Raw genomic sequence first — 71235 nt, 5'->3', positions numbered from 1 at the left:
TCTATTTCCCTCAAATAACATAATAGATTTAATATATTCCATTTCTAGCTTAAGTTTCTATTACTACTAAACATGTTTTAAAACTTTATCAATTTACAATTACCATAATCAAATATTGTTTTACATCAACAAATTATCACTTCATATATCTCTTCCAAATATATTCAAACTCTTAATCTCTCTCATCCCTCTTTTATCACCAATCTCATTTATTTCTTCTTCCAATAATAAGAATGTTAGTAGGACTCTTCATGCTTTGAAAACGATTTAAAAGTATTTCAGACTTCACTTGACTGTAAGTACAAAAACTCTCTAGTACTCATTAAGACAATACCTTTTTCCCCTGGGCAGTCTTGTGAGCCTGGAAAAAAATGCTTCTGGTTTTAAGAATCTGATTGATTTTAATCAGTAGTAGATTCTTTAATGCAGTTTTTTTTCAGGTTTGAAAACTGAAAAAGTTAGGCTGCTTTAATGAAAGCAAAGAAGTGCTGCTCTCATGCAAGATTATACTTACTAATGATTTACTAGTTAAAGTTTTTTGTATTTCTTGACCCCAATATAGTATTTCACTAGATTTCTGCAGTCTTAGTGTATTATGCCTAGATAAGCAGAATTTTAAAGAGTCTTCTTCATTTCTTACCTTTTCTGCACACTCTTTTTGGAAAACAAAGCAAGTGGGAGTTGGTTCATCATTCTACTGTTTTGCTATTTGAGCTGAGTATGTCATTTTGATAGACTAGAAGCACAGCACTGCTGAATTGAAGTCATTGGGGATACAACATCAAAATGGAGATGGAGTGATGCTAACTAGGGACAGAAAGAAAAAAGTATACCCTCATCAATCTGAAATAGCTAATAAGTGTTACTCTAATTTTGCATACAACAGATAATCTGATTTTATTGCTGAATTGCTGTAACAGATTTTACATGTCTTATGGCTTTTGTTTGATAGTGTTGCCGCAAAAAGAAAAATACTATCCTAACTCTAAAACAACTAGGTAAGGTTGTCTTATGTGTCGAAATGAAATGGAACTGTGTCATGGAGACATGGCCGGAAAAAAAAGAAATTGCTGGAACATGTTTTCATCAAAGTTAAGTATAACTGGGGAAAGGCCCATTACACATTTGCAGTGTATTCTTACAAACTGAAAGCCAAATTAAAAATCTGATCTCAGTTAATTATGTAACCTCATTAAATCTATCCATAGAGCTTATTGAGAGCTACTTTAAGAGAATTGAATTGCTCGTTTCAGAGTGTTATAGTTGTTGCAGTGATATTATACCTTTCTACAATTTGACCTTGATACAAAATACTCTTCCCTTAGAAAACTGAGCACAAAGCTAGGTATCAAGCTCAGTTGTTACTAGATACTCCGCATTTCACTGGATCATTCATTAGCTAAACAGCTTGCTATTATGTCCTGTTTCAGCAAAGGCACAGACCTTCTCCAGTGACTTACCTTTTTTTCCTTGTTCAGTACTGTCTTATAAAGTTTTGCAACCAAGCACCCAAATGAACTACATAACCCAATACAAAAAAAAAAAGGAATAGTCATCAACCAATACAGCAAAGAGCTCAAAGGAGAAGAGAAAGATAGAAATGTTATATTGCTGGTCTTATTTCAGCCTTGATAATAAAACAAGTAATGTGTATCACCTTCAGTAGTTGATGAGGTCTTTTCTCTGGCAAACTCCTCTCAGTTCTTAGGGACAGAGGCTGGACCTATGATGCATATTGTAGCCATCTTCTTCCTGAAGTAGCTCCTGCGGGGCCTGTAATGTAGCTGAAACAGAACCCAGGAAAATTAGCTTGTTAGGCAACAACCCTGAGAAGGCAAAGCACACAATTCTAAATTCCAGCTATCTACAGGGGTGAACCGCCTTCTGAACTACCCTTGCTTGACCTTCACCTATCCCATGTTTCCTATATTCTACATTTATTTCTCTCCCAAGAATCAACTTTTGATATGCTTTTCTTGGATAAAAATTCTATTAGATTGAAGAGAAACACAAAACCAACTCATCCCTTTCTCTGAACTCAAACTTAGTGTGAAACAGATAACATTGGAGTCAACAAATTTTAAAAGACAAAGAGGGCAGGAAAAGGAAGACTTGATAGCAAAAAATCATAGAAAGTCTGGTAGAATCTTTAATAAAGACCAGTTTTGTTAGAAGGCATTTACTTCCTTGACCTGCCTCAGATGTAGTCAGTAGCTAGACTGGTGTAAGATATAAATTGTGGTGAGGCAAAATGAGGGAGAGGACAAGTTTGATATGCAAATGCAAGTTACATATGAGACAGATTATCAGTATCTTTTGCTGTTAAAACCCATTGTGTTTGTTGAGAGCTTCTGAGATTACCTAAACCTTTTGTTGTTTATATGTTCATCAGTTCTTTCTCAATAGTGGAGTTAAGGACCTTTGAGTTCAGTATAGAATATCCTGGAAAGTTGATTTGTTCTGATACTGTTTTTCACTCAGACAAGAAAAAACTGGGCTGGATGTAATCAGTGTTGATCAACCAGACTTACTGCTTTGTATTGTTATAGTTTAGTAGAGAAATGCCCTTTGACTCCTAAGCATCTAAGGATAAGATGCAGAACATAGCAAGGCAAGCGAACTAGGAGTTTTCTGTTTGGGAAACTACATCAAAACAGTAAAAGAAAAGTTTTGGAGTATCTTAAAAGCTGATAACTGTACTTCCCTCAGCTTGCTTGGACTGAAGGTGAGTTCATCTAAGGGACATGGAGCATTAACCTAAGTTGGCAGATATATTGATATATTGTATTGGAGGCAAGAAATACTAAAGAGTAAAGTCAGAAAGAAATATAAGAAGCACAAATTCTACAGTCACAGTTTGCATTCTTCATCTTTTCTTCAGATCTCATTGCTTTCAGCCTCATATAGATAGGGCCTTTAAAGGTTGTTTATGCCATAAGAAAAGTTTGAAGATGAGACAAATATTTTGTTGCATAATTTTAGATTCTATTGCCTTGCTTGGAGATTCCTAAAGTCTAGAGATTTTAACCCAGGAATAAGATATTACTAGACTGAATAAGGTCTGGCATGTCTGGAAGGAGATTGGGGAAAGGGTTATTTTTAAAACAAAGTCTGAGTGGTAATTGCAACTGTGTGATTAAGCCTCATCCTATCTACATGTATGTGAAATCAATGCATTATAAAAGAAAGGGGCTTCAATTACCCTATTATATCTACTGTCCCTCTCACTGAATAAAGTTTTAAGAATAAACAAGGCAGAATTACATTTTCTTACGCCTAGTCAGGTTTGTTAAAATCATTAAAACTGAGAATCATTTCAAATTTGTATTTAATTTTTATTCTGAAAGAGAATTCAGACCTGCTTTTTCACCTTGATTTCTGTATTAAGAGAAATATTTTTATGCTGCATCTAGATAATGCAAGACATGACATCCATATTTTGTTACATAGCTGAGGTTACTATATTGTCTTGATCATAAACAGAATTTCTTCCATATATACAGAAAAGGCTAGTGCACATCATCAAGGCTACATAAGCTGTAGAATGAAGTGGCCCTGCTTTTTGAAGCTGTCCTTTGTGTTTTGTTAAGCCATCAAACACCTGCTGGGATAAATACAGTCTTGAATTGCTTGCTAAAGTTATCAAAGAGAAGCTGGATGGAATTTCAGCACTTTGAGCTCTCCAGTCTGTTCTGGTTTCCACAAGATGCTCAGCCGTAGTATGATTTGCTCTAGAATTCCTCTATGAACTCATCCACTGCAATTTATAAACATATCATGCTTTTGGTTTGATATGTTGAGTGATATTTTTACATTAAAGTGACAGTGAAGTCTTTCCAGCCATGATTTGTCCTCCAGTTATGCATAACACTTGAGTTTGCTCCTCATATTAAGCTATGATTTACTTTAAAAGTACTTACTAAAGAAACACTGCAAATATAAAGAGTTATGGTTTAACAGTTACCAATTCCTGTATCAGCAGGAGGGGTTAAAAGAGATGACAACCACAACCATGGAATTGAAACCCTGAGCCTTTTATGTAGGTTGTGATACACTAAAAATAACTCCAGTTTCAACTGCATGGTTATGATTGCCATCTTGAATTTTCTAATTCTTCACTGCAGACACTGCTATCTGTTAGACAACATTGTTCATGCTTTACTGTAGACAAGAAAAATCAAATTCACATTTATAGAATATCTATGGCAGTGGTTCTCAACCTTTTTAATGCCACGACCCCAACTGGTCGTAAGTTGAGGACTACCCAACCGGTCGTAAGTCGAGGACTACCCAACCAGTCATAAGTCGAGGACTTTCCCTGCCTGGGAGCGCTACGCATGCATAGTGCCGCTCCCTGCGCCAGCCGAGGCGTAGCGGGCAAGCGGCAGAGACGGCGCAGGCCGACCACCGGCTGGGCCACCAGCTGGCCCAGCCCAAGGGAGGTAAGGCACCCGCCGGGCCCCACGCACGCCAGCAACCCTCCCTGCGCCCGCCGGCCTCCCACCCCTGGCCCTCTTTTATTTACATTTTTAGTAGTTGCTCAGCAGGGAGGGGTGGAAACTTCCAGACAGCTCGCCTTCGCTGTAGACAACTTGCAGCACCATTTGCAGAATGGGACTTTTGGCGGGCAGAGACAGCCTGGACAATTCCTATTGGCTTTTGAAAGCCAATAGAATTAGACTTTATTCAAAAGAGTCTATTCTATTGACTTTCAAAAGCCAATAGAATAAAAGGGAGTAGCACAGCTAAGGAAAAGGGGAAAAAAATGGCAGACTGCATTGTTTGGCGACCCCCGTGAAATGGTCGTTCGACCCCAAATGGGGTCCCGACCCACAGGTTGAGAACCGCTGATCTACGGAGATTCTCATCATTCAGGTCATAGTCATCCGAAAGATGCTTTTTCATGAGACTTTCAAGAAATAATATAATAGGTGGTACCTGGTTCAGCAGTAGTAACTGCAGGAGGGATCTTGGAGTTCTAGTGCAGTGCTTTTCAAGTTTTTCACAGATTGCACCACTTTTAGGATACGGCAATATTCAAGTGCCACCAGTCTCCTAGCAAGGTGTCAAAAACTTGACCAAAAAAAAGAGGAAAAAAGTGATGTACAGGTAGTCCTCAACTTACAACTGTTCGCTTAGTGACTGAAGTTACAACAACATTGAAAAAACTGACTTAATGACTATTTTTCACACTTATGACCATTGCAGCATCCCCAGGATCATGTAATTTACATTCGTATGCTTAGCAACTGATTTGTATTTATGATGGTCACAGTGTCCCAGGGTCATGTGTGATCCCCTTTTTGCAACCTTCTGACAAGCAAAGTCAATGGGGAAACCAAATTCACTTAAGAATTGTTATTAATTTAACAGCTGCAATGATTCACTTAATGTGTCAAGAAAAGTCATAAAATGGGACAAAACTCATTTAATAAATTTCTCACTTAACAACATAAATTTTGAGCTCAGTTGTGGTTGTAGGTTGAGGACTATCTGTATACTCACTTACCACTCTTTTAATGGGAAACTTGTGCTTGTTTCTCTGACATTCATCTTTGCACCGTGTAACTGCAGCTGACGCCTTTCCCCAGGACTACCCGTTTCTCCGCCTCTCTTACCCCATCCCATTCTCTTTCTCTGTCGTGTATTTCTCTCCCTTTCCCTCCAAAACCTCCTTTTATATCCTCTCCTCTCGCCCCCTCCTTTTCTCTTCGGTGTAGGTGCAGCTGACTCCTTTCCCTGACCCTGCGTGCAGCTTTTGGAAGCGCCAATCAGCTGGAGCCCTGCACCAATCCTGGGTGCTCAGCAGAGCCACGGCAACACAGTAGCTCCAGCTGACTCTTCCACAGGCCTGTGCAGTGTTGCCGCTTCTTTAGCTCATCCCCTGCTACACTTTTACATGGTTTTTTTACATTTCTTTTTTTACAGTGCTTTTCAACCCGTCATATCCGTACCACCTGCCATGTGCCAAAGTACCACCAGTGGTACACATTCCATGGGTTGAAAAGCACTGTTCTAGTGGACAGTCACTTAAATATGAGCCAGCAGTGTGGTGCAGCTGCCAAAAAAAACAATAGAGTCCTAGGCTGCATTAATATAGGGATAGAATCGAGATCCTGTGAAATGTTAATACCACTTTATAATGCCTTGTAAGGCCACACTTGGAATATTACCTCCAGTTTTGGTTGCTACAATATAAAAAAAAATGTTGAGACTCTAGAAATAGTGCAGAGAAGATGATTTGGGGACTGCAGGACAAAACATGGAGAACAGTTGCAGGAATTGGGTATGTCTAATTTAATAAAAAGAAAGACTGTGAGTGATATGATAGCAGTGTTCCAATATCTAAGGGGCTGCCACAAAGAAGCAAGGGTCAACCTATTCTCCAAAGCATCTGAAGGCAAGGACAAGAAGCAATGGATGGAAACTAATCAAGAAGAACCAATCTAGAGCTAAGAAGAAATTTCCTGACAAAACAATCAGTGGAATGACTGGAGGTTTTAAAGAAGAGAATGGACAACCATTTGTCTGAAATGGTATAGGGTTTCTTACTTGAGCATGGCTTTGGACGAGAAGACCTCCAAGGTCCCTTCCAGCTCTGTTATTCTGTTCTGTGTTTCTTGAGGTTCAAGTTATAATGCAGCGATATGTTGAAAAATATAGAACATCTTATGTACTTAGCAGCATTTTCTATTTCTACAAACCTATTTCTATTCAGAATACATAGGAGGATGAGCTTTAATTTTTATTTATTGGGGAAAAGCATATTAAGTTTCTTTTCTGATGGTCCCTTTTGGAATTGCCATTTTAGCAATGATATTTTCAATTTTTCTTCTATAGACTTAACGTTTTCCATATCCATTTAAGCTATATGTGCATTGCTTTAGGAATAAATGGAGCAACTGACTGATGTTTTTCAAGAACAGGGGATCTTTTCCTTCCCATCGGCCTGAGAGCATCTCAGCACCCGAGAAAACCTAAATTAAATCTCAAAAACCTATTTTGGATCCCACTTTAAGACTTGCTAAATGCAGACTGTTAGCTTTGACATTAACGTGTCTGTCATCTTCTCTTGCCCTCTCCCCTTGTCTATCCTTTTTTAATCCTTTCCAACTCAAAGAAATGTACGAATAACCTTATATAAAGGTCTTGAAACACTGTCTATCATCTGAAAAAGAAAGAAAGAGAACCAGATTCGGGGCGATGCAAATAGGAGGAGAAGCTGTCAAAAGAAGAATTAAGTTGAAAATGGACCACTTCCAACCAGAGGATAGAATGAATGTTTCCCCTAAAGGAGATTTCTAGATTTCAGTGAGTCAGTAGTCCAGTATGTTGCTGATTCCTTCATGTTAAGCACCCTCCCCTCTCCTACCTGGTCATGTGACCCAAAATGTTGCTATCAGTCAAGTTTGGAAAGCTATACTATCTTGTTCCTTTTTTCTGTCCCATTTTGTTCTGATTATTAATTCTGAGAAATCAAAAGTATCCATACTGTTTTGTGACTTTCAGTTGTTGCTCTCATGTAAGTACCAGAATATGTCCTACCTTGTATATGAATATATAATACAAACAATGTAATTAACTTTGATGTCTTTCTCTCTGAAAGTTGAGCCATAATTTCAACTAGGCATCTGAACTAGACCAAGCTGAATTAAAACAAACTAGGGATTTCCTGGAAGCTTGGCATTCAGACAAATCACAAAAATAAACCATACTTACACACCCAAAGGTGCTTTTCAAAAGACAACTGGACTTTTTTGGAAAGTCCAGTTGCCTTTTGAAAAGCACCTTTGAGACAACCATGACCTGGATGATTGAGAATCTGCATAGACATAAAGAGATAATTGAAAAGCTAAGAAGGAAAAAAAAGAACAGATCCTCCCCAGCAGCCAACACCCAGATAAGCAGAATTAACACTAGACAAACGATCAAGTAGAAAACAATAATCAAGGAACCACTAAGGAGAAAACCAAACCTCCACTAATACTTGCAGGCAGCTTATTATACAGTATATAAATAGGGAGCAAACCATTTGCACTGGTATTACCTAATGAAAAGCCTGCAAGCAAACAAACTTAGAGAGCAGTTAGGACTCCACAAATTAAAATTCTGGCAGAGCCAATATGCATAATGCATTTCTGTCCACTTTGCATCAACAATTGCCAATTTTGTCTTTACGTCTCCAAACAGGATTAATTATTATTTACTGCCACTGAAAGGTTGGCCATCTTATATGAGATTTGATCACAAATTCTTCAAATGACCAGTATAAAATGAGACATGTTTATAGTGATCATACTATTTATAATGATTCCTTACAGGTGCAGATACTTTCAATAGCCTTGAACCTATTTGCTGAAAATAAACATTCTTCATATCTTACAGGATGCAAGAGTCTAGAATTGTCTCGTATCCACTGGTTGCCTTAATGGGCTACAGAGCATATTCCCTGAACTAACAATTCCAAAAGCCTAAAAATAGGCAGCTTTACAGATGCAAGTAAGTTTAGTTTAGTTCTGTTGACTTTGATATTTAATGGCACTGTGGAATCTGATTACATGTAACATGGGCCCCTTGTATGTTGATCTCAAAGGCACGTGCAGACTATGGAATGTGTTGGAGATCAAGAGTTCCCACGACTTCCCTTCCAAAAAAGGAAACAAAATTTTGTTGCAGCTGTTGATCCGATACCAAATCTGGATGAGGTTCATTCTCTCATTCACTCCTTTGCCTTTCCTATTCCTTCTCTTTTAACAGCTGCAGCAGCTTCTTATGACCATTAATCAATGGAATATTTTTGTGGCTAAAGCAAATGAAAATTCCCTTAGCTCAAGCATACATTTCGTGTGTACAGAAAATACTACAGTATGTGAACTGCATGCTGTGCAGTAAGTTTCAGATAAGCTACAGATCAGCTTGTAAAGAAGACGGCTGTATGCAGTATTCATAAACCTTCCACTCCATCAATGCTCATCTAATAGGTTTTTCAGTCCCAGCACATTTAAAATATTTAGACGTATACAGGTTTAAACCTTTAAAACATTTATCACCGTTTGAGTCTCACCGATTTAAGGTTGATTCAGCCTTCCGTCCTTTCGAGGTTGGTAAAATGAGGACCCAGATTGTTGGGGGCAATATGCTGACTTTGCAAACCGCTTAAAGAGGGCTGTAAAGCCCTGTGAAGCAGTATATAAGTCTAAGTACTATTGCTATTGTAATGAGTACTCACAATTGTGGAAACAATGCTTTGTTCACCTATTTAAAAACCAGTTGTACTTTAGTTTCTCTTCAGCTCAGATCAGTCTTTTGACCTTTACTAGGTATTTCCTTAGAGAGGAACATTTCTAGTGAAAACTCCATCATTATATTGCTTACCTACAGGAAACATTTGTTTAAATATCCATGTAGTTATGAAACTCCAGAGATAAATCATTCCTAATGCCAAGTTCTCAGAGGAAAAAAACATGTTATAATGGATATAGGTCTCCTCAGATTTCCATTGCACCTTCTAGTTCAGGTGCCTAGATTATTCTCTCTACTCTCACTCCATCCTTTTTGCTTTAATGAATTTATTTGAACACTAAGATAATTACATTTTCTCACAATTCTCTTTATTCAATGTTACAAGGTCAAATATTTGTAGGAAATCCTATAAGGCAGAGAGTATGTCAAGAATTAGAAATTGAAAATGATTAAATCAAGAAAAAGAAGGGTAAAATGTAGTAATTAATTCAAGGATCAAGGATTAATTCAAGGTTTCTGCAATAAATATGTGGATATGTTTTCGAAATGAAAGATTTTTTTAATGTCAAGACAATTGATATATGATTTTCCATTGACTTGGGATTGTTGCTTATAAATACATAATGACAAACAGAACATTATACATGTAATATTTATAGGGGTCTACACAACCCATATTTCAGAGTTGAATACTCTAATGTTAAAGTCTTGTGATAAGTGAACAAGGCTTTTCCATGGAGTTCAGGAAACAAACTTCATGAGAAATGTTTTAACTATCAGAAACATGAAAGCCTTTTATTATTTACAGAACTTCAGTTGTATGCACTGACCTGGCCCTAGACAAAATCCATTTTCAAATATTTTAGTATCTATATACTTTATTTCAAGCTATTATAAAATTTTCTAGTTGGAATTTTAATAGCCTAATATAAATGCCTGTTTATAGGAGCTGCATTGGGATAACAGAATAACAGAGTTGGAAGGGACCTTGGTGATCTTCTAGTTCAACCCCGTGCTCAAGCAGGAAACCCTATACCATTTCTTACAATGGTTGTCCAATCTTTTCTTAGCAACCTCCAGTATTGGAGCGCCTAGAACTTCTGGAGGCAAGCCGTTTCACTAATTGTTCTAACTGCCAGGAAATTTCTCCTTAGTTTCAGGTTGGTTGTCTCTGGAACAATGCTATCATGTCACCCCTAGTCCTTCATTAAACTAGACATACCCAATTCTTGCAGCTGTTCTTTGTATGTTTTAGCCTCCAGTCCCCAGTGAACCGCAAAAAATAAGAAAACCAGAAACTTCATTTTAAAATGTAATTACTCTTAGTTTAACCTAGTTAAATATAATTCTGTTGAAAAAGCAGTGAAGTGTGATAAAGTTAAAAGCACACTTCAGATAAAAGAAAATAGCTAAAGGGCCCAAGAATCCCCAGTATGCCCTTTATCTGCCCTGAGAACAAAAAATATATATCATTTTTCCTCTTCTTCATGCTTGGAAGAAATTACATGGCTATACGAAACCATATCACTGAAGTACATGGCACTCTTTGAAACCAACCATCCATAGGATTTCTGATATTGAGGAGCTCCTGATAGGAGCCAAATTAGCAGTTGTTCAGCTGCCACAGAACACTCAGATGAAGGATTCTCCTTTCCCCTTCTGTATTGCATAAAATGTACATTTTCAGACACACGTAACCTAACAAAAGTAGGACATTGAAAACATCATTGAAAACAAGCAAACAAACCTGTATCTACTATAAATGATTGTGTTAAATTGGCATGTTCTGATTATAATAATTTGCCAGATTAGATCAAAACTATAATGATATCACTGTGATTTTTCAATTTTAAGGATCTTAAAAGTTTATCTTCAGAACTGGTGCAAAATAAATTGGTCTGCTAATATTCACAATCACTTAATGGTCTTGTGAATTTGTTTTACAGTACAGTAAATCATTAAATAGGCCATAGATCAGTAAACCATAAACTATGATTTATTAATCACCCAATTTAGTTTTCCTTTGTACCACCGTAAAAATGGGATTTCCTAGAAGCAGCTTTTTGAGAAATAGTCTGAATTCCCCTTAAGGTTTCCCACACAGTTTCCCACACAGTATCACTCAGTTTGTGACCATTGGGTACACTGTTTTATCAGTTTGATCTAGTGGTAAGGGGCCGGGCTAGAACCAGAAGACTTATGAATTCTAGCCCCATCTTAGTCATGTAAGATGGCTGGGTAATCTTCAGTCAGTCACTTTCAGTTAACCCACTTTCAGGGTTGTTATTCAGAAAATATGAGGAAGAAATATTAGGAATGTTCGCTGCCTTGAGTTATTTATAAAAAACTAAATAAAAACTGAACTTTACCAGACAGTCCAAGCAAATTGTGAATTGTATCAGTTGTTTACAGCAGGCTAATCAAGGTGCAAAAAAAGGTAAAAGAGAATGGCTTTTCATGCAGTTGCTTTTACTTGTTAAGATGAGCTATGTGCTATCTTCCTTCAAAGACAGAAAAATAATAAAGTGGCCTGCTGTCTTCACTCTTGTACAGTTATGAAGTACAAGTTTACAAAAGCAAAACATTCAGAAAGCGGAATGCACAAAGTGAGAAATTTCTAAATGTATCGTGGGTTGGACCATCTGTGCAATTTTCTGTAGCAAGTCACAATATTTGGTATATTAGAAAGATCCTGAGAATAACAGTATTTTTTTTCCAGATAACACAATATACCTTAACTATATTAAACCTCAATTAAAACTGTAGTACTCCTACTGTTACTTAAAATTCAACTTGTAAAAGCAAATGGATGAAGAAAGAGGCCAAATATGAACTGTCAATAGAGTTCAATAAGTTAATTTACTGTATAAGGGAGAATGTTTGATAAATTTACCTTTTTAGTCAAGGGATTGGTATGAATAGTGTCTTAAGAAGTGAAAATGAACTGACGGGATCTGTAAAGGACTGCAACTGTTACTAATGTGTGTGGCCTGGTTGCTTCCCTGCCTGAATATAACCTAGAGCAATGGTGGCGAACCTATGGCACAGGTGCCAGAGGCGGCACTCGGAGCCCTCTTTGTGGACACACATGCCATTGCCCCAGCCTTGCCTCCTCCCGTGACCCCCTCCTCTCGAGCAGCCCCCCCTGGAGACTCGCCCTCAAGGGTGGCCCACACAGAGCAGCGCAGCCAAGGATATGGCAGCCAGGCAGCGTAGACAAGACTCTGCCCTCACACCCCATCATGCAGTTGATGCTGCAGGACACGGGCAGAGGGTGTGGCCACCATAGCGCTGCTGGGCTGCCTGAGCAATCTGTGGCGGGCCCTGGAGGTGGTGAATGGTCCTGTGGGCAGGCGGGGCGGTGGATGGGGGGGCAGAGTGGGGGTGGGGCCAGTTTTGGGGCACTCGGTCTCTAAAAGGTTCGCCATCACTGACCTAGAGGTTTGTAGCAGAAACTTGAAAAAGAGGATTAGAGCAGTAAGTGGACCCATTCTAGTTCATAAGAGATAACAGTTTATGAAATCAAAGAAACAGCAAGAATAGCTGTCAGAGGAAGCACTATTCCAACAGGAAGAGAGTCGAGCAAAGAAGCAAGCTCAGCAGACAAGAGTGACAAATAAAAGCAAAATTCACAAATATATTTTGTACTGCTGAAATTAAACAAAGAGCTTCATGGAAGAAACTAGCAATGAATACCTTGAGGATTACAGTATTAGAGACCTGGGATGAAAATAACAAGTAATTCAACAAAGACAAAATGATACATTTGGGAAACAAAAATCAAACACACCGGCACTGTCTAAATAGGGGGATATCTCTTTAATTTACAGTAGTGGCCAAAATTGTGGAAACCTTTTGGGAAAAGTGTACAGTAGAAATGCCACCTTTGGTTTGTTTCCATCAATTTTTCTTCTAATTTCTTTATAATTGTAACTTTGTTCACTTAATAATACCATTTTACATCGGTTTCTGGGCAATCAATCAACTCTTTGCACCGTTTAATTTTATTACGTTTTACAAGCTCACTAAATGAAAGGAAAAAAAACCAACCAACTTGATAGCGGTCACATAGCACACTGACAAATGTCCTCCTCTCAGCTTCAGTACATGACATCAATAACTGAATCCTACTATAATCTGATTGGCTCATTGCCAAAACAAGATGACACCTGATTGGCTCTCTAAACACTCATGCTCATTGGCTACAATCAGATGAAGGAAAGCTATCTGATATCAACCTAAGCAAGTTGTGCTCCCTTTTTCTGGTTATCTGGCTATAACATTTCATAGAATACAGTACAGATAATTGAACAAACTATGTTGCATTACATTATTGATTAAATTATTTTTCCATTGATATATAATGTTATGGTACTACTCCAAAAAAAGTGGTGTTATTAGCCATGAAACCCCAAAAATACACTTTTCCCAAAAGGTTTCCACAGTTTTGGCCACTACTGTAGTACTTAACAAATGACTGGAATTGATGGCCCAAATGAACTCTTCAAACTGTATAATTCTAAATTAAGGTGCACCCCAAATAAATACAGTACATGATGAATAAAATAATTTTATTTCTTTTACAAAGATTATACAATTATTGTCTACCTTAAAGAACACCTTTTAGCAATTGAGACTTAATTTATAAGATTCCGTATGTCCTTATTACATAAGTATCACTAATTTCAAGATATTTAGTATGAAAATATGTAAGGTCATTTTGAAGTTTCTTTATACCATAGTTTACCATTGCACTGTTTAAAAGAATAAAGTAGAATTAACTCATCTCGCTTTGAAGATCTTTTTCTGAAACCAATCTTCTATCTTTGCATTTGTAAAGTCAAGCAATTTTTTTTATAAAAAAAGGCCAATCCAGAAGCTGTCAATTGATGCCAGTATATGAATTTGATTCTATGATACCAGTACTTTAAAAGAGCACATCGGTTATACATGGCTTTGAACCTTGGGCTACAATTATGCTACCAAGCTCAAATGGAGTCTCAGTCATGTGGCACTGTGCACTTCCTCTGAAGACTGTTTAGAGTCCTGGGTTGTCCAGATCTGATGAAGGTGTTGAAGGCGTTCTGAAGTCCTTGTGCTTACATTCAGGGCAGGATGAACCTTTCGAATGCCAGACTCACCCATTAAGGACAGGCCACAAATCCCAAAGTAGGCATGAAGAGCATCTAGAAAGGGAAACCAGAAATGAGGGTGTATGTTTGAGAGATACGTATACAGGTAGTCCTCGATTTACAACAGTTCCTTTAATGACCGTTTAAAGTTACAATGACACTGAAAAAAGTGGCTTATGGCCATTTTTCACATTTACAACTGTTGCAGCATCCCCATGATGACGTGATCAAAATTCAGATCCTTGGCAGTGTCCCGGGGACATGCGATCACCTTTTCTGACCTTCTGACAAGTAAAGTCAATGGGGAAGCCAGATTCACCAAACCATGTTACTAACTTAACAAATGCAATGATTCACTTAACAACTGTGGCAAGAAAAGTCCTAAAATAGGGCAAACTCACTTAACAAATGTTTCACTTAGCAACATACACTTTGGGCTCAATTGTGGCCATAACTTGAGGACTATCTGTACTATACACACATAGGTACACACAGGACAATACAATAATAACCTATTATTTTCTAAACTCTTTCCACTGAAAGTAAATAATGAAGAAAGCCTCATTCTGACACACAACTACATATTTTTAAAAAATATCCTTTAATAGGCTAAGCTTAGAGAATACATCATGAAGGTTTGTTTATATTCTACCTTTTGTTCAGCTCAAGACAGCATATGTGGGACTCTTTCTTTCTTTCTTTCTTTCTTTCTTTCTTTCTTTCTTTCTTTCTTTCTTTCTTTCTTTCTTTCTTTCTTTCTTTCTTTCTTTCTTTCTTTCTTTCTTATAAAAAACATAAGCATTTGAGGTAGATTGGGCTGAATGACAGTGAATGGCCCAAAATCACTCAGTGATTTTAGAGCTCTAATACATCACAGGCTGAGAAATTCAATGCTAAGTATTGTAGCTGGATTTTTCTCTCTCAATGCCAACATGTAGATCCATTATTAAGTTTGCAGAATATAACAGAAAAATATTTTCTGTTTGGCCAGTTTTAGCTTCACTACTGCAACATATGCTCTACATGGGAGTGCTGTTGAAGACCACCTGGAAGCTTCACTTGGACAGAAAGCACCTGCAGTCATAGGCATGTCTCAGTATGCTCGTGTAACATCTGCTTCATGAGCTGCACTGTTGCTCGCTTGCTTCCTGCTGCAATTCAAGGTGCTGGTCATTTCTATAAAGCCCTACAAAGTACAGGGCCTAGTACTTTAGGGATCACCTGTCCCTCATAACATCTGCATTTAATCTGGCAGTATTGGCACGCTCTGGATTCCTTTGATTAAACAATGCCATCTATCAGGACCCCAGAAGTGCACCTTTTAAGTAGTAGCACCTGCCTTATGGAATTAAGTTCCCTCTGAGATCCAGATAGTAGCCATGTTGGTGGTGTTTAAAAGAGCCTTGAAGACTTGCCACTTCACCAAGGCCTTCAGCAAGTATGAAATACTATGGTGAAGACTCTAAGCAAAGTTTATATTGTTAATAAAAGCTGAGTTCAGCATAATTAGTGCCAGCATATGAATTCAATTAGAAATCTTCATGAAAAGAACATATGAACTTCCTAGTAAGATCCCTGCAGATCTTACATGTTTATTCATGTGTCTACCAACGGTATGGTTAACTCACACAATCTTGCAAAACTTGTAAACAAACTTTCTAAGAAATAAAAACAGGTTGTCCAATATAGTCAACATTTAAAATTCTGATATGGACAAATACCAAACAATTTGATTTAAAGCCTCAAAATAATATTTAATCATCAAAAGGTTTAGAAAACATTTGAGGGTGTTTTTGGTTTTTTTTTTCAGATTCTGCTCATAGTTTCTGGGGTTTTTCTTCAAAGCCAGGATCCAAAATGACTACATGATTCCAAGGAAATTCTACATGTATATATCATGTCTTTCAAGCCAAGTTTGACTTCTGGTGACTATGAATATATCCCTTTAGTTTTCTTGGCAACAAAACAGAAGTGGTTTACCACTGCTTTCTTCTTGGATGTTAATTTTAACTTTCCAGTCTAGCCTAACCAGGTCCAACCCTGCTTAGCTTTCTAAGATTAGCCAATACATCACAGATCTTCACAAAGCCTTAAGTTAGTGCTAGAAAATTCAATTCATACATTCTGTGCTGAACCCTGGCATAGAGAACAGAATGTATGAATTGGAAGGGATCTTGTAGACCTTTTCCTGTTTCCTAAGGAAAACTATTAAACCTTTCCAGAATATTAGCCACAGAACTGCCATCTGAAGACTTCTAGTAAGACCAGACTATTCTACTGCTTAACAGCACTGATGGGAAATTTCTGTTAATATGTACCCTAAATTTCATTTCTTTTAATTTAGTGACTTGATCTATCACACTCTTGAGTTTCAACACAGAATATCTTTGATGTTTCTTGCATGTAATAACCCTTAAGATAGTCCTTGACTTATGACCATTAGTTTAGTGACCATTCAAAGTTACAACAGCACTGAAAAAAGTGATTTACAACCGGTTCTCGCAGTTACAACTGCCATAGCATCCTCACGGACGCATGATCAAAATTTGGGTGCTTGGCAACCAGCATGTATTTATGACAGTTGCAGAGTCTTGGGGTGATTTCATTGCCACTTATGACCCTCCCAGTCAGCTTTCAATAAGCAAAATCAATGGGGGAAGCTGGATTCATGTAATGCCCGCATGATTCACTTAACAGTTGAAGTGATTTGCTTAACAACTGTGGCAAAAACAGTTTTAAAATCTAATGTGACTCTCTTAATAACTGCCTTGCTTAGCAACAGAAATTCTGGTCCCATTTTTGATCATGAATCAAAAATTGCCTGCACCTGTAGACTGCAATCATATCTCTACTTCATTCCTTTTTATAACAAGTAAAACATACCAAGCTCATTAAGCTATTCCTTAGAGGCATTGGTTTCTATATTCTGGTATCTCTCCTCTGAACCTGTTCCAGCAGCTCCATGTCCCTTTTGAAATGCATTGGACAAAGTAGTTCAACTGCAGCTTGATCAGTACAGATTAATCCCACAATCTGGATGCAATATTGCATCTATTGTTAACGGAGCATAGGATTGCATGGGTTTTTTTGTTGTTGCATTACACTGTCCCTCATTTTTAACTGGTAGGTATAATTAGTACGTCTACATCTTTCTTACATACATTGCCATCTCATAAAGTCTCCACATTTCTATACTTATGCATTCTGATTTTTACCCCCAAAAGGAAAACCTTACATTTGTCCCAACTGAACAGCTTCCCAAAAGCTGCTGAATCCCAAAAAAGAGGATATAACAGGAATAGTTCCATCTATTATTTGATCCCAAGGACCTGGAATTCAAAGTTTCAGTACCCCGGACTTCAAAATATAAAAGCACTTTAAATTTCCATTTTGGAAAGGTCACCCAATCTGTTTTCTCTTGCATTTTTCCCAGATCAATGTTATATTTGTTTGCAGTTCATTCATCAGCCAGTACTGTATTTTAATTTAATTTGGTAAAAATCTAACTTACTCTAAAAATGTATTGAAAATTAAATTATAATATATTACAGTGTTGGCGAACCTTTTAGAGACTGAGTGCCCAAAAATCGCCCATCACCTCCGCTCCGCCTCCTGCTCTGCCCCCACCCACCCCCTGCCCGCCCACTCACAGGGCCATGCACCGCCTCCATGGCCCGCCACAGATTGCCCAGGCTGTCCTGCAGCACCATGGCAGCCACATCCTCCGCCCACACCCCGCAGCATCATCTGCACACTATGGGGCGCTAGGGCGGAGTCTTGTACCTGCTGCCCGGCTATGTCCTTGGCTGCACTGCTCCATTGGGCCATGCCCAGGGGCGACTCTGCTCCAGGGGGGCTGCTAGTGAGGAGGGGGCCACAGGGGGAGGCAAGGCTGGGATGATGGTGCACGTGCCCACAGAGAGGCCTCCAAGTGCCGCTTCTGGCACACGTGCCATAGGTTTGCCACCACTGATATATTACAATAGTTTTTTTCCCCTGGCAGATGAGATTTCAGATATCCAGAAACCGAGAACAGAAGCCTGTAAATTCAGGCTTTAAGAACAGCATGAAACTCAAAAACATTTGAGCTTGTTATCAAATATTAGTTATTACAACAGAAGAAGGGGAAAATTATTGAGTAGATATGAGAATATAATTCCTATACTTAAGTTTAATTACATATAAATGCAATCATATCACATTTGGTTTTTATCCTGGCACTGATTATTAGTTTTAGTGTATGGTCCTTACTGTAGATAAATTCAGGGTCTGTTTAATGCCAACAGTGTCCCAGAACAGCCTTTTAGGATTTGTAGAATGTTCTGATATTTTTGAGATGAAGTGATTAGATTAGAAAAATTGTAGGGTATTCTAAATGCTACCCCACAGTAACAGGTTTTAAAACTTGAATAGTTCTAGTCTATGATCTAAAACCTCAGTTAAGAAACTTGTGCTTTTTGTTATACTGCAAAATGTCTTAAGCTTTAGCACAAACTTATTTCTTTCCTAAATAATACCTACCAGTGCATATTCTTTTTTTCAGCCACCATATACATCATTTGTATTTTCTAAATTGTTCTTTTATTAACCTTTCAAAGACTTTGAAAAAACAAGCTTTTTATAATCCATTTGAGTTTCTTTAGTCATCTGGAGTTGCACCTTAATTTGACTATATCACTGATAATCCAATTCCAGATTATCCTGTATTGTACAAATACCTGAGTCTTATTTCCTTCCATTGTGATAACTATTCATTTATTCTTACACTGCTTTCTCTTTTAAAATTGATTATTATTCCATATAATAAGCACTTTTCTATGATTACTTATACAGAATTTTGCCCGAGAGATTCTACAAAACACTTCATTTATCTTTTGAAAAATTAGAGACAAAATTTTGTTTCATTCTAGGAAACATTCCTATTTCCTTTACATCCAGCTCTGTTTTAAGACAATCTTTTCATTGTCATAAATGATCATACAAGTAAGCAAAAAACTGAAAATACCTGGATGACTATCTGGCCACTTAGCAAATCCACCAACAAGGCGATCTTGGGTTGATAAAATGTAATTTCTGTTTTTTTCATAGTTCGTATACTGAAATATTTTCAGAAGCTGAAATAAAAATTTATCATATTCAAACACCTCAGAAACGTTACAATAAAGCAATTTCTCATGAGGAACATTCAAAGCTAAATGATGATATAACATTTATATTAAATGCTAAACTGACAGCCTTAAACTAATAAATATTACTCAAAAATCAGCTACAAGTTTTCCCCTTTCTTATAATAATAGTAATAATAAAGTTGGAAAGGACCGTGGAAGTCATTTGGTCCAACCCCCTGCTAAGGCAGGAAAACCCATATCATTTCAGACAAATGGCTGTCCAGTCTCTTCTTAAAAACTTCCAGTGTTGGAGCATTCACAGCTCTGGAGGCAGGTTGTTCCACTGATTAATTGTTCTAACTGTCAGGAAATTTCTCCTTAGTTCTAGATTGCTTCTCTCCTTGATTAGTTTCCATCCGTTGCTTCTTGTCCTGCCTTCAGGTCCTTTGGAGAATAGCTTGACTCCTTCTTCTTTGTGGCAATCCCTGAGATATTGGAACACTGCTATCATGTCACCCCTCGTCATTCTCTTTCTTAAATTAGACATACCCAATTCCAGCAACTGTTCCTTATATGTTTTAGCCTCCAGTTCCCTAATCATCTTTAATGCTCTTCTCTGTACTCTTTCTAGAGTCTCAACATCTTTTTTACATCATGGTGACCAAAACTGGATGCATTATTCCAAGTGTGGCCTTACCAAGGCATTGTAAAGTGGTATTAACACTTCACGTGATCTTGATTCTATCCCTCTGTTAATACAGCCTAGCACTGTGTTGGTCTTTTTGGCAGCTGCAGCACACTGCTGGTTCATATTTAGGTGATTGTCTACTAGGACTCCCAAGATCCCTCTCAGTTACTATTATTGAGCAAGGTACCACCTATACTATACCTGTGTATTTGGTTTTTCTTGCCTAAATGTAGAACCTTACTTTTTTTACCATTGAATTTCATTTTGTTAGATAGTGCCCAGTGTTCAAGTCTGTCCAGATCCTCCTGTATCTTAAGCCTATTCTGGAGTGTTGGCTATTCCTGCCAGCTTGGTGTTGTCTGCAAATTTGATGAGTTCCCCATCTATCCCTTCATCCAAATCATTGATGAAGATGTTGAAGAGCACTGGGCCCAGAACAGAGCCCTGGGGCACCCCACTACACACTTCCCTCCTTCTTCTACTTCCCTTCTTCCTACTCATTCATACATTTTAATCAGAAATTGTAGTCATCAAGCCTGATTAAAAACTTAGAAGCTTGTATATTGTTGGCACAATAAAGCTACTAGTATAGAATAAGCAGACTATAGATTCTAAAGTCTTATTTGTACTTTTAAATTACCTTAAGAGTCGCTCCTACCCAAAATGAATAACAGGTATCTACAGGCTTGTTGGGTCTTCCTTGATAACCATTCTGTTGCCTCATAATACACCATCTCCTTATTCTGTTCAGTTCCTTTTCAGAGAAGACTTCCTCAAGTTTACCCATCAGGCACAATGATGCAATACCACAAAAAGTAGAGCCACCTATAACATGGGGGATACTCTCTTCAATATGTTTACAGTCTTTATGGAATTACTAATAAGATTTAATTTACATGAACTATCATCTACTATTAATCTTGTCAAGCAACTGCTGACACTAATAGCTTTTTCCTCCATGAATTTATTTAATCTTTTAAGGTAGCCTCCTACATGTTGTAACTGTTAATAGCCTCCAGATGACTTTAATTGGTTCTAATTCATCCAACTTTGAAAACATAGCTGTTATTTCACAATGTATATGGAAGCAAAAACTGCACATAGTTGTAGCAAGCATGACACTGAAGAAACTGCAATACCAATATGGGAAAAGCCAGCTGTTCTCAATGAAAAATTAGGGGGTTTTCCCCATTTTTCATAATAATCCTCAAAATAGAATTCAGAGCTTTCACATTTTGCCAGCATTGGGGCAGAAGTCAAGCTTAATCAGATTCCCACAACCACTTCTTATAAAGTGTTTAGACCAAAAAATTACTTACCATGCGATTCAAGTTCTGCTCCTTGAGCAAGACCATTATCATATGACTGAAAAAAACAAAAATAAATTGGCCAAGTAATTTTTTAATAGACAGTCCTTTTTTAATGTTGCATCAGGCAAATTGAACTTTAATTCTAAAGGAAAAACAAAGATCTAACTTTTTAAGGGCAATCACTAGAGGAAAGATAGAAACATTAACTTTGTGAAAGATTGGATTTTGTTTTAAAATCTAGGAATTAAAGTAACTTTCTGCTTGGATTTAAATATCTATAAGAATAACTCTATTATAGAAAAATGCTTTCTCGTCCCATCTTCCCAGTGTATTCACCTGTCTCACATAGTTTATCTGAGATTCAGGATTCCTCCAATGGAATCCTCCACCCTGGCACAGGTACAAGGAGCAGCAGCAGTAGTAGTATACTAGTATGTTGAGTGTATACTAGAATGTAGTGAGTGAATGCAGAAACTTGAGGGAAAGAGATTCCACACAAACTGAATCACGCAATACTTGACTTTCTTTCAGCAAATCGTAAAATGGCTTTTGCTTGTGCAATGACATATTGAGATTCAAGCCAATAAAAATATTACCTTAAAATAATATTTGTCTGGACAAAATAACAACTGATTACCCAGCTCTTTGTATTTCAGCAGCATGCCAATTTGTATTGCCTACACAAATTGATATTAAATACTAACAAGCCTTATTCTTTTGCACAGTAACATAAGATGTGGTGAAACAAACAAACATCTTTGTGTAGTAGTTCTCTAACAATGACGTCTATTTTGCCTTTTTTAAAGAGTCTTTATTCAAATAAATAAAGAGTCAGTGTAGTGGTTAAAGTGCCAGATTAGAAACCAGGAGATCATGAATGCTAGTCTTCCCTTAGACAGCCTGCCTCGTTTCGGCCTAGCCAAATCTCAGGGTTATTTTTGTGGAAAATAGGAAGAGGGGACATTACATACACCAAATAAAGATGGAATATAAGTCTGATAAATAAATATGTTATTCATAACCTAGAAATCAATATCAATGATAATCATTTGCCTCAATTATATATTTGCTTTCCAATGTAATGAAAAACATATAAATTGTAAAAGCAGTTTTACATTGTATAAATCTTAAATTCCAAATTGGGATTCACAATATTAGATCTTGTATGGAAAGACAACTATTTGAAATGAATTCAAATTAAGTTCAGTATCTTTATTTAATAAGCACTTTATATTAAATTGAATTAAATAATTTCAGGCATTTATTTCTGCCTATCAGTTAAAATGCCGACTCCTTTATCCTGTGTTTTAATCTTAATTAAGAAAAAACACAGAAGTCCTATCAGATGTTCAACATCATTATTTTGAAGCATACTTCATTTTCTAAGTGCCAAATCAACTGTACAATTTCCTTATTCTCCAGGGTCACAGCTTAGAACACGGGTAGGCAACCTTGGCTCTTTTATGATAGCTGACTCAGGAATTCTGGGAGTTGAAGTCCACAAGTCATAAAAGAGCCAAGGTTGCCTACCCCTGGTCTAGAAGTATTTTAGTTATTCAAAGTTTTCCCCAAATCATATCAGAATTAAAAATAAGCATTCTAGATTCTTCACTATTCACTAAATTATTTCTTTTATTGAAGGAATTCATGAGAAAGCTAGAGCTAACAACTTGAGAAGTAAGAAACCTGGGATTGAATCATTAGGTAAACATAGTGCCAATGCTATCCATAGCCCTAGCTGAGAAAAAGACTGCATACAGTCTATTACAACAAAAGAACAGAAAAATTAAGAAGAATTTAATCCTGGAGGGACACATATACAGTGAGGTTTTTTAGACTCTTTATCATCATTATTATAACTATTTTGTATCTGCAATAAATCTTATCTATCAGAGCCCTGTCTTTCCATGAAAGCTCCTGATTGCAGATTGAAACATCTAGAGAGACTTATTACAATCTATAAGGTTGAACATTTGTAGCATTACTACAATCCAAGGGCTTTTGAGCTTCTGTAAAAGCAGCCAGTTTGATGTAGTAAAAGCATCAGGTAGAAATTGGGAGACCTTGAGTTCAAGTCCCACATTAGACTAAAACAGTGGTTCTCAACCTTTTTAATGCTGCGACCCCCCCAACCGGTCGTAAGTTGAGGACTACTCAACCAGTCGTAAGTCGAGGACTACTCAACTGGTGCAGCACCGTTTGCAGAATGGGACTTTTGGCGGGCTCAGCAGGGCAGAGACAGCCTGGACAATTCCTATTGGCTTTTGAAAGCCAATAGAATTAGACTCTATTCAAGAGAGTCTATTCTATTGGCTGTCAAAAGCCAATAGAATAAAAGGGAGTAGCACAGCTAAAGAAAAGGGGGAAAAAATGGCGGACTGCGTTGTTTGGTGACCCCCGTGAAATGGTCGTTCGACCCCAAATGGGGTCCCGACCCACAGGTTGAGAACCACTGGACTAAAAAACCAGCTGAGTGACTTCGGGCCAGTCACTTTCTCTCAGCCCTAGGAAGGAAGCAATGGCAAATCACTTCTGAAAAACCTTGCCAAGAAAACAGTCTCTGAGAATCAGACATAACTGAATGGAAATAGAAAGAAAAAAACAGCTTAGGCTATGCCTAAGAAACGGCAAGTTCACATGTTAGGGATCGTGCAATTTCAGTTCTTGAAGGTTTCAGTACAAATACCCACTATATTATGAAGGAGAATTCTACCACTGTAATTACAGTTAAATGATATGTATTACACTAAATTTGAGCATATGGTTCTGGTCTTCTTTATTTTGTAAACCAGACATTTAAAAATATTACAACCTCAACTTTCACAAAAGCTAAATATTACAATTTTTACATAGTAGACAATAGTATCTACTACTGTAGATATTACAATATATCTATAGCATGCATGTAGAATATACTGTCCAAAACAGAGTTTAAATTTATGAATTCAGTTAATCAGACTCTAAAAAACTATGCTATTTTAAACATCATTTTTTGTAAACAAAATTAAAATTAAAAAAATTAAAAAATTAAAAATGAAACTCTCAATAGTCACTAAAAAGCAGATGCTAGTTTCTCCAACAGAAGTTACTAAGATTTGAGGTAAAAAGGATAGGAAGTCTATATATTTTACTAGTAATGAAAAAATACACATTGTAGCCTCCCTATGAATCCTATACCACCATATATAGTTGTTTGGTGGTATATGTATTACGGTTGGTCACAAAGTCAGCCAGATGTTTAGTCTTCAATTTGGCATTTTTGTCCATCTATTGCAGGGGTGTCAAACTCAATTTCATTGAGGGCCGCATCAGCATTGCGGTTGCCTTCAGGGACCTGTGTGGGTGTGGTCAGGTGGGTGCAGCCTACTGGGTGGGCGTGGAGTGGGTGTGGCCTACTGGGTGTGGATGGCCAGCTCTACATCATTCGCGTCAAGGGGGCTTGGGCAGGAATGGGACAGATCTGAGGGTCTCTGGCAAAAGGGGGTAGGACGAAGGCAAGTGCCAAAGCATGGTCCACTGGAGAAGCCTCACTGTTCCTCAGGCCATGCAGGGGGGGGCTGGATGGTGGCGCGGGCTGCCCAGAGCCCTGGGCAGCAGAGGTCAAACACCCAACCTGGTCCTCGAGCACCTGCGGCACCAAGCCCAGCCCCACTTCCCCAAGGGGGCACCCACTTGCACTTACCTCCTCCTCAAGGCTGCTGCTGCTGTGCATGCTCTCCTTAGCCAGGTTGCTCATGATGGATACAAGGGCAAAGTCAGAGGAAGGCCCATTCCCTCTCCATGGGAGGAGACCCGGCTTTGTATCCAAAGCTTCCTTAGCAATAGGATGGGAGACCCCAGGATAGGCCAGGAGAAGGGGACAAGGGGATGGTGAAAGGGCAGCAGGGCAGGACTAAGGCAGGACTTTCTTCAGACTCTCCCTCTCCTTCTTTCCTTCCTTCCTAAGTACAGAGTGGTAGGAAAATATTTGAGATGAAGGAGGGAGGAAAAACAGGCAAGAAACGCAGCTGGGGAGGTGTCACCTTTTGTGAGGAATGAAGAAATGCAGTCTACGTTACCTGCGCAATGCCGCCCAGCCCCCAGCTTGCCCAGTTTCGGCAGGCAGCAGGGTGCTCTCCTCACAGCGCCGGGAGGCTGAGCTGGGTGGCGCAAATCTGAAAACAAGTGCAAGGCCACCCAGTCCCCAGCCTGCCCGGTTTGGGCATGCAGGGGGGCGCTTTCCTCACAGCGCCAAGTGGTTGAGCCGGGAGGTGCGAAGCTCACCAGCTTTGTACCTTGCTCCCTGCTGAAATTGGGCAGGCTGGAGGTTAGGCAGCATTGCACTTCTCATCAGATTTGCACCACCTAGCTCAGCTCTTGGTGCTGTGAGGAGAGCGCCCCGCTGCCTGCCGACACTGGGCAGGCTGGGGGTTGGGCATTGTGCTTCTTTTTGGATTTGCACCGCCCAACTCAGCCTCTCGGCGCTGTGAGGAGAGCGCACTGCTGCCTGCCGAAACCCCTCCCCCAGAGCCCATCAAGCCGGATACGTATAGGTGAGGGCCATTTGCTGGCCACTTCCAAGCAATGGTGCATTTCTTCACCCTCACAAAGGGTGGCATCTCCCCAGCATGCACCCAGGGGGCAGGGCCGACGCGGCAGGGGCTGGTTCCTCGCTGTTTCCAGATGGCCTTGTGTAGCTAAGATTGAATGTGTTTCAGTATAGATGGCCACCACAAAATTGTACATTGGCTTCCAGATGGCCTGGACCAGGGCCAAGGCACTGGAGGCTGTGCCCTCACTGTTTCCGGGATGGCTTTGTGGGCCACATGAAACCACTTCATGGGCCGGGCCTTGTGTTTGACATGTCTGATCGATTGAGTCCTTCTCAAAAGATCTGGGATAGGCAGATGTTGATGAATACTATTAAAAGTATTGTCACAGGTTGTAAGCTGCCTTTTGCAACTGTCTAATGGTGATTTTGTCAATGCCAATGGTATTCAAGTGGTGCTTCAGATGTTTTGGAATTGCATCAAAGGCACTTTTTACCATTGGTACTATCGTTGTTTTCTTTTGCTACCATCATTTTATTTGCAGATTTTTACATTTTGTGATTTTCTCTTCCATTTTGCGGTGTCCAGCTATTTTAATGTCCACTATCCAGACTTTTTTATCTTTCTTATCAACAATTATTAATTGGGATATTGTGTGGCAGTTATATTATTATTTATGGTTAAACTAAAGACTACTCATTCAACTATTAATTCAAGAAATAGCTAAATATTACTTCTATGATATAATTTGGATTCAGTAATTATATTCAGTAATATAATTTTGGGGAAAAGACATATTGCAATAAATCAGGGATACTCATAAGAAGCAATATAATGGTTTTTTAAGTACAGGGTACAAGAAACATTTTAATCAAGTGACACTTGGCAAAACTTACCATGCTTCTTCTAATATAGTCAATGGCTTTCTTTGTATCCATTCCTGACCAACTATTGAGCATGTAGCATATACAAGCAGCACAGTATACAAATCTCATGTCATTTTCACTTCCTTCAAGGACTGCACAAAAACTACAAAAAATTAGTTATGTAACAGTCATGATATGATTTAACTATGTATTTTTGTTTCCAAGACAAAGCACAATGGTATGGTCTTCCTTCAATGATCAGGTTTATTAATGTCAATTATCAACATCTATCTATTTATTTATCTATCTATCAAAAATTTTCTTTGAGTCAAAGTCAACTATAAATCCAATTTAAGCAGATTAAGTTTTTTAGAAAATAGAGAATATTTTCTGTTATGGAAATATAATAATTCAAGCATCCATTTAAAGATCTAAACCTACACTTTTATTTTTAGTATGCATGCCCACATGATTATTTTTTGCTTTTGCTTCCACATCCTTATTTTTAGTGTTCATGTGCAAGTTGATACAGAAGTATTGTGTAAAACAAGACATATGACACTAAAGAGCTCAACTGCCAATTACAATAGCAGAAGAAATAATTGATATTAAACATGCACAATGGAATTTCCAACTCTATTGTGAAGCATCCTTTTTCAAGTGAGAATCAGGCATTTGAAAGACATATTGGACCACTTTGAATAATTTCAGAATGTTCCAAGCATAAAGCAGAGCATTTCTTGTTCATGTAGTTCAAGGTTAAAAGGGTTTCTAAAATATTTTGAGGCAGCCACACAACAGTTGCAGAAACAAAATGAGATTTTTCCACATTCCTATTTGATCATCATATTGCAAAGCTGTAGAATACAATGGAATTATTTAAAACACAGTTATAATTAATGCTGTAGGTCATAGAAGAAGATATAAGATACCATTCCTCCTATGTATAGCTACAAATATTTCAATTTCTTGACTCAACATTCTATATTCTATTTCTGTAAATGCAATTTTTATTGCATCTTGATATATATCCTGCCAATTTTATCATTTCAAAGCAAGAACATAGGTTTCCCTCGTTCCTGAGCTGTGCTGTGTAAAATGAGGAAGGGGCTAATAAAGACTATTCTAACTGGAAGGTCATGGTCTCCAGTTGCTTCTCTGAAAATATAAAATATAAAATATAACAGAGGCATGGAACAGGAAGATACTTTTTCTTTATATGCCTAGCTGCCCAATCCAGATTCAGCTTGACCAACTGCTATACTATATTAGTGTGCATAATTTTTTTTCATTTTTTTCTTTTCTAAATATATTTTACTGTACCTCCCATCTTCCAGCTGTAGTGCTCTGAGTCCTGCCAAGCAGGCTTCTTTATTTACTCGGCTTAAATCATCGCCAAGAATAATTAAGCAACAAAGGCCAGTGTAAGTCATTGCTATGTGCCCACTGTCATATGGATGAGAAATACCAGGCCCCTGAAACAAGAGAAAATTCAAGTTTGTTTACCAAACAAAATTATAATTACATATACATAAATATAAGTATTTATTTTGCAGATAATATCCCTGAGCTTTTTATTGTATTTCAGGAAGGATCTAGTCAGGAATACTGGCTTGAAAAGCTATATATAAATGTCCACCTCTACATGACCCACACATATCAGCAACTGTGCAAGCATAAGAAGCAGCTATTTTAAGGCTACATGATTTATGATACCAAAGAGCTTTTGCAGAGACTTTTTCTCAATTGTTGACTGTTTTTAATCTCAACTTACCTCTGTAGGACAGAACTCCAACAATATAGCATTTGATAGAAAATAACATATTAACACTACAAAAATACCATATTTATTATTTCAGGCAATTTTCCTGAAGTTAAAGAAGCAGAAGCTTCACTTTTCAAATAGAAAGTTATAAACATGGTATCAACAACATCTGTTCTAGGATCTTTATTAAATTATTCATAAATGATTTGTTATTAGGATGAACCATGGCATGGCAAATCTATTCAAACTGGGAGGACAGCAATTAAAAAGTAAATGTAATAAAAGAGTTATAGTAAAAGTGGAGCAATTCTACTTGAAGAAATTCAGAAACTGAAAAGATTATTGGACAGCTGGCAAGTCTGTTAATTCAGGTGATAAACTGAGACAATTGAAACCTGGGAAAGTTAAACATCAAAGCACCCATCAAAAGGAAGGGTTTCCCCTCCTGTATTGGTTTTCAGAATGGTGTATCCAGGCCACCTTCATTTAAGAGAAATGCAGGTATTACATTATGACATATCTTCATGTATTCTATATGACTTTCAACCGTTCTGGTGGCGGGGGGGGGGGGGAGAGAGAGAATTTCTTGGCTTGGAAATGTTATCTGTTTCTATTTGAGAAATTTTAATAGACCAACATCTGACAATCCCCAGTAAGGATGAAAATAGTAATGTGGTGCTTAATAGTTAATGTAATTGAAAACCCACCCAAAATTGCATCTTGCAGTTTGTCTTTATCCAAGGTTGCCCAATAGCTAATAAAAAAAAAAAACCACTTTGTTTGAAGGTTTTGGATTTCAGAGCAAGCATAAACCAGAATTTCTTTGAACTATGATTTGCTTGCTAAATACCTAAATAATCATATCAGAGAGAAAAGGAAAAGCACATTCATTTTCCAAAGTATGGTCTGAATTATTCTATGATAGACTGGGAAAAATGGCTCATTATTTGATTTAAGATATAAAAAAATCTGCATTAACTTAAGGCTTTTATAAAGATACTGTATCTGTAAATAATTATATTTCAGTCTCTAAATAAGAATATTTTCCTACATTTTCAGAAAATATTTCAGCATTTTTACTTTATATCTTTTTAATTTCTACCCATAAAACACTATGTTTACATTTTACACCTTATTTCCATTTTAATTTCTAAGATGTCAGTTAAAACACATCATTCACTAACCTTAGATGGATTGAAAGGGATTCCTAGATATGAAGAACCACGGAAGCCACAGTGATGCATGTTTGTTCCTTGAGAGGAAAAAAAGCCACGTTATTTTGCATAGGAGAGGTCTCTTAAAAACTGCTAGCACCTGGTACTAAAAAAAAATCAGCTGAAATTTGAAGACCTAGTGTAGCTTACCACTAGAGATATTTTTCAACCGATGATAACAACTGGGACCAGAATTTCTGTTGTTCAGTAGGATGGTTGTTAAATGAGTAGTGCCCAATTATATGATCTTTTTTGCCATGATTGTTAAGTGAATCATGCAGTTAAGTGAATCCAGCTTCCCCCATTGACTTTGTTTTTGGAAACTGGTGGGAAGGTCACAAATTACAATCATATGATCCTGGAATGCTGCAACAGTTAGAAATACATGTCAATTGCCAAGTGCCCAAATTTTGATCAAGTAACAGTGGGGACGTTGTGATGGTCAGAATTTGCAAGGATCAGTTGTAAGTCACTTTTTTCAGTGCTGTTATAACTTTGAATGGTCATTAAATGAATGGCTGTAAGCCAAGGACTATCTCTAATGTAATCATATATACTTATTCATTCATACATACATACATACTTACTTAGAAATTCCAGTAAATTCAAAATGTTTACTTTTGAGTAGGTATGCAGAGAACCCTGCCAATCTTATAAATTCTAGACAAGATATAAACAAGAAAAGTCCCCCAGAACTAAGCATCACTACAAAGTATTAAAAAATACAAATGGTAGACAGTTGATGGTCCACAATAGGAGGCTGACCTAGCCTACCGAAAGCTAAGAAAGATTAGATCTTGTATTGATCTGTAGATCTGTATTGTTGCAAGTGTGTGTGTGTGTGTGTGTATGTGCACTCGCGCTAATGTTGATTTCTAGTGATTGTGTCGAGACATTATTCATTTCTGGGCTACTCTCTGCAGTCTTCTTGGCAAGTGGCTTGAAAATGGTTTGCCACAGCCTTCTTCCTAGGGCAGTGGTTCTCAACGTTTTTAATGCCGTGACCCCCAACCGGTGGTAAGTTGAGGACTACCCAACCGGTCGTAAATCGAGGACTACCCAACCGGTCATAAGTCGAGGACTACCCAACCGGTTGTAAGTCGAGGACTTTCCCTGCCCGGGAGCACCGTGCATGCGTGGTACTGCCCCCTGTGCCGGCCGAGGTGTAGCTGGCAAGCGGCAGAGATGGCACAGGCCGACCACTGGCTGGACCACCAGCTGGCCCAGCCCAAGGGAGGTAAGGCACCCGCCGGGCCCTGCGCGCGCCAGCAACCCTCCCTGCTCCCACCGGCCTCCCACCTCCCACCCCTGGCCCTCTTTTACTTACATTTTTAGTAGTTGCTCAGCAGGGAGGGGTGGAAACTTCCAGACAGCTCGCCTTCGCTGCAGACAACTTGCAGCACCATTTGCAGAATGGGACTTTTGGCAGGCTCAGCAGGGCAGATAGAGCCTGGACAATTCCTATTGGCTTTTGAAAGCCAATAGAATTAGACTCTATTCAAGAGAGTCTATTCTATTGGCTTTCAAAAGCCAATAAAATAAAAGGGAGTAGCACAGCTAAGGAAAAGGGGAAAAAAATGGCGGACTGCGTTGTTTCGCGACCCCCATGAAATGGTCGTTCGACCCCAAATGGGGTCCCGACCCACAGGTTGAGAACCGCTGTCCTAGGGCTAAGAGAGAGTGAAACTGACCTAGCTGGCTTTGTGCCTAAAGTGGGACTAGAACTCACAGTCTCCTAGTTTCTAATCTGGTGCCTTAACCACTATGACTATACCAAACTGGTGCTCTCATACAAGGTACAAACAATCTGTAAAATGCAACGGAAAGGAAATTTATTTACAATTTAAATAAAATGGATATTGTATAAAATGCTAGAATAATAAATATTAACATTGGTATAAAACGAACAGAATTTTAGAATGTCTTCAAAGAACTTCAAAAATATGCTATACTTTCTACAGATAGCCAATTGCAATTGTCATCACTAAGGCAATTTTTTGAACAATGGATCCATAATGTAACCTTTATAATATCTGTCTCTGTAGACAAACTGTCCAAACCATGTTCTGGAAGAGGAACAAGTTCTACCTTGAAGGTGGATTTTAAAATGACAGGCTACAAGAATGTCATGATTAAAAATGTTACATTGGATGTACAAAAGGAACTGGCTAATGTCTTAACATTTAAAAGAGGTATGCTAACAACAAATTGAGAGAGACCTGAATAATTTTCCTACACTGGATTTATAAAATTGTCTTGTCAAAATTTTGTGATAAGAGACAAAGAAAAATGAAAAGAAATAGTTCTAGCATATTATTTGAAGGGACTAAAGTTACAAGTAAAAGGAATATAAAAAATACCTCTCAGGAATTTTTAGAATATAAACACAACTAGGATTTTCAACTCATTATTTGCACACAGTTATTTTTAAAGGGAAGAAAGCTATTTGTGAATTTTACACAAACATTCAAAGGTAAAAGCCCATACGAACACCAATCACAAGCAAGTTTTCTGTTCTTTTTTTAAATTCTAGGACTGCAAATACTTACAAAGAGATGCTTTGATACATGCAGATATATCTTTTTCCAAGCTCATACAGTAGTCCTGGAAGCTGTTTCTGACTGCTTGGCCAGACACAGTTAGCAGCAACTTCCAAAGCAGCTGCACAAGCCTGGAAAAAGATGCAACTGCTTTAGCAGTTCAAGGAGATGGGTCTCGTATACACCCAAAGTATTTTTTCTGAAGCACTTGCACAATCCTACAAAGCACTGTTGCTTTTAAATTATCTGTACACAATCCAAGTCTCTGCAAATCTTGGTTCCAATCTTCTTTAACCTGATACCTCTAAACTAGGTGGGAGTTCCATAATCGCCATTGCAGCTAATGATTATGAGAAATGATTCAACACATTTCAAGGGCACCAATTTGGGAAAAGCTAGTATAATTTTTAATTCAAGTACTTTTGAAATTAATTACCAAAGGGGATACCACAATAAATGTATAAGAAATCACAATAAGAGTCATCCAGCAATTTGAAAATGAAACAAACTGTAGCCAAATATGAGCTTTTATAATAAAGATTCCAGAAGACTGCCAAAGTCTAATGCTAAAGTTGATAGTTAGGCATGTTTTGAAATAATAAATGAAGTATTTAAATTTCATATTGCAGTATCAATGAGTGTTAGAATGTATAATTTTAGTTTCATAATTTAATATTGCATTAATAACTAGGTATAATTTAGTCTGAAAAGACCAGACCAAAGTAAGTTACAGACAACAACATTAAAATCTTGAGATGCCTTAAAGACTACAACACATTATACTTAAAGCTGTAATAGATTTGTTTCTCTAAGGCACTCCAATTAATCTTTCCTTTTATTTCGAACCAAATATAAAAGCTCCCTTTTGAAATTATAATCTAAAAGTTTTTAATTAAATTAAATGATGGGAGCATTCCTCACCAATGGTATACAGACGTGGCCTAGATGGGAAAGTAACTCCCTTTCTCAAATTTAAAATCTTATGCTCATAATTTACCGTAATTGATATATACAGTATAATACCGAACAGCTGTATATTTATGCGTGCATATGTTTGTATAAATCAAGTCACTGGTAGGTCTTAAAATTTGAAATGTCAAAACCCCCTGGATTATAATATGGTGCCATCTAGTGTTTACAGAAATTGTTACTACTTCTGGGAAAAAAATAAAACAGCTTTTTCTAATATGGTACTTCAAAATATAAGAATTTTAAGTATTGTAATTTCCCAGTCTTTGGCCTTATTCATTAGAGCACTATGCACTGTGGAAAGGGTAAATCACCAAATAAATTAGGATGAATTAAAGTATTTTAAAAGTATATAAAATATTCCATTTATTTAACTCCACAATTATTCTAGGAAATTCACACTAAAATCTGACGACAACATCACACTGAAGTGTAATATAGCTTGTTTAGTTTGATGGTTTCGCTTTAACAATTGGGTAAACTCAGAAAAGTATGGTTTAGGGAGACATAGTGGCACAATGATTAGAACACAGTCATACAAGGCTGACTTTGCTCACTGCCAGGAGTTTGATTCTGACCAGCTCAAGGTTGATTCAGCCTTCCATCCTTCTGAGATCAATAAAATGAGGACCAAGATTGTTGCGGGCAATATGCTATAAACCACTTAAAGTGTGCTGTAAAGCACTATGAAGTTTAAATGCTATTGCTGCTATGCTCTTAATCATTTAAACTAAGGTTAAAAATCATAGCAGTGACAACCCAACATTATAAAATTATTGTATCTATCTTAAAAGTGCAATTAAACTGAGTTCTCTTTTTGCTATGCGGTCAATATTTCTCTGGCATTAATCTAAGGACCTCTGAAAAAATCTTGGTTATTTTTGGTGAGAAAGACTGTACTCAAAGAAATATTACCAACCCCAATAAAAAGGATACATGAAATACCTTCTAAATCACTCTAAGCGTAATGTTTCAAGAACTCCTGCATACAATTCACAATAAAGTTGATTACTGGTATGTTTTACTCTCTGTGTTCAGTATTTAAAACAAATCCAATGTTTTCATCCCATATTTTGGACTTCTAGTATAGAGATTAAAAGTGCCTTTGTAAACTTGCTATTATACTTTTTACTGTATGTAATCTTGCTGTGGTTCCACAGAAGAATGATGATTCTATTTAGATTTTACATTTGAGCTGATTTCTACTTCTATCTATAGTATTTTTACTTCAAACATACTTTAACAGGCTACTACCCGAACATGAGGTAGGTACAATATCTGAAGGAAAACCTCTTCCAGTATCCCTCTACTTAATTCATAAGGTGAACTTTGCAGGCTCAAATTAAAGTGCCATGCTAAGATATGGTAAAACACTACAAGAGAGCAGGTCTTTTCAGAGATGACTTTGCCTGACAACCAATCTTAGTGTCTTGTTAATAAACACATCTTATTACAGGGAAAGATTGGTTTTGAAGGGCAGCATTTAATTAAAAATGAAAACCAGCTACCTTTTGTCTACATTGCTCTGTATCAGAAAAACTACCTCAGATTTGGTGGAGCAGACAGCAAATGGAATGTAGGCCACTGATATCCAACAAGCAAACTGTATTCCAGGCATCCTGTTAGTTAACTTTCTAACAAATAATGTGACTTCTTTCATTCTTTTTTCTTACAGCAGTGAAAAATTAGCCTTACATTTATTAAAATAATGGCAGATTGGGGGAGTTATCAGTCTGCACACTGGTTACAATACATTGTTATTCATACTATTCTAATAATTCTTAAAGAAATTCCAGCAAAATAATTAAGAGAAAAAAAACTGACAAAGTTTGTCAGAAAATAAATGTTTTTTTTTAATATAACAGCATGCAGAAACAAGTTTTTAAAAGTTATCAACAGGTACTCATTGGAATCTCATTCTAATCTCATTTCATTTCTTACCTACTTTGGCAAAAGTTATTATCAGCAATGTACAGCTTTTGCCAAGCTTCATTGCGCTGTTCACTGACTTAGGTAAGAACAAGGATATTTTAGGACTGACAAGCTCTTAGTATAGTTCAAATAAAACAGTTTCCACAATTGATTAATATTCAGATGAACAAGAGAATGGTCTCTGTTTTTAAAAGACACTACACATATGTAATGAAATATTGATAAAAGAACAGCTAAAAACTCACTCACTGTCTTCTGTGGGAAGGACTTGCAGAGAATAAATCCATTCTATTATATCCTCTTTGTTCACAACATCTAAGGAATCCAACATATCCAAGCCAGAAAGTGCAAAAAAAGCAATTGTCAACCTGAAAAAAAAGGGGGGGGGAATAGCAATTTACTATTTACCATTAATATTAACTTCCAACTCAGGTGATAGTTATTTGCATGTAGGACAACTTCAGAATTAACTGAAACAACATGAATGTTATAACATGAACATAAACTGAATGAAACATACAGTACTCCAAGCAAGTAGTTATTCAACCATCAAATATGTTCATTATACTTTGATGAACAGTCACATTACCCTCATTTCTCACCCTGACTCCAGCATTACAGTCAATTTTTCCCTACGTTCCTGTTATTTCCATTTCACTGAATTTTCCCTTTCCCTTAACATTAAATCAAATTTAACTGATCCTCTTACTCAGGCCTGCATAACAAGTTTGTGCATCCTGCTGACATTTTTTAAAGAAATTAATAAATTCACCTCTGCCCCAAAAAACACACTGCTGAGCACCTCCAAGTGTCACTGCTCCTGTCAGTTGCACTGGTCCTGCCATCTCATTAGCTGATGAACACCTGATCGGTGCATCAACTATTCCTTTGTGGTGAGCAATTATTTTTATTTATAAATGTGGCCCTTTCTTTCTACAAACTAGGGTGGATTTGATTTAAATCAACTCGATTTAAATCATAATTTTTAAAGAGCAACTGTCATCTCTGTCCTGCAGTGGCTCCTCCTCTGACCCGCTGTTGACTCACCAACAGTCCCACTCACTTTAACGGGATGGCTAGTGATGCGGCAGTGACAAAACAAGGTGAGGGATGTGGCGGGCAGCAGGTGACTAGATGCCCGCTAATAAGCGCTGCCATGATGGATCTGAAATGACAGGTACTTTTTAAATGTAAGGACTCATTCTTGCTGGTAGTTAGAATCTTTAATATTATTATTTGCAAACAAAATGAAGGTTTTCTATTTAGAATAATAAACTGTCAGATTAGTAAAACAACAATATCAGAACCGATTTTAGGTTAATAGTTTAATCACACAATAAATTCTTTTATTTAATTAAAACACTTAGAGCCTGGTACAGATGGATTTCTCTTCAAACAATCATAGAGTTTGTAATGTACATAGATTTGCAAAACAATGGGATAAAGGAATATTTCTGAACTATGTTTTATGATTTATCTCGTGGTTACTGTGAAATTATGTGAATGCATCAATGCAGTGCATATTATCTCAGCTTGCAGAGCTTGGATTCACTGAATGAGTTTACCAAAAATGTAAATATTGCAGAATATACAGCCTCATGCTACATAACTAAGCTCCATTTCATGCTGAATAAACTAAGTTATTAATGTATCTTAAGTAGAAAACTATATTTAGATAGATTTTTACTCCAAAAGTATTTTATTAAAATACATTTGATAAAAATAAAAAAAACTCTGATTTAAAAAAAATCCATTTAAATTTTTTTAAAAAATCATTGATTATCCACCCTGCTGCAGACTGTGCATGCTTGTTCTTATTCCTTTCTCACTCTTATGCAGATCACACACTTCTGTGGTATATCTGAGTTAATACCAGAAACACGATACTCTGTTCCCAATTATTTTTCCCTAAAACATTTTATTTACCTTATAATTAAAAGCTATCAAAACAGAGGCAGATACATGGGTCTCTACATTCAGACGTTCTGGAGACTTCTATGTATTATTGCTATGTATCATTTCAGAGAATGAGTAAGAAGAGCAATAACCAAAACATGTTCTAGAAAAGATTTATATATTCGGCTGGTGATGAAATAAATTATTGAGCAGTATTTTTCTAAATCAGAGTTTCATATATTGAAACTGAAGAAATCTGTAAAAATACATGTTATATGCACTTGAGCAGGGGTCTTCAAACTGGCTGAGGAATTCTGGGAGTTGAAGTCCACAAGTCATAAAAGGGCCAAGTGTGAAGACTCCTGCACCTGAGACATAAAAGTAAATAGCAACATTGATTGTGTACTGATTGTAATCATAAGGCACACTATAAATACTTAAATATTTACATAATGGAAAAAAAGAAAAATTTTCAAACTGATATAGAAGCCAAACAACTTTATATAGTGCTGGAAATCAGTCAGTCCACCAAAAAAAAAAAAAAATCTTAAATTTGAGCAAATGTTAAAACTATTGACTGAATTAGAATTTTGCTTAAATCAGAAACTGAAAATAATTTTAAGAAATAAATGTATATTTATATTATTTGCAAAATAAACTCATGCATTTCATTGCTTACTTAATTCCCCAAATTTAGTCTGAAATAGGACTATACAGATTCAAAGGAAAAACTGTTTCAGAGTGTACACAACAGTATACATAGCACCTGTCAGAAACTTCTTAAATCAAATAGTGGTAGTTCTTGCTTACATCTTCCATTTCAAATTCTAGGAAGAACTGTAGAATGCTACTGAATTCTTACACCATAATTATTCTGAAAAACCTGAGATGCAGTAAATGCACATTACAACAAGCTTCTTATTCACTTTGGAGCATGCAACATTTTATCTTAGAATCTTTCAATGTATGTTTTTGAAAGAAAGATACAGCTTAACATCAAAGTTTCACAATGCAATAAACAAAACACCACCAAGCACATCCAAACCTGCTACACCCACTTTTAATTGCAATGTATGTTCAAATTTTACCATTTAAACTCACTAATTATATTCCTTGTATACTCACCTTTAATAGATCAAATAAGTACCCTAGATCAAGCAGAGAGTACATTCAGAGTAAATAATGCAGTACAAGGACAGAATTAACCCCATCCAATGTGCGAAGCACAGAAAATAAAAACTCCTTTGATGTGTTTACAGAAACTGCAATACCTAGCTTAATAGTAGGATAGTGTACAAAGGACTAGAGTTAAATCCCTTGCATCTAATGAGACAAACTTTTACATTAATGAAGATCTTTAGCTCTTTCTCCACAAATGTAGACATATTATCTGCAGTTTAAATAAATTTTATTTCAAGATAGTGAACTGAGGAAAATCAGTTTCAAAATGATGAAACTGCTGATAAAGAAAATTTCATGAAAAAGGACATATTCTCTGGCTGCTTCTTTTTTAGAAGCCCCATATTTTCTTTTTCTAAAAGGCTTGGACATTAAGTCCACATAATACTCAAGTATCTTGATCTCAACTCCAAGCCTAGAAACATGAATTTGCCACACATCTTGAGGGCAATCTTGCAAGTGTTCACTCAGAACTAAGTTGGACTGAGTTCAATGAGGTGCACTTGTAAGGTTCAAAAAAATACTTTATGTGCAATGTTTGTAGTACTCACCAGTTTACTCTACCAGATTTGTCCAAGAACAGAATAAATCCACAAAGAACATTTTCTACATTTTCCATTTCAAATTCTATAGACTTATTTATCTTTTAAGCAAATGCTTTCTCTTTTTAATTCAAATTTTCAGCCATGTGTGTTGAATTCTTTTGAGAACCTTTCACTCAGGCAATCAGGCCTTTGCAAAGTGGGTACCCTACCAACTAAATCAGGTAAGAGTTACTGTCTGCTTTCAAACCTCTATCCATCTCAGACAGGAGAACAAGCATTCAAAAGTTTTGATAATTGTACAACAAAACATCTGGATTCTGATCAAGTGTAAGCTGCAAAGGTTAACACCTTAATGAAATGAAACAGAAAGTATTTTAACTGTTTTGAAACTAATAAGTGAAAACAAGATCACATGTATGATCTGTTTTCCGAAATTTGACCTAAAACACATCAGGGAAACTGGATCTAATTTTATTTTAGTTCCAGTGAGATTGTCTACACCCAATAAATATTAAAGCTATCATTCGAAGTATGTGAAAAAACGGGGATATCTCTGAGCAGACATCTGTTTTCAATTTCAAGCTGCCACCGACAATCATCAAGGATTAGGATGCGGGACTTTTGGCGCACAGTCAATTTTAATTAAGAATTAGACTAACGCCATTTCACAAATATTGACTTCAGGAAGCTTCCCGGAGCGCCACTCCAGCCCGCCGCCCCAACACCCCTTAGTGGCCAGAAGACAACAAATCCTGGCGGGTTATTCCCGCTTCGGAGATGACCCCGCCCACCGCTCAGCTGTCCCAAGCACTTCGCGCAGGGTCTGCTTCTGGGGGGGGGGGGACTCGTTTACTTCCCACCCGGAGACCCTCGAGGGTCTTCCCGCTTCCCCGGGGTACCTGCTGGTCTCCAGGGACGAGTAGCGTTCAGGCAAAATCTGAAGGCTGCGTTGGAAAAACCGCACGTGGCGTTCCTTGAGGAAATCCAACCTTTCCCCGTCCCCAAAGCCTCCCTCGTCTTCCACCAGCACCGGGCTCGCCATGTTGGCTTTCCACTTCCTATTCTCACACGCAACTCCGTCACCGGCGGCACAGTCATGTGACGCAGCCCAACGTTGGGCCTTTTTTTTTAGCGGCCGCGGCGGTAACAACCGGCAGCTGACCGAGCTTCATTCCGCCTCTTACGCCTAAAGAGGTGGAGTTAAGCAGCTTTGGCGCCAACCAAAAGCAGGTTTTAAAATTGCTCTGATCGTTCAGGCCACGGCATTGGGTAGCAAATGGGTAACTTTTTCCTGATTGTACACAGTTTTTTCCCCAATTTTGGGGGGATCAGATATAACACTGTTGCAAAATTAGAGATTATATCTGTTTACATGGCTTGATCCGGAACAATTAGAGATACGATTTGGAAGCTTCAATGTGCAGAAATGTAAGGAATGTAGTTTCTGTCCAAGAATATTCTGAAATTATGTATTTCTCATTGAAATACAATACTGATAAAATAATTATTAAAATATTTCAAAGACCACATACAACAAAGCCTTACATGGATTATTGAAACAGGTATTGTGCTATACCTATCTGTTCTATATTTTATGCAGATCCTCTAGATTTTTACAGGAGATCTTCAAAATTACCATCAAATCCTAGAATATATCTGAGCTTGTGCAATTAAAATCAACATCTTGCTCAGTAGCATTACAATGACAGAAAAACAAGGAATTATGTCATAAAATTTTGTCTCTGGAAAATTTTTTACAGGGAGTTTCCATGCCACAATATTCATTCTTTATCGCGTCACTATTGCACTTAAGACGGGAGTACAAGATCTCAAACCCAAACTTTCTTTTGGAACTAAGGATAAACAACTAAAACAAAGTTACAGAACTTTATTTTCATGAATGGTAATTAGGGTGAGATTACAATGTGCTCCAAAGTGACAAAGTTTGATAATACCCACAATGGACAAATGACTGGTGAAGGTGATGAAGCTTCCATATAGATGACTATTTTTTTCTTTGCTTATAGAAAAAACAATATCTACATATATGGGTGACTGGAAACCCCTTATTAGATTTTTTGGATGAAATGAAAACAATGTACTTACGATATATGGTTTTGATAATTAGAAAAACAACTGAATAATAGAGTGAGCTTTCTTTTGTCATCATAGAGAAAGAAATAATTTTGTAATTGTATTGACAGTATATTTGTTGCAAAAGAAATCAGAAGTTTTTATTTCTTTTGGCACGTTTGACTTTTTTCTATTTCTCTTTTCTGCTTTTTCTTTTTATTAGTTTGTCTTAGTTTTTATGTTCTTTGTAAAACTTTTAAAATACATTTTAAGTTGCACAATTTAATCTTGGACAAGCTTACTTTGAAACATTTTCAGTTGTTTGGAAGAGTATGCAGAAAGAAAATAATACTGTCTCTCTCTCTCTCTCTAGAGCAGGGATCCCCAATCCCCGGTCCGCAGCATGCCAGCAACCAGGCCGCGCAAACAAGCAAAGCCCCATCCACGGGATGCAGGCAGCACATAAAACCACGCCCCCTCCACTCCATGGAAAAACCTCTCTCCATGTAACCGGGTCTGGTGCCCAAAAGATTGGGGACCTCTTGCTCTAGGGTTTTTAAATGTTTTATTTATTTGTAAAAAAATTTAGTTTTGAAGGATGGAGATTAAGAAACAACTCATTTCTCTATAACAAGAGCTTATTATTTTCTGTCCCATTTCAGTAACATTAAGATATTATCTGCTTATCCTCTTAAATTAATCTGAGATACATTATATAATCAATCTACTAAGTAAAGCAAAGAAAAAACACTTGTTATTTTTATCTGTTTATTTCTGGATTGAAAAAAACAGTGAAAGTACACAGAAAACAATACATTCACTTTTTTTGAACTTTACAGAAATAGGTCACTTGCTAAACTCGGGTTCTAGAGAAAAAAAATTCAAACAAAAAAAAGCTTTTGCAAGTATTTTACAATGAAACAATATACTTGATTTTTATTTAACATAACATATGTACATTTACAATATTTCTCATATATAACACAAACTAATAATGTTGTTGTATTATCTTCAAATAAATTATTTGCAGATGTCCAATTATAATCCCTGTCGCCAGCTTGGGACAGCCCTATCAATATAAAAACAGATTAGTATCTTGCAAATATATTAATCATATAAAAGTTCATTAATCACATAAATATTTAAATTTAAGGTAATTTAAGATGTACATTAATTATATAAAATATTTTAATTTTCTCACCTATGAGGAATATACAACACTGGCCCTGTACCTATAGGTCCAATCTCTTTTGTTCGTTCTTCCCAAACTTTTGTAGGTCTGAATAACCTGCATGGATCCCGAGTTACATTAATGTGAACCTGTTAATAGTGAAAATACAGAAAAAGTCATTTAAGGCAATTGCAAGTACAAATGAATTAAATAATAAAGAGTAAAAAGTAAACTTGCATAGCACTGTATTTTCATATTAGTTTGGATTGAAGACCAGTAATTTATCATGCATCTGATTCTTGCTGGATACTTAGAACAAAGATACAAATCAAAAGAATGGCAATTACTAACAGAAAAGAAGTCAAATGGGGCCAGACAGTAATTACGGAGTGGTACCAAACCTGATGGAACCAAGACCACTAGAAATACAAAAATTAACTTTCAGTCCACCAAGATTATTATGCCAATATTTTAGAATTATCAGTTTATGGATCATAATTAAATGCTATGTTTCCATTGCTATTACTAATAAAGTTTAATAAAAATAATACATTTCACATATTGTTTAATATTTAAAGTTCAATTGAAAACAATTTTGCACAAAGTTAGTTTTACTAAATTCCACGGGGCTTACCAATTAGATACCAGGCATTAAACTAAAGTCTGTGTCAACAATCCTAAAACACTTAGAAGAAAAACCAAATAAATCCATTAGGAATTACTGTTAATTCATCATCTATACAGATTTAATTTTAATTTTATTTCTAAAGAAGAGAAGGTGATAGATAAGATCCTATTTTATTTTTTAAATGACATATTATGCGCTTTGTACACCTACTTCAGTTACTTTCAACTCAATTTCTTTTGCATTTTCTTTCATTCTAACTTATTTACAACTTTTCCTCTGGCTTCCATATGGGTGACTAAATTCCAGTTTCAGGATGTTATATAATGACATTTCAATAAGAAACTAATATCATATGTGATAATTTTTAAATGCCAGAGTTCTTTGAAGTCAGAGGAACACTTCTGAGAAATGTACATGGGACTGAGATATATAATGTATATTAAATTCTTACCTTCTTTCTCAGCTTAGACAATCTTTTTTCTTTTTCAATCTTTTCATCTTCCTTTGCCTGCCTTTCTAGAAACTTCAACTCAAGTTTATGCAGATCCTGAATAAAATAAATGAAATATTGCTATAAATCACTCTCTCTCCCCCTCCCCCCAGAGGCTTTTGTTTGAGATAGGCCACCATATAAATTGAATAAACAAAATAAAGAAATAAGAAATAGTTTTTTGTTACTGTTGTTACAATAGTTAAGTAGCCAGTGTCAATTCATTATTTACTATGAATAATCTTAAGCAATAACCTTGCCCAAATGGCCAGAATATGTAGCACTGTTATATTTTACATTCACCAATGAAGACTTGAATGCTACTTAGCTCTTGACTAGTTTTCTCTCTCTTCCATACAGATAGTCCTTGCATTTATAACCTTTGCAGGTCTATAAAGCAAAGGAAAGCTGAAATAAGATTATAAGGACAATCACAGTTTTAATCAGCAGCCGCTTCCCTTAACAACTAAGTTGTCAATCTCAACTGTGGTCACTACAACTGCCCTTCATTCTCATAGAACACAAGGATGCCTGAGGTTTGCAGAAATCTGCTTTGGCAACTCTCCTGCAGGCAGGGGGATATAAAGATCAAATATTGGTTAATGGATTTTTAAATTTTTAAATTGGATTTTTATTCAAGTCAAAATTTAAAACAAGTGCTTGATAAAAGCGGCTACATTAGAACTATATTAACATGGTAATAACCTCATTATAGCATCCAATTTGCTAACGCTAATACTGGGATATGATATTAGTGAACAGACTATAGCTAATCTCTATCTAAAAGTACGAAGTCAAACATGGTCAATGAATAAGAAATTTGGGATTAGGCAAGCAAGGGGCATTTGATTAAAAGAACAAAGGATATAAATGTGAAATGCAATTAGGAAATGAAATAAATACAGGGACACATTTTTGCCATATAAGGATTTGAAAAATACGTTTCTGATCTTCTTGAATGAAACAAAGGTAATTGGTGAGAGTAATATAGCTTTTGATACAGCTTGTTCCCTGAAGGGAGACTGGCTGTTCTCCTTATGACCTTCTGAGGAAGAGTGAAGAACACCTTTAGAGGTTGCTTGTATATTGTTCTCGGTGGTGAGATGATTAGTTTTTGTTGCTATTGTTATATTATCATGATATTATATATGCTATTTTGTTATTCTGTTATATTTTGTACTTTACCCAGAGTTCTCTAGAATTGGCAAAGACCACTCTTATGGATAAATAAACTGCAGTCCATTCTGACGTCTTCAAACTTAATATAGTATATTCTTTGATAACAGCATGTAGAACATCCTTCTTTTGCTTTAAGGAAATCCTGGAGAGACAACTGCTTCATGCATTTGTTTTTCACAATTACTATCTCATCAATTCAATTCTTGATTACCCTAATCAAGTGGTTATTTTAAGCCTACATGAATCATTATTTTAGAAAATAATTCTAAGGATTTGCTGTTTTAACTGGAAACAATTGTAGCCAGATGAATTTAAATGTCCATCACCAGGAAGCTTCATATAGTGATACAGAATTGCCCTTTTCATATGAAAATACAAAGAAACCTGGAGAAAATATGGAAGAGATAAACAAGACTACTCACTCGTTCCTGGAATTTAACAATTTCTTCTGCTGCAGTTCTTTTCCTCTCTTCCCTTTCAGCTTCCTCTCTCTTTTCTTTTTCAAGTCTCAGCAGCTCTTCCTGTTCCTTTTTCTCTCTACTATAATCTTCCAACAATAACTTCATTTGAAGCTGCCGCTGACGTTCTCTCTGCTTTTTTTTCTCCTTCTCTTCTTCCTCTTTTAACTGAACTTCCTGTTTTGCTGCAGTTGCAAGTGCTTTTTCTTTCTTCCATGCCTCAAGCTCTGCTAATCTTTTTTTCCTTTCCTCTTCAGTTTTCTGCTTCTGAGCTTCACGCTGACAGTGAATATCAGTGAGCACTTCCTCAGGATTTTCTTTCTGGATTAAGATTGTACCTTTTTCTTCTTGTTTCTTCATCTTCCATTTTTTAATGGCCTAGAGGGTAACAGTAAAGTGAATAAAATAATTCATAAGTAAATAAATTTATCATCGTGGCATTTCTAATCCTCTGAAGGAAAAAAGGACCTAAGACTGTGCTTCTTATTAATAATCTGTACAATTAGATCCGTAAGTGTTGTCATGCTTCTGAAGAGATCTTAAAAATCTGTCTGACAACAGTGAGAAACAAATTAGTATACTAGGATGGGTTTTAGGCTGATCTAACAGGATTTTTTTTGTTTTTGTTTTTTGTTTTTGCTGTTATAGCTAAGTATTGGGAATTTTCCAGGCAATCAATGAAAGGAAAACATTTACAGCATGGCTTCTAGAAATCTTTTCTGCTCCTTTACAGGACGTCGCCATAGGAGGTGCCTGCATTAATTCTGCATAACAAATCGGTATCTTGCATGTGTGTTTGTGTATCCTTTCTCCCCAGGGATTAATTTGACTAAACCTAGCCAGACCCAACCTATTTTTTTTAACTCCATTTTTCCTTTGCTGGCCTCTTCCTACAACAAATCTGATTCCATTCTATTTTTAGATATCCTTCTGATGGGCCATAATGGTATATGGGAATGACCATGGGAGGGAGGGGATGCTGCCTAAAGAATAATCTGACAAGAGAGAGAGGAGCTCCTAGTGGTTTAACAGTCAGAGAAAGAAACTTAGGAAGGACTTGGCCTAATTAATCAGGCTGTTAGAAGCAGCGACGGGAGATTTGTACTTTCAAACTTACAAGATTCTGTTAATGTAGCCTTACAAGAAAGTACAATTATCATCTGGTAATGTTTCTTGTTTGGTTTACCTGGACAGACAGACATAGTACTAAATACTTTCACATAATTTATTTCCAGTCATCTACTGATTTGTAAATTGTTGGTGCTCAAAAATGGCCACTTCTGGGATTATGCCTAATGGTTCAAGAATGGAGCGACTTGCTCTTTTTCCTTAACACTGTATCTAGACCATTGTAGATTAAACAAAGATGATTAGGGGACTGGAGGCTAAAGCATATAAAGGTACGGCTGCTGGAATTGGGTATGTCTAGTTTAGTGAAGAGAAGGACGAGGAGGGACATGATAACTGTATTCCAATATCTCAGGGGCTGCCACAAAGAAGAGGGAGTCAAGCTATTTTCCAAGGCAGCTGAAAGCAAGACAAGAAGCAATGGATGGAAACTAATCAAGGAGAGAAGCAACCTAGAACTGAGGAGAAACTTCCTGACAGTTAGGACAATTAACCAGTGGAACAACCTGCCTCCAGAAGCAGTGAATGCTCCAACGCTGGAAGTTTTCAAGAAGAGACTGGACAGCCATTTGTCTGAAATGGTATAGGGTTTCCTGCTTAAGCAGGGGGTTGGACCAGACGACCTCCAAGGTCCCTTCCAACTTTACTATTATTATTATTATTATTACAAATCCTTCCAGGCTTAGGGAAGGATGCAAAGCATACATCTAAGTGATCAGTCATAAATCAAGGACTATGATTAGGAAATAACAACTAAACTACTGCAATTCTTTGTTAGACTATTATGCTTTCACATTTCAATGGAACTCATTTCCATAGCCTTGTTAGATTTGAGTCTTAAATGCAGAATTACACATTCTGATCAAAAGTGAATAAATTCCAGTCTGTACGACTATCACCAAACCCTTAGAATAGAGGAACAATGAACAACGAGGTGAATGTTTGTTGGCAGGGGAATTATAGGCTGTAAGAATAAAAGAGAAAGAGCATGAAGTGGTGTAGTCTAATATAGAACCCAAAGAAGGACAACCTATTTTCCCCAAATACAGGTAGTCCTCCAGTTACAATCACAATTGACTCCAAAATTTCTGTTGCTAAGTGAAACAATTGTTAAGTGAGTTTTGCCCTATTTTATGACCTTGCCACAGTTGTTAAGTGAATCATTGCAGTTGTTAATAACAGTTAAGTGAATCTGGCTTCCCCATTGACTTTGCTTGGCAGAAGGTTTCAAAAGGTGATCACATGACCCCAGAATATTGCAACTATCATAAATACAGACCAGTTGCTAAGCATTCAAATTTTGATTACATGACCATAGGGGTGCTGCAATGGTAGTAAGTGTGAAAAACGGTCATAAGTCACTTTTTCCAGTGCTATTGTAACTTTGAACAGCTACTAAACAAATTGCTGTAAGTTGAGTACTGTAAAATATTCTTGGTTATTGCAACAGTTATTGCATATTCTTGTGTTCAAAAGCACTGAACATTATCATCTGTAATTACTACATCACATAAGTACTCTTTCTATTCTAAATCCAATACCTAGCATAACAATTGGAATTGTGGAATTTATCATTCTACCAATCTAGAGGTGCCAGGTAAGGGAGTATTGATGAAACTAGAAAACATTTACATGCTAGCATAAATAAAGAACAAGTGGTTAGGAAAAACCTAATTGCATAGATCAGTGATGGTGAACTTTTTAGAGACCGAGTGCCCAAACTGCAATCCAAAACCCACTTATGCATTGTCGGGTGCCGGGTGGGTGTGGCCCATTGGGTGGGCGTGGCTGCGGTGGTAACAGCAGACTGTGTGGGACTAAAAAGTTCAATCAACCAATTCCAACTTTGCAAGATCGTTTTTTTCCCCGCGAGAAGTTGAAATTGGCTGATTGATTCAACCTTTTTTTTTTTTGCACACAGTGGAGGCCTAAAGTGAAAAGGTTTTATAAAACCCAGCTGAAGGCCTAGGACTGGGCGACGGTATGCGTGCCCACAGAGAGGGCTCTGAGTGCCACCTCTGGCACCCGTGCCATAGGTTCGCCACCACTGGCATAGATCAATTCTAATATGCAGTGGCCCTATTAAATTTATAGACAAATGAATTGGCAAAATTCTCTCACCTCCTTTTTATGTGATTCTAAAATTAGAAATTCTTGATGCCATTTCTCATGTGATTGAATGTCTTCCTTTGTTCTATAGGGGAGGAACTCAAGGGTTTCAGTGATATATGACGGTTTCCCTTTATGTTTTCTCCAAATTTTTAGGAAGATTTGATGATCACATTCATCCCAACCTCCTTGCCTTCCTCCAGTTTGCTGAAGAAATTTTTCAAGCTCAAGGACTTCTTCAGGAAGTTGATTTTGGACTTCCTTATGTACTGGAAATACACATTGCTTGAAAATTCTTGCAGCTGAAGTTCCTACAGTCCACATCTCGATTTTTCTTTCCAAAGCACTGATCTCATTTGTAGCAGCCTTTTCCTCTCTTAGAAGTTCATCATAACTAAAATTTTAAAAATATAAATAAATAATCTAACATAGAATAAAAAATAACGTGACTAGTTTTGTGCCTAAGTTTCATTCTCATACAGTTGTACAAACTGAACAAATATACAAAAGCAGTGTGATATATCACTTAGAAAATCCAAATGGGTTTTGGATGTATATATTTAGAACAGATCTTTAAGTCCTGACACTGGTAGCAAACCTCAGAAATATTCTTCAGAGAGCTTTAAATCACAAAGATATAATAAAATGTAAATATTATTCTTACAAAGGCCAAATACTTTATTGCCTTACATAATTAAACACAAAGTAAAATACATATCTAAAATTAAGAGAATTTCGGTTAACTTTTAAATTAATTATTTTTTCATACAGTAGAAATATAAATCAAAGATAAAAAAATATAGCACACCAGCACATTAAAGGCTTTTCTTTTACATTCCTACACACACACATACATATACACAATTTTTATAGCAATAGCACAAATTGGTCAAAATTATTGTCCCTTCCTTATATAAGTAGGTTGAAAGAAAAGTCATGGTCATGGCTGCCAGACAAACTCATAACAAAAATAATGAATGTTACATTTCTGGATGAACTGCTCAATCAGCTAAACAGCAGTTCATATCCCCCATTTAAATGGTCTGAGTGGCAGAGATGAGTTTGCTAACGGGGATCTATCTTTCCCAGGTGAACCACAGTTAATTGGGAAAGAGAATGTTTTCTACAGTCATTGTTAGCCTTGACTTCCCTCTTTCTACATTACTCAAGAACAGAATTTTCTTTCCTGAAATAAAAAAAAAATGGAAGAGGAGGAAAAAAGAATATCCTCTATCTCCAGTGCTCATGTCAGATGTGGGCTTCTGGAAGATGCTGCTTTATTCTGTAATCCAGCCATACATTTTAATTTTATGAATTATTTAATTTATATGCTGAATTTTTGTTTAAATGGAACGCTCACGAACATTTACAATTTGAAACAAAGAAAACCTAGTGGACAACAGGAATTTAATACTTGACTTTCATAAAAAGGGCAAAAGAAGAGAACATTTCATGTCTTTAAAATGCACTTTACTGTTTTATGGATTATAATATATACAATATTACTAAATATATCTTTGTTACATAAACAAATTTAGCTTTTGAGAATATACTGAATATTTCAAGTGTTGATTTTATATCAAATACTAAGAGTGAGGGTAGATTAAAAATTGCCACAAGACATGCCCGCTAAATAAATAAATTTTAGAATTTACTTTCTACATATTATTTGTAGTTCTTACTTCAATGACTTTCTATAACACTATTAAAAGGCCTCTGGATTATTTATAGCAGAAATGCTAATTTACTGGAAAACTTTTAATAAAGTTAGATTTGTATCCTTTTGTATTCTTTCATTTTTATTAACTTTTTAAATATTATATGAATGTTTCCTGGTTAACATTTTAAATTTTCCTATTAATTAACTTATGGTAACAAAACCCAAGATATACATATTTTATTTTTTTAAAAAAACATAAATACATTTGTCGCTGCTCTTCTTTAAAAGAACTTATTGCTGTTTCAGTTTCTTCCATCATTTCTCTAAGCTTGTCAACAACTACAAAAGAGAGAGGAGATAATATTTGCATGTCAAAACCGAGAATTTCAAACGTATCACAAAGCAGAGAAAGATAGTGTATCTTAAATAATCCAACTTAAAAGTAATATAACAAAAAAGAAAGATTTGATATATGAAGTGTGCTATTCAGTTCCCAAAATGTGTGTGTCAAGAACAGAAGCATAATCAGAAAATAAATTAACAAAATCAAGTTACAATTAAATGATCCTGACATAGAATAATAAGATTTTTAAAAATTGATAAATTTCTTGTATCTTCAACAGTGAGACAGAAAAGAAAACTTTGGCAGCAGAGGCTTCCCATAAGACCTTCCTTTGCTAGAATCCCCTTTTATGCAACAATTCCAGCTGAAGGTGTCCTGTTCCATTCTGTACCTAGTCATTCTGATTTGATCCCAGATAAAAGGATAATTGTGGCTGCCCTGATGTTAATATAAAGTCACAATACTCACTTCAGAAATGTCTAAAGTGACATCAACATTATCCTTTGAATTTTTTTTTCTAAGGTTCTTTGCATTTTTTAAACTTAAGAAAGCAAGTTTGGTGTTGTGCCAGGAAAGTGAATTCTCTTGGGCATGAATACTGGCTAGGTGACTTTGGGCCAGTCACACTCTTTCAGCTCAACTCATCCCATATGGTTGTTGTGGAGAAAATAGGAAACAAGAGGTACGTACACTGCCTTGAGTTGAGCATTTTTTTTAAAAAAAAAGGTGAGATAAAATAATAGAAATGCATATGAAACCAATACCAACTAAAAAACCGGCACGTGTGATTTCAAGTTGCTGTGTATCCAATAGGTGGATAAAATGCCAAATCTAGTCTGAACATCTGGCTGACTATGCGATGATCCATAATAATGAAAATCAAAGTTGGAAGATTATGGCATAAACTAGCCATAATGGTTCCAGTAGTTATCGGCACACAGAATACCATATCAAAAAATCTTGGGCAGCATTTATAAAATGTGCACATTGGCAAAATTTCCATTAGTCAATTGTAAAAGGTCATACTGCTTGGATCCATACACATACTACACTGATACCTTACAGCAGACATGTCAAACTCGCAACATCACGTGACGTCGCGCGACGTATCGGTACTGTTTTGCCATTGCCGGCAATGGGGTGGGCGTGGCTTCCACATGACATGTCTGGCCCGTGGGCCGGCAGTTTGACACCCCTGCCTTACAGTATTCTAAGTTCTTGGGAAGTACTCAATGTGTATAAAGACCAAAGAAATGGTAGCTGTGACTTCATATTTTTGTGAATAGATAATAATAATTTCAACATATTTCTTAGCAAGTGAACTGAAAACTATAAAGTCTCAATGTTACTTTGCAACTCTGTTCAGTTTAACCCAAACATGAAATAAAAAAACTTTTCAACTTTATCATTAGGAAATTGCAAAGTACTATTACTAAAATACAGCACAATTATTCCAACTATTTTTAGCGATTTTGCTCGTATAACTAAAACGTTATTAGTGGCTTACATTCTGGAGTTGGTTTCACATCTTTTAGCTGTCGCTGAAGTCCCTTAACAGTACTATGGATTCTGGTCAGTTTTTGCTGTATTTTTGCTTCTTTAAAAAAAAAAACCCACACAGCATCTTAGTATTTTTCCACTAGAAAATTATGTTGCTTTAATATCTTGCCCTCTTATCACTTTGAATTCCTTCATGTTTAAGTATCATAAAATTGCACAAATGCCTAAAACACTGTTCTCTACAATTCTTAAATGTTAAGAAATGAAGCAAGAAATTTTGAAATATTAAGAATTTGCTAAACAATTTTTGTAAGTCAGAGTGCATCATCTTGCATACAGTCAGTCCACTCATCTTTATTTAAATGTCATTCCAAACACACACACACACCCCTCTGCTATCTCTTTCTATATGAAGGTCCTTGATCTGGCAATGAATGAAAAAAGATATCTTTCAAAACCGCTACTTTCTCTGCAGAGGCAATGGGTAATCTGGCCATGGCAAAGAAAACTCCTATTCTACTATTAGATAATTACTTTGAAGTATTCTCGTTCTGTTCACTAATATTATGTAATTCCCAACAGGAAACCCACTGTTTCAATCAATGAAGATTTCCTAATGCTATTTAATGAGATGCTATTCTGAAGGTCTACTAACCTTCATACAAATTGCAGGGGAACACACTACGAAAACCTCAAAGCTGATCAGTTGTTTACATAACAATGAATCAGGAAGTTATTTTCAATATTTTTCAAAATAATTAATGAATAAATATAAATAAATAAAATAACATTTTACTTTCTGTTTTCCGGTTTTTAGTCAGTTTGTGTTCCAGTTCTTCCAGTATGCAATATTCCATCCTAAAATCACTCTTCTTATTGAAAAGAAGAACATTATTATCCTTTTCAAGGTTCACAAGTCTAGGAAAAGGAACAAGATTTGTTGAAATACATATTTGACAAGGGATGGGATATATATTACTATTAGATTTGCTTGATGCCAGACCTGATGTTGTGAGCTGAGAGATAGATTGGGCTAAAGTCACCCAACTGGCTTTCATGTCTAAGGCAAGACTAGAACTCACAGACTCCTGGTTTCTAGCCTGGTATCAACAATTAGACCATACCATCTCTTGGATTTATCCCTGCCACAATCAAAGGCAGTTTATAATACATTTATAAAAATGATAAAATGTCCAAGTCTTCATATATCAAACCAAAACTAAAATATGATAAATTTATGATAAATTCAATTCACACTTCTCCCCAAAATATACAGACTGAAGACATCCATATTCCAACAATTCGCTGCTATGAGATGGCTGGCCAAATACATTATTTAAATAAATAAGCAAAATTCTCTGAAATAGCAGTTTTTAATAGCATATAAAACTGATCACTTTTCCAAGGGAGGACTAGTCCAGTCCATAGGTACACCAATGGAAAACAATCTCTGCATGTCTGTACTCCATTCTTTTTGCAGATGTATGGACCCACTAGCAGATACTGTTTGAACCACAAGGTGAGCAAATTATGAAAATAAATGTTTGTGAAACTAAACAAGCTACCTTAAAGGTCGATATAGCTATTTACATTGAATAAAAATATTAACAAATTTCAAATATTTGCTCTTTTTACAATACCTGACCATTTTAAAAATATTTTATTTTTACTTTATTCCTATGTGTTGTTTTAGACAAATTATACCATTACAGAATTTAAACTTACTGATTTTTTAGTTTATTGCCTGTTTTTATAAATTCAATTTTCTTAACTTGATCAGTTTTGGTCTTCCAGCTCTGAAAATGTTGAAGAGCATCTGGAGCACTAAAACAACTGCCATTCTACACAAAACACAATTTTAAAAATCATTATAACCAAATCCATTAGTATATTTTCATTAAAGAGTGTCTAAAATATAAAGAGAGGGGAAAGTTAAATTTAGATCTAAAACTACTTCAACCTCATCTTAATGATGTTCATTTTAATAACATGATAAAATGGTAAAAGCAATTCTGCAGGGACCCTCCAAAGCTAACATGTTTTAATATTTTACTACCTCAAACAAGTTTCAAAATTCCATGCAAAGGATATTGTATAGTTGAATGTTGAATTTGACAATAAAGTAGCAGAGAACTGGAAAAAAACTTTTTTTCCCAGAAATCAGGGAATATGCTGGAGGGGGGGGTGTCAACCAAAAAGATGCCCCATTTACACAACAGGAAGATAGTAATAATATTTTCTCTGCAATTAAACAGGATATGCATTTTGCCTAGCTGGAAAGCAATATTTCCCAAAATGTCTGGAACTGGAGCATCAGCAAATGACAGAGGAGTTGAGAGCAGGAGGCAAATGCAGCCTTCAGAAGAAAATCTGACAGTGCTTCCCAGCTTTACTGTCTGGAAAAAAAAGTAGCTTCTGCCTCCCAATTGTTGCAGGAAAAAAAAAAGCATCCAACAAGCACATAAAAATGAAGTATAGACAGACAAAAGACACCAAAAGCATTTGATAATGCTGGACAGGGTTTTTACATTTAATATTTAGAGGCAAAACGTTCAGCTTCAGATCACTGGTTGAAGGGCTAGCGACTTTTCATAACGAACTATGGTCTTATAACTACAGAGATTTGTATATAGATTTTTGTTTCTGCAAGCCTGGGTGTATGGGACTTATCCCACCCCCTTTTCTCGTATCCAGGACTTCAATTACTGATCCTCTTCAGTCAGGAACAGGCTCTCCTCCGCTCCCTTGAAAATGACCAGGTTTCATTATCCTCGGAAGAAATCGGCAATAGCCGGTGACACCGTACATTTCTGCTAACATTCCTAACTTCCCAGGAAAAAACAAAATACAGATCTTCTGGCATAAGTTTCCTACTTCGGACCTTCCAGAGGCGGCAAAAGGTAACTGCCAGCATTCCAGGAACTGTAGCTCAGCTAACGTCAAGGTCGGTTAACTTACGGGGGGACGAGGTGGGGTGGCGAGTTTGACCTCAGCTCGATATATCCAGCCAAGTCACGATTCCCCCCCCCCCGCCCCGTCCCCCTCCCGTTGTGCAACTGGGAAGGAAGGCTTTAGCGAAGCAGGTGTGGACAAATTTACCTGTTGGTACCTGGCCCACCCCTCAAGCGCCGGCGTTGCTAGGGCAGCCATGTTCCAAGCCGAGAAATGAGGCGGGACAGCGCAGCGGCGGAGGGAAGTCCTTTCATCTCTATGGTTGACGTCAGGCCGGTACGACTAAAAGCGGGGCGAGTGGGCAACGGTTTGAGGAGTGGCCAATTTTATCTTTTTTGTACGCTTTTTATAGGAGCTTCTCGTGGGGATCAGTAGAGATATTCAGATCATTAATCTAGCTTTAAAATTAATAACATCCTAAATTTCTTATGCTTTATTAAAAAAAAGTTTGTATTCTGTGTGGATGAAAAAAAATGTACATTTTTATGTTCGTTTTGATTCAGATCGAACTTCACTAACCCCGTTTATTGAAATTTGTCAAAACCCACTTTCCTAAAATGAAAGCTAAGTGAAGGCAATAAAAACAAATAAGATTATTACAATAAAAATAGGTGGATTAAAAATGCCGAATCTGAACTGTTGACTTTTTGGTGTTCTCTGAACTTGGTAGTTTGTTTACAGATGCTCCCTTATAAGTTGACTTTGAAGACTATGTGCCTGCTAAGAGAGACAATTAGTGACAAAAAACATTTTATACACTGCTCTAGCTGCAGAACTAGAAGCAGAACAATACAAAATGCTCAGAGGTGCAAACAGAGTAACCTTTGCTGAAAATACTTTATTGCTTAATAGTTTTTTTAAATGTGTTCCTACTGGATTTCTTTTTCTTTTTGCACAGCTTCAATTATGTTGGTGATTTCCATGGTTTTTACTTTTAATTAATTAGTGGGAAGCAGTTGAAAGCCATCCAGGTACATTAAAGAAAATGGTTCATATTGATTCCTTTATAGAGTAGAATGAGAATCTCCTGTTTTATTCTCATACAACATTACTCTTTAATCATTGATTTCAATTTGGAGTGCTGTAATGTCAAGGGAACATGTAGTCATTATGCATATTTGCACATACTCTGTAGTGACTTCTGTTCTAAAGTTACAATAACATTTTCAAATGCAGGTAGTCCTCAACCTATGATCACATTTGAGTCCAAAATTTTTGTTGCAAAATGAGACATTTGCTAAGTGAATTTTGCCCCATTTTATGACCTTTCTTGCAAAGTTGTTAAGGGAATCGGTAAAGTTATTAAGTTACTAATAACAATTGTTAAGTGAATCTGGTTTTCCCACTGACTTTGTTTGTCAGAAAGTTCCAAAAAGTGATCACGTGAGGCCAGATTACTGCACTGTATATGAATAAGATATATAAAGACACAGATAGACTTTTTGGAATAAGATAAACATTTTTAAATTTGTATAATTCCAGGATACTTTTTATTTTCTGTGGAATTCACGTCTACCTATCTCCAGAAAATATTTTCAAAACACAATACAATGTTGATTGATAAAGTTCTTCAGTTACTCCAGGGGTGTCAAACTGTCATGTGATGTGTCCCGACACGTGATGTGCCACAACATATAATGACTTTTTTTCCATTGCTGGCAATGGGGTGGCCGCGGTTTTGGCATGATGCATCCGGGCCACGGGCCAGTAGTTTGACACCCCTGAGTTACTCCAAAAATATTTTTGGAAAAGATGTAATTGTTAGTTAAGGGGGAGGGATCTTGAATTGAAGATTACTATAATTGTGGGGGAGGAAATCAAAAAAGGTATAGGATCAGAAACATTTCCACTTAGGTCTATATATCTATCTTTTCCATATGCTCGGTTCTCCCTTCATTTCTCCAATCTTTTTTTCCGTGTCTATGGTAATCTATTTATACCTTTTTTTTCTATTCTTATTGTACGTACTCCCATAAGTGCAGAAGTTAGGGTTATTTTTAAAAAAGTTCAGAATGGTGCCATATATGAGAACTAGCTGTAGGAGAAAAAACAGGCATATAGCTTCAAACTTGAAGCTGAAGTCCACAATCATTTAGGGCCAGTGAGCATGCCTGAATATGTTAGAGCGTTTTTAGATTGCTCACAGTTAATGACTCCCATTTTATGTCTTCACTTACTGGAAGACAGACAGATGAGGATGCTGCTTACTACACATCAGTTTACTTTTAGGAGGCAGTTCTGATACCAACTAAGTAAGTGGATACAATTCCTCATTTTGGATTTCTTAGAATACTTAGGGGGCAGAAATGGATCCCAGATCGTTATAAGTAATGTGGACATTGTTTCTTTTCTCTATAATCAGCTTCCCCTTTAATGTATTAAATGAATTTTTAAAAAGCTAAATTGGGCAGGAACCCTAGCAATTCCAATGGAGGTATATAAATGCATGTTGGTAACTGAGGGTATCATGTCAGAGACATCAGATCAAGGCTTAATGTAATACTTTCTATAAACATTTGAAAGCCAAAGTCACATAATTATGTAAAGTTGCTAAAATTATATTACATCTCTGTAATTATACTAATTTGGTATCTGTCCAAAAACACCAGCCTGAAGATGACGAATGGGACTTTGTCGAAACGTCGCCAAGACACTTCCAATTTTACGCGGGAGAAAACCCAAATAACCAAAGACCTACATACCCGCGAAAACCTCAGAAAACAGACACACACACACACACACACACACACACACACACACACATATTTATGTGCAAGCAGCTTTGTAGATATTTTAGATTGGGAAATTAGTTATATAGAAGCAAATGTTTTATGCTTTAGGTATAGGTGATTGCTTATATGAAAAGAGGAATGTAAGGGGAGGGGGAAAAGGAGTTACGGATGGAGCCTGGGTTGCTGTGTATGAGTCATCATCTAGGAATTATTTTTTTTGTGCCATCTTATGCCTAGTACCAAGATCAGATCTCTTTGTTCTGGAAAGGTATAAAAAGTGGAAGACATCTTTCCTGGTTGTTGCTTTCATCTCTCTACCAGCCACGAAGAGAGATGGGGTCACCCAACTCTATTTTAATCAAAATAAAAGTTGTTTGCTTGCTGAAACCTCAGCTCAGGAGTTTCTTTGGCTCTTTTAAATTCCTGAGTAATGCTGGGGCAATTGTGAGGCTAAGTGGAAAACCTTACAATACACAACATATTTATAGACCTACACCTTTACACCCTTGCTTTAGTAAATTGGATTTAGGCCTATCTCTGTCACAAGACAAAAATAGAGCTCAAGAAGATTTACCATATATGCCGGCGTACAAGGCGACCCGGCGTATAAGGCGACCCCCGTCTTTGTCGCTGAGCCGCATTCCTAGAACTTCGTCTTATACGCCGGAAACTACCAGTATTTCTGGCGTATAAGATGACTCGGCGTATAAGACGACCCCCGTCTTTGGCGCTGATTTTAGCGCTTGCGGAAGTCGCCTTATACGCCAGCATATACGGTATATGTAAATGTATGAAACTAAATGTCCTATTGCCAGATTCCCCAAGTATGGCAGCAGCAAGTGGTTCCTCTGTCATTTTAAACTGTGATTTGGGAACAGACCTTGTTCATATCATATCCAATTCCCATAGCTTCCCTTTAAAACCCAAGAGAGAAAATAAGTTCCCTTTTATGTTAAGTAAGGAAACACCCACTATATATTTGATGCATCTGTATGGAAATAAGCACTTCAAAACCACATTCTTAGATTATAATTCCTGTGACCTGTTCATTGAACTGAAGCTGACAAGAAGGCTGCCTTGCCAGGGTACAAAACACAAAGCAGCAAAATAAACTTGGCTAACTCCTAATAACAGATGATGAGCAAAAATGTCAAAACTTCATTTAGGTTAATCATTATCAATTTTATTTTATATTAATCAGTGCATGAAGCATAATAGAAGAAAAAGAGAACGGCAGTGAAATTTAGAAATAATAGCAACACAGTTTTAGGAGGAATGATAAAAAAAAAGCAGGGGGGTGGGTGGGTCAAAATTACCTTCTCTGGCCAGCACATGTCATTAAAAAAACAACAGCAGCTTCTACATGAAAATAATATTGTCTCTTAAATTGAATTGCTGAAAATAAGGCCAATACAATGATACATAGGAAGTGGGGATGGGGTTAGGGGTAGTATTGCTCCACTTGGATTAAGGTACCAATAAAAACCTCATCAACTGCTATTTATCCAAAAGAGAAACTTCTTTTGCTGCCAGCATCTCATCAAAACATTTTGCAATCACTCAACTCAGCAGTTTGTAACATTGATGAGAGATAAACGGCAGTTTCTACTAGTAGTGTTAATGCACATTCCTTCTGTTGCTGAGTTGGCAGAAAAGTGTGATGACATAAACTGCACTATCCCCACAGTGGTGCTGTACATACAGATTTAACTCAGGGTACTTTCAGGGCAATGACTGGAAAATTCTCTGGCTTCTTTTCCTGTGTGACCCAACATTACGTGTGTGGCAGGACATGGCAAGGGGACTCTGAACACCCCTTCCTCTTCATCTTATGCACCATCTGTCACCAGGTTGCTTAGTTTGGGGGATACTTTCTGCAATACATACCAACCAACTCCTCAACTTTCTTAATATTAAAAATTATTTCTGCTTCTTTCTTTGTGCAGGAAAATGATAGAATTAGGAAGTTTTATCAGTCTGTAGAAAGCTAAAAAGCAGATGAGTATATAATCTCCACAATACTTGGACCCTTGATTTGTACTTCCAACTTACAATTATGCTGATCCTAGGCATATTTATTCTGAAGAAAGTCTTGTCATTGGTATAAGGCAGTTAGTCACAAGTGAGAGTGTATCAGAGTTTGGGATTTTTCAACAGTCCTGTATTATCTAAATTTCTAAAAAACACATCAACCTCTTCTCCTTTTAATAGCTTTCTGCTTCTTCATAGTTCTACAGCTCAGTCATTCTCAACATCTCCATTATGAAGTCTACTACATAATCAATAAAAGATTTTGAAAACCACTATATAAACCAAATGTCAGTAATGCAGTGCCCATAGGCACCATGATATAAGTAACTCCCTTAGATGGAGCCCATTAGATCCACAAATTAAATAAGCATTAATTTAAAAATAATTAAACATCATGTCTACACATTTTGGTGTCCCTTTCTAAATTCTAGTAAGACTTGAAGAGAGAACATCAAAATCTCACAAGCTTTCCAGTTAGAATGCCAATACGTTGTGTTTTTATTTTGTATAGCTAGACTCCCTATAATAGAAACTACAGATTGGAAGTTTACAGAGCATAGAGTTTTGTGAATGTTGGCACAACAGTTCCTTGAGTAACATCCCTTGCTGCAGATATAATTATCTTGTAGAGGGATAAAATTATTTTCTGCTAGAACAAACAGACATAGAAACACCCATTGCAGGGTGGGAGTAGATGTCTAGATTGAATGCCCTATAGGTAACATAATGGCACTATTATTAGATTAAGACTAACCAGAAAGGTGTTAGAAGAATTGAATGGATGCCTTCACCTGGGAGATATATCCTAAATATAGGATACTAAATTTAACAGATGTCCCTAGGAAAATTGTTTCTTAATCACATAGCAGGTCTTACAAAATATGCAGTTGATTCCATCTAGTCATTTCCTAAAAATGTTCAAATAGTTCTCTCTTACCATCTAGAGTCTAGCATAATTTTATGCCTGCAACCCAATGATTCCTCTATTGTAGTCCTTTTACTGGGAATCTAAATAGTATTTGAATGTTCAAAAATAAAAGAGAGTATTTAAAAGAATTTTCATTCGGCATAATGAATACTCTCTTTTTAAAAATGCATACATTTTAAACCATCTGTTTCTAGCTTCCTAGAACAGAATACCTAGAAAACATAAAACAAAAGTTGAAAAGAATCTTTCAGAGTTGTTACTCATCGAAGCAGCTTTTATTACACTGTGTACAATGGAACTGCTTCCAGATGTTCACATTGACAGAAGGGCCATTTTAGTCCTAGCACAGTTTTAGTTGAATGATCCATACAATTTTGAACTTGCATTTCCTACTTATTAATGATGTGACCATATCTCTGATCGTGCATCAGATAAAGCAAATGTGTCTCTGTGGAATAGCTGGTCTGCATTTGTTTGCATTAATTTTATAACACCGTTGCATGTTAATTTGCACCATTCCAAATAGATTGTAGTCAGGCTGGTAAAAGGAAGTTTGCTTCCCCCCCCCCCCGAATTCTGGTAAGATTTGAGGAGAGAATAACAAAATCTCATAAGATTTCCAGTTGGAATGCCAATACGTTGTGTTTTTATTTTGCATAGTGAGACTACCTACAGTACTATTGAAAAACAAAAAATGATTCAAAAAAGGACCACAGTGACAAATTGTATTCTTGTATGCATTTTCAAAAGGAGCCAAATGAAGATAACCTGAAAGTTGAAAGAAAGAAAGAAAGAAAGAAAGAGAGAGAGAGAGAGAGAGAGAGAGAGAGAGAGAGAGAGAGAGAGAGAAAGAAAGAAAGAAAGAAAGAAAGAAAGAAAGAAAGAAAGAAAGAAAGAAAGAAAGAAAGAAAGAAAGAAAAAGAAAACAGCTTGAGGTGGATTCTAGCTTGGTTTGCAGAGAAGAAAAAGATACTTAGGTATTAGGGGAAATAACTCTATTTCTAAAAAAGGGAGGCAGGTAGAGATTGGTTTTGGCACCTAATAGCTATGTCAGAAATAGTTTTAGCTGTCTTTTCAAAATTTTTCATGCTGCTCTTATCTGTTTGAATTCTAATTCACTCCTTTTTTCTCATTTTTAAAAACTCCTGCATTTTAAGTATTTCAACAAAATGCTATTGCTAAGGATTTTTTCTAACGTCTGTTGAATACAGCCTATAGAAAAGCTGCTTCAATTTCATCTAGTGATTAGGGAATGCAAATGTCAGATGATACCAGGCAATTATAACTATTCAAAAAATGATGGAAAAACTATCACTCTACAATAGGAGTTTTTCATGCATTGTTTGCAATGGGATAGGATAGGGATTGCAAGTTATGTTAAACCATGGCTTCTTTATCAATGATTTCATGAATACACCATAGTTTGCTGATTCATGCAGCAACCTTCATAAAACATGTTTAAAAATTACATTATCTAGATTGATACAACCTGGAAAGGAGCAACCAAATAATTATATTTTGATTTGATGGCTGTGATCCTTTAATATCTTCCTTTGAACCAAGGTTTTTTTGAACTAACTTAATTTTCTGAGACTCATATGGTAGGAGGCTGGAGGTCAGATCTTGTTGCCACAACTTTTTTCCCAGGGTTATTTCAGCTCCCCTTCATTATCCATACCCACTATGTAAGAGAGCTATGCTTTTCCTTCTGGCAATTAAAAAGCCAACATGCAAAAGCTGGAATAATTTTTGGAGTACCACCTCCTGGCTATGTATCATAGAACAGCGATGACTAAAGGATTCAGCCCTTCCTTCCTCTTTTGAAATAAACCAATCTCTCAAGAAGTAAACAGAATAAAACTTCATTTTAAAAACGTCAAATGTGAAAATCCTTTGTAATTTTAAATATTGAAATAGAACTGGTCAACGTGAAAGAAGGTGATTTTAGAGCTGCCAAGATGTGGCAGTATAGCAAGCTTGCAAATTAGTTAAGAAAGAAAAATGCAAAAAGCTAGGGAAAGGATAGCTCTGTTTCTTGACAGACTCCTTCCATATTTTGTTTTAAAACAGTGGTTCTCAACCTTTTTAATGCCGTGACCCCCAACTGGTCGTAAGTCGAGGACTACTCAACTGGTGCAGCACCGTTTGCAGAATGGGACTTTTGGCGGGCTCAGCGGGGCAGAGACAGCCTGGACAATTCCTATTGGCTTTTGAAAGCCAATAGAATTAGACTCTATTCAAGAGAGTCTATTCTATTGGCTTTCAAAAGCCAATAGAATAAAAGGGAGTAGCACAGCTAAGGAAAAGGGGGAAAAAATGGCAGACTGCGTTGTTTGGCGACCCCCGTGAAATAGTCGTTTGACCCCAAATGGGGTCCCGACTGACAGGTTGAGAACCACTGTTTTAAAAAGACTAAACCTTTTTTTACATCCAGCAGAACAGGCAAGTTAGATATATACCATGTATGTCCAAGAATCATCTCCCACTTGTGGGATGTACATTTGATGCACATACATTCATAACAGCTTGGTGTAGGGAATCATAAATCAACCACCGAATGTGCCAAAATTAATTACGGTAGTTTGTAATGATGCTTAGAAGGACAAGCAAATGCTTGAGTAATTATATAGCCACTGTTATTTTGTCTCAACACTTTAATGCATTGTTGTCTTCTCAAAGTCTTACTTCCATACCATTAAAAGAATATTCTTATTTTTTCTTTCTTTAAAATAAAAAGTGTTCTAGGATACTATAGTGTGCATTTTCTCTTTCCACATTACAATAAGTCCTCTGCAGTCTACGGTATCCTTATAAAGGCACAAGTAGGCATTTCCAGTAAATATAACCTCAATGTAGTAGAATGTTCACATAGTGTTTGAATTTATGCATTTGGCATTCACCCTATTGTCTTCTAATGTATAGAAGGGAAAACAAGTAATAAAGTAAAAAAAAATATGAAATCACATATTTCAATTTAAAATGTCATTGTTCATTCATCTTTAGGGTCCCCCTCCAGGGTCCCTTCCAACTCTGTTATTCTGTTGTCCTTCAGATAAAAGCAGTGTTTCTCAACCTCGGCAACTTGAAGAGGTATGGACTTCAACTCCCAGAATTCCCCAGCCAGCTGTGCTGGCTGGGGAATTCTGGGAATTGAAGTCCATACCTCTTCAAGTTGTCACGGTTGAGAAACACTGAGATAAAAGATTGTCTTTTGATTGCCTTTCAAATGGAGTCTCCTTTGTAAAGTAAGATACAAGGCCAGCCACAGGCAACTTAGCCTTACTGGTCAAACTTCTTGAAAACTGTTTCTATACTAAGTAAGGCAATTAAATTCTCTCCTGATTTGCATTCCAACTACAAGAAGATTAAATAAGTAGATTTAATGCAGAGAATTCGGAAGCCAGACATACAAAAACATTTTCAGTCTAACACCATCTACTGGAATTCTGTCTAAATATATGTTACTTCCCAAGTTTAAATTATGTTCCTCTTCTTCCCAGGTTTTAAATCAATGGTCATATGACTATTTATTTCCAGACTTGAATACTTATGTCATCTGATTCTTATTGACCAGACAGCTTTCTCTGGCATGAGAATGAAAGATTCCTGTCTCATCAGCTTCAATCCTGACAATTCCTAGATATATCTATAAAGCTATATTCTTGGACACTTCACCCCTCCCAGACTTGTTAGTCACCTGGGTCACAGTGATCAATAAAACTCATTGCTTAAGAAGAATAGTTTTTAATATTATGAAAGCTATTCTTAAGCAATAGCGAATGCCAATTGAAGAAGTGGAGTTGCATACAGAACATCTATAGGGACTGTAATAGGAGAATTAACTGCAAACAAAACAAAGTGAAAGGAATTAGTCACAAACACATTCAACAAAATACATATAGATTTCAAAAACTACAATCAATCATCTAATAAAAGAATAGGGCTGTACAAAGGGGCTCCATTGTAGTCTGCCCATTATTTAATGTATGCAGGGCTGCAGTTTGGACATTAATTTTGAAGTGATTACAATCAGGAATACATGTGGATATGTGTGTTTTGGTAAGTAAACAGACTGGGATAATTATTTAGGTATGTTTGTTCAGCAATCTCTAGGTCTATCAAACATTAGCTCAGGTTTTATTTATTATACATTATACTTCTCTGCTCTCTGCTAACCACATATTATAACTCACCCTTTTCCCTTTTCATTCTCTGTTATTTCTTAATGGGTCCACCAGGAACTGAGCGATATAGAGAACCCAGACTAAAACAAGAACCACAAGGGGTGAACAACCTGCACTCTGGAACATATACTTGTTCATTTTCATTATAACATAAGAGCCCAGCTTAGGCGAGTTAGCACTGGGAGGGGGGAACTATGTCAGTTCTAGCAACTCAATGCTTGTTTATAGCTGTAACCTAAGTACACTGATAGATGGCACAATATTTTTAGAGTTCAAGTGATTGATTACAGCAACTCAAAAAAGAAAGCTGACCTATACCTTTTTTTTGTAATTTTATATATCATTTAGATACTCTTGGACTTTGCAATGAAGGTTGAGACCCCAAGAAGTATAATCCCTTGTTCAATAAGGATTATTGGAGGGAGTGTTAATTTATATTTTCCTCCCAAACAAAGTCTGCTATGGTTTGGTTGTTTTCCAAGTCAGACATGGGAAGAATTCCAGATCTGAATTAATATGACAATTTGTCCTTTTCACTGTCTTTTTTTCACCCCACTCCCAGAAACATATAGCAAAGTATATATCAATGAATACATTTTTTTATCATTATACAAGGTTACCCTCCTCATAAATATAATTGTAAAAGAAATGGTAAAACCAGTAGATGTAATGTTGTAGGAATTAGAAGCAAAACAATATTGTGGGTTCACCTTATGCTAACAATAATCCAGAGCAGCTTCAGATGATGTGTTCTGGGAGATGGAGAGAACTGAAGTACCAGGCTGTGGAAAACCACTTGATATTTCTCTGGCAAGACCCAGGAAGCAACAAGCAGTTAGAAAGCAGTATCAGAAAAATAATTAGTTGATGGCTTTGAAATAAAGGTATAAAGAGAGTCTTTCCTTGCGTAATGGCATAAATACACTCTGAAATCACTTTTTTCCTGCCCTTTTTCTATGGCATTGTCTTCATCTCAACCCTAACCCATGAGTAAGAGAACCTTAACTCATCTTTAGCTATACTGACATTAAAGTACTGTTTCCTCCCTACTGCATTCTAACATTGTCCAAGGGCAGCATCAAGATGTATAAAATCCTTTAGCCTTTGTCACCTATTACTTTGGAAGGAAATCAGGGTATATATGCTATATATGATCAATGGAAATTAAACAATGCCTTGCAAATCAATATTATTCTATTCATAAATAAAATAAAATCCTCTTGTAGAAATTTCATACTCAGCTGTGGGAGATATTTGAAAATAGTCCTTAATTAATTGATATTGAATTGGTACACTTTCAATGTATTAGAATTTAGTCCCCATAGTGCTCAGGCAACCTCACCAGTCTAAAGAGCATTAGGTTCAGGAACAATGTAGCTAGCATATAAATTCATGCAATCATGCAATCGGATTCAAAACACTGGGGAGATGGATGTGCTATAGGTGACTGGTTAGAAGATACGAAAAAGTTAGATTAAGAAGAGGGAATTAAGGGCTTGAGATGAAAATGCAGGATGCACTGACTTTAACTGAAAAGTTCCATAATAAAAGATTAAGAACACTTCAATAGGTTATTTTATTATTCTCACAATTTGGATCAAAGTCTAGTGTCACTGTGAAAGAAGCTATCCATTATCCAGGCATCACTACTGGAAGGAAGTTTGTTGTATTATTTACTATTGTAAGTGCAAACTATCTAGCTCATTCTACTCAGCAAAGGAAATTCTTGTACGTGCAACAGTGAAGAATGAAATCAATATGACTTACTTAGGCTGAGTCCTGAGAGATTCTAAGTCACTAATAGCCTGTGAAGGAAAAAGCATGCACGGGCACTTTTGATCGATTTTGAAAAAGAGTTCTTCAAATGCATTGCACAAACACTGTATTTTTCAGCAAGCATGGTCTCAGAATCTTAGTTAGATTGCAATCTGTAATTTTACAAAAGGTCAAGGGAAGAGACACTTATTTTCTTGAATTTATCATTAATTTGTTAGTATATATATTCTTATTATTACCCTAAACAGGGACAGAATACCATACAACAGAAAATTCACATCGATAGTACACCACATGTCCATTCTCCATGCCAATTAATTTTTCCCTTGGAATGATCCTCTAGCAAGAATTCCATTTTCATGTGGTGATGCTGAGGCAAGGGTTATTTTTTTAATTTCCCTTCTCCCCGTATGTTTGCATTTCTTTGGGTTGGAGCGCTAGAAGAGGTACAATGCTACTACTGTTTCAACTGTCTTAATGCCTTTGAGTTGAAATTACTAAAGATCTAAGGAATATTTCTGGACTTATATTTCATAAGGAATATTGGTCAAGAATAGCAGTGGTTCAACTTATTTTGCAGCCTGACATAAAAAGATAATTCACCATCTCATTACATGGGTAGAACTGGTTATTGAGTTGAGTTCAACACTGGCCACAGGATAATGTTTTCCATTGTGCAGGAAGGAAGTTAACTAGTTTAGGGTATATAGAGCTAGCCATGCAGCCTACACAACTGCTTTTCAGTTCTTTGCAGTCAGATGACTGTGGCTTTGTCAAACAATACCTGGATCTGAATATAGTAGTTCAGAAAAATATGAAAAATGATTTTTAAGGAAAATATGAGTCACAAGTACTCCTCCCACTCCTTTGCTCAATTTAATGGAAATTATCAAATTCTTTACAGAGAATTTTTGTCTGGATGTTTAATAATAATTTGATCTTCAATGAAGTGTGGGATTTAAAATGTCTTCATATATTCCATACAGTAGGGCACATTCAATTATCCATATTCAACAGTAAAAACAGCATGCTAGAATTATGCAATTATTAATAACAGAAGTATAGAAACTAGTTATGATGCTATCTTTTTACAGATATGGCAGAATTTCATCAAAATGATTTTCTTTTCTTTCTTACTTACCTATGCTAATCTTCTTTCGGTCATATATAAAGTTCAGACTATACAATGCAAAGTTAAATCAATATTATGTGAAGAAAATGACGTTTGGAAGACCACAACTGATTCTATGGTCAATAGAAAAGCCTTGCTGTTTTCTATTGATGCTATTATATATTGAGAATTCTGCAATACAAACATAGATTATCTAGGGATAATTCAGTACAAGTTAAATTAAAATTATCACATCTCAAATATTTAAAGTTTACTAGGCTCATTCAGAGCCTTTTTAAAACTTACTGGTAAGAACCAAGGAGCAGAATAGTCATTTGACATACAGTATATGTGCCTAGCTTCTCATTGCATTATATGGCAATGTACTGTATGACATTTTCTCCCCATTACGTTTTTGTCTTGTCAATAAATAGAAGATTGTGGAAAAATAAGACTCATTTGTGCTGCTGTGGGCTGGCTCTATCTACAATACTGAGAAAAAGTGTTGGTGAGGTCAATTGGGTGTTGCTTAACTCTTTGCTTATTTTGGACAGTAGTGATGGCACTGACATGTCCCTTAATCTGAGTTCCAGGAAAGAAACAAGATAAATTAGATCTGATGCATCAAGCAATTGTCTCAAATGTAATTGTTTAAACTTTCTCAAAGATGCTATTTTTTTATCACTCATCTTTCACAAGGCTAATATTTTAAGGCTACTACTTGAGAACTCTTCTACATCTTTAAAGATGGAATATGCTCTTATGTAATTTTTCCCTGATGCAGTTCTGTTGAGAAAAAAAAAAAACATCAACTGGAACTTTCCCATCTGCAAGCCACTTAGGAATAAAGTTATTTTGCTGAGTTCAGACACACTCAATATTCCATTTTTAAAATATTCTGGTTCTAGTTAGTTTGCCATTCTTCTACTGATGAAATTGTACTAACTTTCCATTGAGAAGCACAGAGTATCCTGGCAGCTGTTAATATTATAAAGCTAGTTGAGTATTCTTTGTAGGAAATTGATGTTTATTAGAAAGATGGCAGTTTGGAAAGCTACCTTGTATTCAAAATGATCTCCCATTTATTTTCTATCTATTACTAGATTGCAGATTCATATCTCAAATATATTTTTCATCTTGGTAGAACACATAGATCCTTTGATTTTCAATACAGCTTACTAGGTTTCCTCTACTTTTGATGATGTTCCTGCATGTCATGCCCCAAAATAAAACAGCCTTCATGTATCTATTTGTGAGACAGTCTAAAACTGGAAATGTCCCTAGAGCATGCTCTGGCATTCTGAATACAAATACAGCTGCAGTCTTACAGAAGATTTTAAGCAAAATCATGGGCTATTGTATAAGAAAACTCCTTTGTATGCCTCATATTGAGTCCAACAAAAATATGGAATCATAATTTGGTTCAGTCCTTGTTTTTTCTGTTGCAAGTTTCTTGGACTTTAACTATGTCTGTTTTCTGCACAGATCCAAATTCTGATGAAGCGCAACTGTGATAATGCAGAGTTTGATTAGAGAAAAGAAATAGCAGAATCAATGTTTTTAAAGTGTAAGAGAGGTGAAGGAAGTCTTTTTCTAGTTTCTTTCCATACAGATTCTCCCAGTCTTTTTTTTTTTCATTTATCAAGCTCCAGTTGAGTAAGAAGTGAGAAAAACAGTTGAAGGAGTAGCTATAGAAAGTTATGTGACAATCACATAGAAGATTCAGTTTTTCTCACATATACAGAATGCCTTTTTTCCTCTGCAAAACTTCTCTTTCAATGGCAGTGTTAATCATGAGACTCTGAATCACAAAACAGTTCATTTTAGCATAGCTCTTATGGTAAAAACAGGGTTTTTATATGATATGGGTTCAGGAAACAGCATTGAAATTTTGGTTGGTGCTTAAAGATGGCAGAAATTATCAACATACAAGTAGTTCTCGAATTACAACCATTTGTTTAGTGACCATCAAAATTACAACTGCACTGAAAAAAGTGACTTATGACCAGTGCTTTTTTTGTAAAAAAAAAAAAAAAGGTGCCGGAACTCACGCACAGCTCCAGTCGAAAGCCCTTTACGGAGTGGGGGGGGGGGCGTTTTAGGGAGCTTCTGAGGTACAGATCACATGAGCAGCATCAGCTGACAGATGCCATTGCCGTGGCTCTTGAGAAGGCGTTTGTTCGGAGCTGGCATGTCTTTTGCCACCTCGTCTTCTGCCACCTCCTCCGCCTCTGATGACACAGAAGCTTCCTCCGGAGTCAGAGTGATCAAGGCGCTGGCAGCACTGCTGCTTTGGGAGCATGTCTGGTCCCTCAAAGAGATTCGCTCCAGGAGTCAGTCCTGGTCCTTGGTGGCCAACACGGGGGTGAGGACAGGCGGTGGGGAGCCCCATGAACCAAGGGAAGAAGGTCTGCTTTCAGGGCCATGGAAGTGTTTCCGGGTTGACCTTCGATGCCCCTGATTTCCCCAGGCAGCTTCCTTTCACCGAGCTAAACTGGCAGCATAGAAGGAGCCAGTTCTTCCATTCAAAAAAAGGTGCTGGAATACCATTCCATGTGTTCTATGACAAAAAAAGCACTACTTATGACAATTTTTCACATGTAAGTATTCTCATGGTTATATGATCAAAATCCGGGTGCTTGGCAACTGGCATGTTTTTATGACAATTGCACTGGCCCAGAGTCATATGGTCACCATTTGTAACCTTCTCAGATATGCTTCTGACAAGCAAAGTTAATGGGGAAAACCAAATTCACTTAATGACCACATGATTCATTTAACAACTAGTGATTTGCTTAACAACTGTGGCAAAAAGCTCATAAAATAAAGCACAACTCACTTAACAACTGCCTTGCTTAGCAACAGAAATTTTGGGCTCAGTTGTGGTCATAAGTCAAAGACTATCTCAGGGGTCTTCAAACTTGGCCCTTTTATGACTTGTGGACTTCAGCTCCCAGAATTCCTGGGAGTTGAAGTTCACAAGTCATAAAAGAGCCATGTTTGAAGACCCCTGGACTACCTGTATTCATGTCTAGGGATTTTCTTTACTAGCTAAAGGAATTATTGCTGTTATTTTCTAGTGGTTGTTTTCACAGAATGTGGTGATCCACAGGTAAGTTGCACATAGTTAACAAAATTCAGCTAGTTTGCACAACTCCCTGAACCACAAACTAATGACATTGACTGGATTCATCTAACACAGTGAACCACAAATTTGCAAAGCACATTTTGGACCAGTGTATCATGTGAAATCATCTTATGTATAATTATATGAACCAAAGGAAGGAAAGGGTACTTGTCTTCTATTTGTATATTAGAAGTGAACTGTTTCAGATGCTAGAAGGTAATAAGCAGATAGTTTGAAAATGAAGAGATTTTTCAACTCTTTTTTCATTCTCTTCTACAAGAGTCTTCAAACTTGGCCTTTTTATGACTTGTGGACTTCAACTCCCAGAATTCCTCAGCCAGCTTGCCTGGCTGAGGAATTCTGGGAGTTGAAGTCCACAAGTCATAAAAGGGCCAAGTTTGAAGACCCCTGCTCTTCTATAACAAATGCTTTAAACAACTTGCTTTAACTCCAGATGATCCACTAAACAAAAAAAAGCCAACATTTGTCAAATGAATATGGAGATACAGATGGCTCTAACCCTGTTAGTCTTTTATAAGGCTCTGAAGACCTGGCTGTTTCCCCCAGGTGCTTGGCCAGAAGCTTAGTCAAACTCCATGGTTGATGTGGTTTTATGGTTGGAATGTATTATTTCCCTCAGGCATCATGAGTTATTTTTTGTAACTGTTGATTTTTCATCTTTGTACATCATCAAGAGTCACTGCTGTGAGATGAGTGGTCAAAATAAATTTAAATATTT

General features: G+C 36.6%; 2 protein-coding genes across 8 annotated transcripts; both read right to left on the bottom strand.

The window, feature by feature from the left end:
• Positions 1 to 13797: 13797 nt before the first annotated feature.
• PGGT1B (protein geranylgeranyltransferase type I subunit beta) lies at positions 13798 to 40027 on the bottom strand. 3 transcript variants are annotated; one of them, XM_039366322.1, is made up of 10 exons: positions 39816 to 40027; positions 36360 to 36461; positions 35546 to 35664; positions 29826 to 29893; positions 28200 to 28351; positions 26907 to 27039; positions 21491 to 21536; positions 20812 to 20996; positions 19381 to 19489; positions 13798 to 14429 (listed from the first exon to the last, which is right to left on the bottom strand). In XM_039366322.1, the coding sequence occupies exons 1-10, from the start codon at positions 39956 to 39958 to the stop codon at positions 14248 to 14250; spliced, it is 1239 nt and encodes a 412-aa protein (XP_039222256.1). In that variant the 5' UTR covers positions 39959 to 40027; the 3' UTR covers positions 13798 to 14247. The 3 variants fall into 3 exon arrangements, with proteins under 3 accessions (XP_039222256.1, XP_039222257.1, XP_039222258.1); XM_039366323.1 differs by lacking the exon at positions 39816 to 40027 and adding an exon at positions 37461 to 39721 and having other exon boundaries at positions 14248 to 14429; XM_039366324.1 differs by lacking the exon at positions 36360 to 36461 and having other exon boundaries at positions 14248 to 14429; positions 39816 to 40019.
• Positions 40028 to 41743: 1716 nt separating this feature from the next.
• On the bottom strand, positions 41744 to 54892 carry CCDC112 (coiled-coil domain containing 112). Of its 5 annotated transcripts, none has more exons than XM_039366330.1 (10): positions 54755 to 54892; positions 53381 to 53496; positions 52452 to 52573; positions 51663 to 51752; positions 50076 to 50151; positions 48165 to 48546; positions 44880 to 45293; positions 43240 to 43335; positions 42191 to 42309; positions 41744 to 42058 (listed from the first exon to the last, which is right to left on the bottom strand). In XM_039366330.1, the coding sequence occupies exons 1-10, from the start codon at positions 54803 to 54805 to the stop codon at positions 42028 to 42030; spliced, it is 1497 nt and encodes a 498-aa protein (XP_039222264.1). In that variant the 5' UTR covers positions 54806 to 54892; the 3' UTR covers positions 41744 to 42027. The 5 variants fall into 5 exon arrangements, with proteins under 5 accessions (XP_039222264.1, XP_039222267.1, XP_039222265.1 ...); XM_039366333.1 differs by lacking the exon at positions 54755 to 54892 and adding an exon at positions 54614 to 54720; XM_039366331.1 differs by lacking the exon at positions 54755 to 54892 and adding an exon at positions 54537 to 54584.
• Positions 54893 to 71235: the final 16343 nt, after the last annotated feature.

This window comes from Crotalus tigris, unplaced genomic scaffold, assembly GCF_016545835.1.
Source record: "Crotalus tigris isolate CLP2741 ecotype Arizona unplaced genomic scaffold, ASM1654583v1 scf7180000020264.354078, whole genome shotgun sequence".
NCBI lineage: Eukaryota > Metazoa > Chordata > Lepidosauria > Squamata > Viperidae > Crotalus > Crotalus tigris.
The sequence above is the reverse complement of the archived record's forward strand: the minus strand, read 5'-3'. Positions and strand labels throughout refer to the sequence as shown.

Bases quoted from the DNA above. Each gene is read 5' to 3' on its own strand.
- PGGT1B (XM_039366322.1), bottom strand. From the start codon at position 39,958: ATGGCGAGCCCGGTGCTGGTGGAAGACGAGGGAGGCTTTGGGGACGGG. The intron at 29,894-35,545 runs GTGAGTGAGTTT...TTTCCTCTCAAG, and splicing joins AGTCCTTCCCACAGAAGACA to GAACAAACATGCATCACTGT. The intron at 19,490-20,811 runs GTAATTTAAAAG...TTTTTATTTCAG, and splicing joins GGGTAGGAGCGACTCTTAAG to CTTCTGAAAATATTTCAGTA.
- CCDC112 (XM_039366330.1), bottom strand. From the start codon at position 54,805: ATGGCTGCCCTAGCAACGCCGGCGCTTGAGGGGTGGGCCAGGTACCAA. The intron at 43,336-44,879 runs GTGAGTAGTCTT...TATTTTATTCAG, and splicing joins TTGTTAAATTCCAGGAACGA to GATCTGCATAAACTTGAGTT. The intron at 42,059-42,190 runs GTGAGAAAATTA...TTATATTGATAG, and splicing joins GTGTTGTATATTCCTCATAG to GGCTGTCCCAAGCTGGCGAC.